Source organism: Cannabis sativa, chromosome 5 (genome assembly GCF_029168945.1).
Source record: "Cannabis sativa cultivar Pink pepper isolate KNU-18-1 chromosome 5, ASM2916894v1, whole genome shotgun sequence".
Classification (NCBI taxonomy): Eukaryota; Viridiplantae; Streptophyta; class Magnoliopsida; order Rosales; family Cannabaceae; genus Cannabis; species Cannabis sativa.
Genome location: NC_083605.1, coordinates 9,025,824 through 9,097,912, shown reverse-complemented (window position 1 = coordinate 9,097,912; position 72,089 = coordinate 9,025,824). Strand labels below are relative to the sequence as shown.

At 31.4% G+C, this 72,089-nt stretch overlaps 1 protein-coding gene and 1 pseudogene across 1 annotated transcript; both read right to left on the bottom strand.

Moving 5' to 3' along the window:
- Positions 1–33,665: 33,665 nt before the first annotated feature.
- Positions 33,666–40,880, bottom strand: LOC115716413 (uncharacterized). Its single transcript, XM_030645200.2, has 17 exons — positions 40,689–40,880; positions 40,162–40,249; positions 39,884–40,069; positions 39,554–39,788; positions 39,141–39,468; positions 38,805–39,048; positions 37,916–38,628; positions 37,691–37,826; positions 36,673–36,710; positions 36,325–36,516; positions 36,111–36,213; positions 35,807–35,998; positions 35,485–35,719; positions 35,092–35,419; positions 34,769–35,012; positions 34,018–34,697; positions 33,666–33,881 (listed from the first exon to the last, which is right to left on the bottom strand). Exons 1-17 carry the CDS (start codon positions 40,840–40,842, stop codon positions 33,742–33,744), a joined length of 4,236 nt encoding a protein of 1,411 aa, XP_030501060.2. The 5' UTR covers positions 40,843–40,880; the 3' UTR covers positions 33,666–33,741.
- Positions 40,881–56,059: 15,179 nt separating this feature from the next.
- Positions 56,060–66,956, bottom strand: LOC115716419 (ferric reduction oxidase 4-like; annotated as a pseudogene).
- Between the last annotated feature and the right edge of the window lie 5,133 nt (positions 66,957–72,089).

Below are 72,089 nucleotides of genomic sequence, written 5' to 3'. Positions count from 1 at the left end.
TTATGAATTTATTTAATTGTGGACTCCAATATTTAGAAATAAATATTAGAGTTATAATTTCTTAATTCCGGAGATTTAATTAAACTCTAGGGGTATAATTTAGCTTATATGTGAAATATGTCATTTTTGTAATTTTTGCTCGGCAGGTTCATTGGGCCATTTCAGATACTTGAGAAGGTCGGGCAGGTAGCATATCGGCTAGCCTTACCACCAGCATTGTCGGCTGTTCATACGTATTTCATATTTCCATGTTGAGGAAATACGTGTCAGACCCGACTCATATCTTGAGTTATGAAGCCCTTGAACTGCAATTAGACTTATCCTATGTAGCGCAACCTGTACAGATTCTGGATAGAAAAGAAAAAGTTCTTCGGAACAAGACTATTGCTCTGGTTAAGGTGCTCTGGAGGAACAGCAAGGTGGAGGAAGCCACCTGGGAGTTAGAGTCTGATATGAGGACTCAATATCTAGAGCTATTCAGGTTAGATTTCGAGGACAAAATCCTTATAACGGGGGGATAATTGTAATGACCGCTTTAGTAATTTGGATTAGTAAGGGCAATTAGCACTAATTTTTATTATTTTATTATTATTTATGAATTTATTTAATTGTGGACTCCAATATTTAGAAATAAATATTAGAGTTATAATTTCTTAATTCCGGAGATTTAATTAAACTCTAGGGGTATAATTTAGCTTATATGTGAAATATGTCATTTTTGTAATTTTTGCTCGGCGACAACGGAAAATGCGATGGATGGCTAGTTTGATCACTTGGGTAAGTTTAGAACCTTATTTCTTAGTGGAAAATATTTTTGACGAAATAAAGTATCGGGATTGAGCGGGGTTTTGGTTTTGGGTTTCCTGGGATTAGGGTTTTAATCATGTAACTTACCCGGTTTCAAAATGTGATTAGGGCATCCATCTAGCACGAGATTTCCGTTCAGGTCGACCAACACACTTGAATTCGGAAATCAGGTAAGAACTGAATATAATATATGATATAATTATCTGAATGTATGTATATGTGTGTGCATATGCATGCTTGGATTGTTATTTACACTACCAACACTTGTATAGATATGATACAGAGTGCATTGGTATAGTGAGTGTTGTTGTTGTGAGTACGATACAGTGATACCGACACGAGTACGGGAAAGTGCTAAGGTGTGTGGTATATCACCCAGTGGTACTCAGGGTACAAAATAAACCCTACCAACACTTGTACAGTGAGGTACGTTGTGTATGTGGTATATGTTGGGTTTTATGCCCTAAATAAAACTCTTTACAATCTGATTAGTTATCAATATAAGAAATCTGAAGTGATTGATGTTTGCATGAATTCTACATGCTAATGGTTTTAATATGTTTATTACATTCATACACACAAAATCAGTTAAATCCAGATCATATGTTTATTCACAATTACAGTATCGTCAACACAGTGGAATGTGATTGTGATCATATGAATCAAAAGTTTTGGTCCCTGTTTCATCAGTGTTATTGGATTTACACTAATGTGATAATCAGCGATGATGTGTACTTACACTTGGAGTAAGTGTTATGTTCTTTCCAAGACATTAGTAAAGTATACTAGTTTCGAATGTATGGAGTATACATTGGACTGGACCGATATTGCAACTAAGTTAAGATATTACAAACTTACCGTTATACATATCTTTCCAAGTCAATATCAGTAGTTGATCTTAAGATTAAAAGAATCTAAATCCTGATATGCTTGGGCTCAACTCAGGAGTGCTATTCATGTTCTTTGATTTATTAGTTAAGCCTACTTTTGGGTCAGGGTGATACGTATATTTTGGGAACATGATAGTATGATTGAGTGGGAGTGCTGAACATAAATATGGAATCTATAGCTTCTACTGGTGTACAGAAGTCAAGTGATGATTCCCTTCCAGCTTAGCAAATAGAAGTAAATGGATGAGCTCTTGTTTAACTGACTAATCATTAGATCACTAAACACCATTTACAGGTAGTTAAGTGTTTTAAGGGGCAAAATACATTGAGGGGTGAGAACGGTAAAGAAATCCCATCTCGATGTAGATCATCTATATAGAGGATCTTTAAATCACAATAAGATTATAGCAATGGTTAAATGAGATAGTATATTGATATCGTGGAACATACAATATGCTCTATATAAGTCTGAGAGTGCAATTCTAAGTTCTAAGAGTGGATTCAACGAAGAATTAATAAGTAGGAATTTACTTGGTAAATTTGGTTCACTTATTGGAAGCTCAGCATATAGATCCATGGTCCCCATTCTAGTTGAGAACATTCTGCTTGTAAGACTCATTAATTGATTCGTGATTGATCAATTATAATTCTAAAGTTAGACTATGTCTAATTTTATGAATTTTCACTAAGCAGGGGTGAAATTGTAAAGAAAAGAGTTTCTAGGTTTATTTATTTATTAATGGACTTTATATGTCTAATTAATAATTAAATTAAATGATAATATTATTTAATAATCTATTTTAGTTATTAAATAATTAGTTTTTGCATTTAAAAGGTTAGAATTGGAAAATTGGCATTTTTGAGAAAATAGAGATAAAATTTGATAAAACTGCAAAATTAAGTGAGGCCCAATAACACACCATGGCCGGCCACTTAAATAGGTTTTTCAAATTAATATTTTCATTATTTTAATGCCAAATAATTCCTAACCTAAACCTAGTAGTTGCCTATAAATAGAAAGTGATGGCTCAGTCTCACACAATGCTTTCATTAGTAATCTGACAGAAATTTCTCTCTTCAGAAAAACTGAGCCTTCCCCACTTTCTATACCTGGCCGAAACCCTCTCTCTTCTTTTCTCCTTGATCAATTTCGACCCTAGTGAAAGAGTGAGTGCCCACACACAGTAAGCAGTAACTCAATCATAGATTGGAAGACTGTGAAGGATCAAACTTGAAGAAGAAGGACATTCGGGCTCAGATCTTGATTATACTCTGCTACAGAAAGGATTCAAGGGTTAGAGATCTGAGTGGAATGAGACATTAATTCCGCTGCATCAATGTAAGGTTTTCTTAACTTTATATGTGTTTAATTTATCGTTTTAGAAAGTTCATATTTAGGATGTTTAAACAACATACTTGTGAGTAGATCTAAGATCCTGGTAAAATAATTTCCAACAACTGGCCTCAGAGCCATGGTAATTGATTTACTTACATGAAATTTGGACTTTAAAACGATTGTTTGTTTGTTTTTGGATGGTATCATGTTGTATTGAGTGTTATTTGATGATTGATTGATGTTTGTAAATTTTCGTGAAAAATAATTGCGATTGTGTTTCTGAAATTATTTTTATTGGATAGTATGGAAAAAATTAAGCAAGTTAGCCCTTTACAGAACTCAATTTCGATTTTATTTGAATTAGTTATGAATTTTTGAAGATTCGAAAAAATCGGAGCTGTGCTGAAATTTTCCTGCGATCGCGAAACTGTCCGTACAGTTCACAATTTTTTCGTTTTTCTTCGATTTTTCATGCTTTTTCATGGAATTAACTTCCGATTTTTTTGTATAGTTTTGTATATATACTATTACTATTCCTAATTCAATTCTAATTATCATTTTGAATTAATTTAATATTTTTTAATTTTAATTCAAGATATTAGTGTAATTTGAATTTGAATAGAATTAGTATCTATCTTCTTGCTTAAAAATCTATCTTATTTTTAAATTTGATTATATCTTATCTTATTTTTTAAATTTAAGGTCAGATTTTATATATATTTTTTTAAAATTAAATCTTTTTAAGATATTTTGACCTTATTTAAATTTAAAATAAGATATTTATAATCATGTAATTTTAAATAGATGTAAGATATTTTGCTAACTTTTAAATTTTGTTATTTTATTTATTTAAATTAAATTTAAAATCTGAAAAGATATTTCATTTATCTTTTCTAATTTTTATTTCATTTTTATTTTTAAAATAACATTTAATTTTTTAAAAGTAGTTAGCAAATTTTTGAAATGATATTTAGGTTGGTTGAAACCTAATTTTTCAAAATTGTAGGTTTAATTTTAAATATATTTTTTTTAAAAAAATAATTTCGAAATTAATATTTTTTTTATTTTCGAAAAATTAAATTTTTTTAATTAAATATTTTTTATTTAATTATTAATTTCGAAATCTATTTATTTAAAATTAAATAAATCCTACTTCCAACTATCCAGCTAACCTTGTTGCAGGAGTATGTGGTTTTAGCTTGTGTGTAAGTTTTCAAAACCTATTATTACTTGATTGCAAATAGCCATGGTTACCTTTTGCCAGATCTAATGATCTGATGGCTCCCTTGGTCAAGTTAATAATTTGTAACAGGTAAATTTTACAATCTTCTTTCATCTGTGTATGACCTAGCAACATGATAGGATCCATCCAAAGTGTGCCTGTGTGAGCCTATATGTTTATTTTATTTTATAATATAGATACATATAGGTTGTTGCTAAATAAAATGTCACACCATGATAGATTTTATTTAGGTCCATTTAGTTATTGGACCTATTCAATTAATGACAGTTATTTATTTTAAGGTTAAATTCCTCTCTTTTGGGCCTTGTGTGAGAGTTGGGAGCCATAGAGGTGGGTACGACATACTGAACCCAGCACCCCCTCACATGAACTACCCCAATTGTGAAGGCCCATTTTCCTGATTTGAATAACTGTACTAGGTTAATTATATTAGTTTGACCTAATAAAATTGAATTAGCAACATAATTAACTTTTAAAATATATGAAATTTATTTTCATTTTAATATTTTAAAGTTAATTTTAAGAAAAACACTTTTAGTTTAGATATTATTTCTAGACAAACTATTTGTATTTTTCTTGTATTTAATTAAATATAGAATTTTAACTAACTAAGATTCTTTTTGGAGCTTATTTAATTAAATATTCCTATTTAAGTTATAAATTAGTGTTATCAACTGATTTTTCTTATCTAACTTAAATTTGAATATTTGATTTAAATTTTAAATCAAGTTGAGGAATTCTAGGCATTAGTTATTAAAGATTCTTAAGATATTTTTTAAGTTAATATCTTTTCAAATATTAACTTAAAATTGAATATTTTAGATATTTTTTTTGGTTAATATCTTTTCAAATATTAACTTTAAAAGATATCTTCAAATTAAGTGGTTACAACTTAATTTTGATATTTAATTAAATCTAAATTTGAAATTATTTGAGTTTTAGATTTTTTCTATCTAACTTAAATTAGATATTTTTCAAATTTTTGAAAAGATACTTAGTCAAATAAGATATTTTCTAAATAGTAATTTCTAGACTACTTATTATTTCTAATATTTAAATAGAAAAAATAATATACTTTGTGAAATTAATTATTTAAATAATTAATTTTGGTACAATTTTATTAAGTATATTTTTCCTAGTATTAAACTAGAAATAAATAATTAAGCCTTCTCTACACTTAATTATTATTTCTTGAATTTAATACATTTAATTAACTTGAAGAATCTAAATATCTAAGTTGATTTTCATCATGATACTTAAATATTTATTGATTTTTCATGACACTTAATTAAATAGAAAATTATTTTTAGGTTGAAATTTAATTTTTCAACTTAAATTTAAATAATTTTCAAAATATATATTTTTCTTTATTTTATTAATCAATTTCGAAATTTGCATTTTAATTATGCAATATTTTTGAATTTTTTATCTTGAAAAATAGATTGAGTTGTAAATTAATTATTTATTTTAATTAATTCTTGGACCAACTCAAGTCAATGATTTTTTCATTTAATTGATTAATTTAAAATATATATTATTAGAAATTGAATTAACTAGTCAAAAGAAAATCTAGATAGGTGATATTTTTGCTTGAAGTATTTTTTTTCTATTTTTTATTATTTTCGAAAATTGTATATTTTTAATATATATACTTAATTTTTCGAAATTCAATAAATATATTCTCAAAGGAAATTTTTAAGTTGCTAATTATTTAATTTAATTCAACTTAAATTAATTTCCTTAATATTTATATTTAAGATTACTACTAAGATGGAAATAATTAATTTTATTTCAATCACCATCTAAGTATAATTTTATAAATATTATATTAAATTCTTATTTTTGAATTTTAATTCTTAAATTTCGAATTTAATGAGAATTTATTTATTAGAATAATAAAGAAAATACATTTTAAATAATGAGCTTTATTATTATTAAGATATTCGATCTCCATTGTGGGTTTTACACCGCGTTTGTTTTAGTGAGTAATCCTCCCTAATGGAGGAACGTTCATTAGCAATTTCGCACCGTTTAATCTCGCATGATAAGTGGTTTGTAAGTGTTTTATATGGTATAGATCACCCTAATGGTGGCGACCATATTTGACTTGCAAATTGCGAAACAATGGTAGAAGCTCATGAGATAGAATAGCCTTGACTCTCGCCTAAACGGGACAACGCTGGATTCCAATCTTGATTGAATAAAAGGTTGCTAGAATGTTTAACATTTTAGATGAGCTGACAACTCTATTCAATGGATGGTAGCTTTGACTCTCGCCTAAACGGGACACTGATATCAGTTTATTGAAGACCTTGGAAATTATTTAGGATTGAATTTTTTAAGTATTTTCTCATATCATTCCTACTTGCTATGTGCTTATAATTTCTGAATTGATTTTGTGTGTTAAACCATTATTAATTTCTATTTGTTGATTTCTATTATTTTGTAGTATCCTGTTTTGTCAAAATGAATCCCATGTTATCACTGTTGACTGAAAATAAGCTGAATGGATCTAACTTTAATAAATGGAATGAGAACATTAATATTGCTCTCATAGGAGAAAGTGCCTTGTTTGTTTTAACTGAGCCGTCACTTGAAGTGCCTGCGGATAATGCATCCAAAGCTGTGAAAGAAAAGTATGAGCGTTGGCAGAAAGCAAATGACAAAGCTCTATAATTTATGCTTTCTAGCATGGTTGACACCCTCAAAACTCGGTTTTCTAAAACCGAGAAGGCTGCTGAAGTAATGACGTAGTTAAATGAGCTATTCGGTAAGGCATCACTTCAGTCACGTTTTGACGCGACTAAGAAGTACATTAATGCACGGATGGAACCTCATCAAAACGTGCGTGACCATGTTCTCCTCATGTCCAGTTATTTCCAAGAAGCCCAGGATCATGGTGCTGAAATGGACAGTGCTACTCAAGTTAGTCTTATCTTGAATAGCCTGACTCCAGCATTTCTACCATATACATCAAATTATGTCATGAATAAGAAGGAAATTGACTTTCATGAATTAGTCAATGACCTTCAAACTTATGAAAATTTGATTGGAGGACCCAAGAAGAAAGGGAGTAAACCTCACAATCCTGGGAATGGTAATGGGACGATAAAACCTGAAGCAATTATTGCCTCTGCTTCAAAGCCCAGTAAAAAGCCTGCTCCTTCCGATGATGCTACACTTAAAGGAAAGTGTTTCTACTGCAATGAGAAAGGTCATTGGAAACCCCAGTGTCCTAAACTTCTTGCAAAGAAACAAGGTATTTCCATTTATAAACTTTAAGAGTTTTAGTGAATTATTATCCAATTGGATTTATGATTCTGGACTAAACTTTGTTTATTTGTTTTCTTCTTCTTATAGGCCAAGCTACTTGAACTCAGATGAGTTGGATCAGAAAGCTGGGCCAAAGGGTGAAATCGTCCAAATGAAGATGAAGCTCTTCAATTATTTTTGAATTAATTGTTTTAGTTTAAAGACAATTTGGATTTCAAATTTTAGTCAGGGATATTTATCCCTGTTTCTCTCATATTGTTGCAATACTTTTTTTATTAATAAAGTTTCTAATTTTCGAAATTCACTATTGCAATTTATGAGATTGAGCTTCATTTATTTTATCTTCATCAAAAATTACCACATTATATTTGTATGTTTGTATGTGTAAGTGTTTTTATTATTGATGCAAATTCTATAATATTTTCAACTCTTCATAGAGTTATATTATATAAACACTAGAAATTATTTCTATGTTTATCAATAATTGTTCATTCTCATACAATTATCAAGAATTTGTTTAATAAAAGGATATTATGATCTGATAGGGGTGGAGAAAAGTTAAGAAAACTATGCAGTTCAACGATCTTTTATATCTAATGAACTCTGGATAGTATTCAACTCCACATAAACTCTATCACACTAAGAGAATCATGATCTTTACAACCTTTAGGGGTGGATCATAATCTCTATATACTTAGGGGTGGAGGTTATCCATAGTACCCTATATGTATATTCTTAGGGGTGGAGGAGTCCATTCCACAATTCCTAATGAAATACATATCTTTTTTAAACATAGAAGTAATATAACGAGTCAGCTGTTGTTAATATAAATTCTTGATCTTGATTGTATGTTCCATTTCGATTTTACTGTTGTAAGTAAAAGTTTGATACCTTTGAAAGTTCTTTGTTAAAGTTTCACACTACCTTAATTGAGTGGGAGAATTTTAAAGTTCTATACCCATCTTCATTAGGTTGATAATTGTGATAGGTACTTAAGAACACTACTGAAAAGCAAATCTAACCATTCACATGGATAGGTATAGCTTATCAGAATTATGAGAATAAGATAAAGAACTCTAGTTCAGTCCATTCGAATGACTTGAACCAAGAATTCTTAATCCTCATAAAATTTGATGGTATCTTAATCTTGATTACTTTATCTCTGGCATATATTTTTCACTTCAAAATACTAGTCTGCTATGTTGATGACTTAGTCTTAACTTAATGTTTCAGACTAATACAAAAGTCACAACTAGATAACTCTCTAAACAATCAGAGGTTAAAAGTATTATTTAACCAGACATCTGCTATTGAGTGGGAGCTATTTGAGATGTAATCAAATAGGGAACATTAGAAGATATTCAAGAAGGATTTATGAAAGTGATCTATATGTTAGATATTAAGGAACTGTGTATCAGTTATCCTTGTATCTCACCATCTAATTTCGAAATTCTATGAGATGGTACTTACTTTGGGGGTGGAGGAATTATTGAATAATAATTCAAGCTCTACCAGAGAAGAATTGTAACTTGGTCTATTCGAAAATACCATAAAGTTATATAACTGAAGAAAAGTCTACACTGTATTATCTCAATTACATATTTTAAAATATGAGAGATATGTCTTCTATTAATTCAGATGTACTTTTAAAACAGTAAAGATTTCAGTATCCCTTGATGAGTAAAGCATATAGTAAAGGATGTTTCATAAGTGTATTTATGAACTAGTTTCCAGAAGTTTGGGTGGATTCAAATATACTACACTTGATCTGAAGATCAAGATATCAGATTGACCTATTTGCGCAGTTTGTTTTATATTAGTGCAAGTGGGAGTTTGTTGGGTTTTATGCCCTAAATAAAACTCTTTACAATCTGATTAGTTATCAATATAAGAAATCTGAAGTGATTGATGTTTGCATGAATTCTACATGCTAATGGTTTTAATATGTTTATTACATTCATACACACAAAATTAGTTAAATCCAGATCATATGTTTATTAACAATTACAGTATCGTCAACACAGTGGAATGTGATTGTGATCATATGAATCAAAAGTTTTGGTCCCTGTTTCATCAGTGTTATTGGATTTACACTAATGTGATAATCAGCGATGATGTAAACTTACACTTGGAGTAAGTGTTATGTTCTTTCCAGGACAATAGTAAAGTATACTAGTTTCGAATGTATGGAGTATACATTGGACTGGACCGATATTGCAACTTAGTTAAGATATTACAAACTTACCGTTATACATATCTTTCCAAGTCAATATCAGTAGTTGATCTTAAGATTAAAAGAATCTAAATCCTGATATGCTTGGGCTCAACTCAGGAGTGCTATTCATGTTCTTTGATTTATTAGTTAAGCCTACATTTGGGTCAGGGTGATACGTATATTTTGGGAACATGATAGTATGATTGAGTGGGAGTGCTGAACATAAATATGGAATCTATAGCTTCTACTGGTGTATAGAAGTCAAGTGATGATTCCCTTCGAGCTTAGCAAATAGAAGTAAATGGATGAGCTCTTGTTTAACTGACTAATCATTAGATCACTAAACACCATTTACAGGTAGCTAAGTGTTTTAAGGGGCAAAATACATTGAGGGGTGAGAACGGTAAAGAAATCCCATCTCGATGTAGATCATCTATATAGAGGATCTTTAAATCACAATAAGATTATAACAATGGTTAAATGAGATAGTATATTGATATCGTGGAACATACAATATGCTCTATATAAGTCTGAGAGTGCAATTCTAAGTTCTAAGAGTGGATTCAACGAAGAATTAATAAGTAGGAATTTACTTGGTAAATTTGGTTCACTTATTGGAAGCTCAGCATATAGATCCATGGTCCCCATTCTAGTTGAGAACATTATGCTTGTAAGACTCATTAATTGATTCGTGATTGATCAATTATAATTCTAAAGTTAGACTATGTCTAATTTTATGAATTTTCACTAAGCAGGGGTGAAATTGTAAAGAAAAGAGTTTCTAGGTTTATTTATTTATTAATGGACTTTATATGTCTAATTAATAATTAAATTAAATGACAATATTATTTAATAATCTATTTTAGTTATTAAATAATTAGTTTTGGCATTTAAAAGGTTAGAATTGGAAAATTGGCGTTTTTGAGAAAATAGAGATAAAATTTGATAAAACTGCAAAATTAAGTGAGGCCCAATAACACACCATGGCCGGCCACTTAAATAGGTTTTTCAAATTAATATTTTCATTATTTTAATGCCAAATAATTCCTAACCTAAACCTAGTAGTTGCCTATAAATAGAAAGTGATGGCTCAGTCTCACACAATGCTTTTATTAGTAATCTGACAGAAATTTCTCTCTTCAGAAAAACTGAGCCTTCCCCACTTTCTATACCTGGCCGAAACCCTCTCTCTTCTTTTCTCCTTGATCAATTTCGACCCTAGTGAAAGAGTGAGTGCCCACACACAGTAAGCAGTAACTCAATCATAGATTGGAAGACTTTGAAGGATCAAACTTGAAGAAGAAGGACATTCGGGCTCAGATCTTGATTATACTCTGCTACAGAAAGGATTCAAGGGTTAGAGATCTGAGTGGAAGGAGACATTAATTCCGCTGCATCAATGTAAGGTTTTCTTAACTTTATATGTGTTTAATTTATCGTTTTAGAAAGTTCATATTTAGGATGTTTAAACAACATACTTGTGAGTAGATCTAAGATCCTGGTAAAATAATTTCCAACAGTATAGCGGCTGTACCCTAGTATTGAACGTTCATGCTCATCTGTTAAGCACTGTAAATAGGTGTATGGGTGCCTAATTACAGGTCGGAAATTATATGATATGTTAGATGCATTTCTTGCTGAGTCTGTCGACTCACAATTCTGTTTCCTTGTGTAGGTAAAGGAAAGGCGAAGGCTGAACAGGAGTGAACCTGAGCTCGGGTGGGATTGTACATGTCAAAGCAGCGCGACCTGGAGTGTTCGGTCTCGGGACATCTGGGAGTTGTATTTTGATAGTCGCTGTGCGACCTGTAATAAATGTATATTTTGGAATGTTAAATTTACAAAGTTTGAGAACGGGATCCCGACACTTGTAAATATTTTATTATATTATAAAGTTTAATATTTAATAAAAAAGTTTTAATTTGACAAGTTTTTCGAGAAAATTCTTTGATTAGCAAAGATTGCACTGTAATTGAAAAAGTACTGTAGCGTGCCTTAGTATTAGGGCGCTACAGCCAACCACTCTCTTGAGGGAGTGGAAGGTGCTAAAGCGGAAGAATGGAGAGAAAGGGAGAGAAGTGGAGTGGTCCTTGGTGCCAAGGGGGTCGGTGGCACCAAGGATAGAGAAAGAAAGGAGGAGAAGTGGTCGTTGGCACCGTGGTGGTTGGTGGTGCCAATCAGAGAGAGAGAGAGAGAGAGGGGAAAAGAAGTGGTCCTTGGCGCCTAGAGGTTTTTGCACCAAGGAGAGAGAAAGAAACGAAGAGAAGTGAACCTTGGTGTCAAGGGGGGTTGGTGGCACCAAGGAGAGAGGGAGAGAGATAGAGATAGAGATAGAGAGAGAGAGAGAGAGAGAGAGAGAGAGAGAGAGAGAGAGAGAGAGAGAGGAAAAGAAGAGGTCCTTAGTGTGAGAACTTATTTTACTAGGATCTAGAGTTACTAATATGTACATGTTTGAAATATTTTACCAGGATCTAGATTTATTAACAAGTATGTTGAATTAACATCCTAAATATGAATATCTCTAAAACAATGAAAGTAAACACACAAGAGTTTAGAAAACCTTACATTGATTGCAGCAGAATATTATGACTCCTTCCGCTTAAATCTCTAACCCTTGTTCCTTTCTGTCGTTGACTATTATCAAGATCTGAGCCTGGATCTCTTTCTCTCCTTTGGGTTTGGTTACCACCGCCTTACCCACTATGATTGAGTACATGACTTGCTATGTGTGGGCATGGCACTCTATCACTATAGGCCGACTATGAAGAATAATGAAGGAGGCTTTAAAACTGCATAGAAGGTGTCTCTCATCTAATAGTTGTCTGACATAGAAAACTAGGTTTGGTAGGTTGAAAAGTCAATAGTTCAGCTGAATAGTAGGATGAAATGAGAGCATCATGTTCCTTATATAGTGTTATAACTATGTCTAGGTTTGAATTATATGGATTAAAAAAGAATAAAATATTGAGCAAAAATCACTAGAATGGCCGACCACTTAATGGACCACTTTCTAGTTACAATTTTGTCACTTTATTTTAACCACTTATTCTTATTTCAATAATACTATATTTTCCAATTTAATCTTATAAATGTCAAAACTATTTATTTAATAATTATAATTATTTATCAAATAAAATTGCCATTTATATTATTTATTAATTAGACCATACAAAGTCTCTTAATTGATAAATTTGGCCCCAAAACCTCTTTTCTTCACAATTAAGCCATTGCTTAGTGAAAATTCATAAATAAGACGTAGTCTAATTTTAGAATTATAATTGATTAATTAAAATCAATTGACTGAGTCTGCAAGCCATATTATCTTAACTAGTGAGGGGACTATGGGCCTATATACCCGAGCTTCCAACAAGTACATCTAGAATTTACCAAGTAGAGGTAAATTCTCTAACTTATTAATTTCACGTTGCGCCACTATAGATTTGGAATTGAATTGCACTCTCAATTATATAGAACGCTCTATATGTACCAAGATATAGATACGTTATGATTATCCATTGTTACAATCCTAATAGTCAAAGATCCTCTATAGATGATCTATACTGAATAGGGACAAATTTACTGTTCTACCCTTCAATGTATTTTATCATTAAAACAATTAGCTACCTATAAATGATACTTTACTAAACTAATATAATTACTAAAATGAGGCCTCAATCATTTATTTCTATTTAGCCAAGCTCGAAGAAAATCATCGTTTCACTTCTAAATACTTATAAAAGCTATAGATTCCATATTTACGATCAGCGCTCCCACTCAATTGAACTACCATGTTCCCAAGATGTAAATATCCCCTGAAATCATTTGTTAGCTTCCACGAACAACTTGAAGAACATAAATAATACAACTAAGCTGAACCTAACCATATCAGGATTAAGATCAATAGACCTAAGATCAACCAATGATATTGACTTAGAAAGATGTAACGATAAGTTTATGATATCTTATCCAAGATCAATATCGGTCCAATACAATGTATACTCCATACATCTGATACTGGTAAACATTGCCAATACTCTGGAAAGGACATAACACTTATCCAAGGTGTAAGTATATACCATATCGCCGATTATCATGTCAGTCTAAATCCAGTGAACTGATAAATTATGAGACTTAAACTTTTGAACATATAATCAAGATTATATTCCACTGTGCTGAAGACACAATGTGTATAATCAATGTTAGTATAATCAATGGACGAGATTGTTTTTAAATACTTATAATTATGATAGCAAAGTTTAAGCGCTTATAAGGTTACACACTATAAGAAAATATATGTAGCCCAAGTGGAAGATTGTTAGATTAAAATCTCTAATGTGGGCTCATATGTATTTATGTGTATTGCTATATAAAGTTTGACCCAAATAAAGTGATCATTTTAGTAATTGTGGGTTATTGAGTGTTAAAGTGTCATGGACTAAATGTGTAGATAATATTTCTAATTTATTGAGGGGCTAAATTAGAAATACTTAAAATTAATAACCTAGCTATGAGATGATAAATTGGTAGTGGTCCCCAAGAAACAAGAGCCAATTTTATTCTCATCTTCCCCCATCAAGAGAGAAAATTAGAAAACCCTAAGTCTTGTTTTCTTGGAAGATCATTACCCAAAATCACCACAAAGATCATCTCTACAAAATGAATTAAGATCATCACTATGTAAGGATTAAGGTACGCTTCCGCTATTTGAATTTTTTCTCTTTAAATCAACAAAGGTATTCTTTAGATCTTTGGTTACACACTTATAATTATATGTAATATGTTTATCTATAGAATTAAATCTTGTTGTTGTATATTTTTTGTGTGTTAAAGAATTTTAACAATTTACTCAAATTAAAATATTTTATATATATATATATATAATAGACTTAAATTGCTAAGAAAATAAAAGATCAAGGAACATTCGACAATAAAAATTACGATCCTACTCCTAAGGCATATAAAGCCTAAAATGAAGTTAAACTTCGAGAGCCTTACATACATAGTTTAATCATTTTTAAAATAACAACTCTAATACTTTTTGTGTAGTGGTGTAATACTTTTATAACTTCTTAAAAGTTTCTAGATTCAATTGTGCATATTTAATATTTTTTTAAAAAAATTAAAATATGGAGGTTGGAAATTGATACTTTAATATCCTACTTTAAAATAAGGAAGCAGGGAATAAGAGATGTGGCGAGGTGTTATAAATGTGCTTTACATTTAGAGAATGATGATTGGTTTAATGCCATTTGGGGTTGTGCTCAGATTAAAAATCTTTGAAAACTTGATGGCTTTAGGAAGATTGTTAGAAGGTGTGGGAATGAAGAAGCTATTGACTTTCTTGACTGTATTGAAAGGGTGCTGCCTAAGGACATGTTTGATTTCTTTGCCTTAATGTGGCAGGTTTGGTATATGCGTAAGTGCTTTATATCATTCGTTTGTTCCAACAGTGGAGCGGGCTTTGAATTGGATTGCTGATTATTTACACGATTTCGGGAGAGGAACTATGGAGGGCGACTGGTTGTAGAGAGGCCAAAGTGTAGATGGAAGCCTCCAGGGGTGGGGGAGGTGAAGATTAATGTTGACGTTGCTGTTAGTAAGACTGATGGTTTGTTGTAGTACTGGCGGGGTGGTTTGAAATCATTTGGGGGAGGTTATTGTAGCACAAGGTATTTTTTTGAGTAGATCCTTTTCTCCTATTGTTGTTGGATTATTAGCTATTAAACATGGGATTGAATTGGTTGGTCTTTTATCTCTAGAGCGCTGTATAATTTCTTCTGATTGTAGCTTGGTTGTAGCTACGTTAGGAAGGCCGCCTGAGTTGGCTAGCGAATGCGATTTGCTTGTTGCAGATATACGTCAGTTGATTATGGAATTTGGTATCATAGATGTGTCTTTCAAATCACGTTCTTCGAATGAAGTGGGGAATTTTATAGCTAAGGATGTTTTATGTTGTAAAACTTTTGATTTTTGGGATGGAGATGTTCCTCTAATGGCTATCTCTGCTGTGTTAGAAAATTTGCATCTCCTTATGTAATGGTTTGTGGTGATTTACTGTTTTGGTTCAAGAAAGAAAAATCTCCGTACTTTAAAATGACATTTTTTATTACTATGCTAAACATTATTTTGATATATATTTTTATTATTTAATATATTATTTATATACTAATAATTTTTTTTTTCATAATTTCAAAATTTAATTGTCTGGGAACCCAAAATACACGCTTAGCTCACCTCATCTTAGGCCATCTCCAATGGCATTTTAAAAATTTATATAATATAATTTTTCCCATAAAATGCTTCAACTGAGCAGTGAAATCCAATTTAATTTGAAGGAGTCTACAATGTCCTACTAATAATAATAAATACTATAAACAACTATATTTTTTTTTTGAGAAATTTTATTTACATTTCAAAAATTTCTAAACACATCTCATTTTAATAATTTTTATTTTATATAAAATTTATATCTTTAATTATATTTAGTTTTTTTAATTTTTTTCCTCCAATTTATATTCTTAAAAAATATACATATCATATAAAATTTATATCTTTAATTATACTAAGTTTTTTTTAATTTTTTTCTTCCAATTCATATTCTTAAAAAATATACATATCAAACAAAAATAAATTATGTTTTAAATATTATGACAAAAAAATTAAAATAAAAAATTATACAAAATTTTTTTAGAAAAAAATAAAAAAAAATATATATATACATGAGTTGGAAAAAATTATGAAAATGAAATCAAAATAAGTATTAAATTAACATAAAATAATATGAGAATTTTTTTTAAAATAAATATTATGAGTAATTTTTAAAATTTATTTAAGTTTATATTTTTTTAATAATAAAGTGTATTTATTATTTCATGAGGTGCAAATAAAATTTTTAATTTATTTCTTACTTTTAAAAATTAAATAAATTATTTATTAAGTAAATATTAGTGCTAAATAGTACTCTTTTAATATTTGATTTAAGAGTAAATTTAAATTTTGTCATTACAATTAGCCTTGAGCGACCTGAGTGGGAGACAAATAGATGAGCAAGTGAGCAATAAGCATCTCTTGAGAAGTAACATAAATGCACATTAATTCATGCACTGCCACACCTTTTATTTTATTTAATTTGGACAATTTAACAATATTTTATTATTTCTACATCTCAAAATGACTGCATTAGCTTAGCTTGCTGTCTTTGCTTTGCCTTATTAAATGACCCATTTAATGAACCAGCCAAATTATATAAATGTGAAAATAAAAATAAAAGAAGTAAAGAACCATTTAATGATTATTAGAGATTGTTGGATTTGATGGGTTGAATAGATTTATCACAATTATTCCTCTGGAAAAAGGCAAGGCATGAAACCATGTCACAGCCAAAAAAGCCAAAAGCCAAAAGTATTTCCATTGTAGTGAAGTCAAATGTCAAGACCTTCTATTTTACCTTTTTCAGTTTGCAAAACCTTTAATCATTATCTAAAGTAATTACTTTTACTGTTTTTTTAGTGTTATATATATATTTATGTCATCGATTGTGAATTGTGATGAAGCATTTCTAACTCATTATTATATAAAACAGTAAGGAAAGCCTGAATTTTTTGCCGATTTAGATGGTTCCATAAATATAAAACTAAAATTGACTTGAATGGTTTAAGTTTGTGATTTCATGTAATAAAAAGAGCTTGACCATTATTTATTTCCACAAGTCATAAGAAGTGTATGAGGAATTTGGTGTAAGCCACCAATAAATTTGGCTGTATATATTTGTAACTCTGTGCACGAAAACATGGGTAAATATTTGTTGAGCTACTTTTTATTAAGAAACCTAATTTATACTATACCTCTTTCCTACTATTAATTCACTCTCCACTCTACCAAACAATTTGTATGGCATTACAGATAGGGCACATCCTCTTTTTCTTTTCTTCTCTTTATTGATTTTGGATTTTTCTTTTGCTAAGTTTGAGATGTGTGAGTTTGCTTGCAACCCCAATCAAATCTTTTAGGAAAAGCAAAGTCTACACTACACTATATTCAAACATATATTTCCCATTTATTTAATTTATGAGGTTGAGTGAAAATGGATATATTATATATTTTTGAATTGCTATTTGTCACACTGTGCGGGAAAAAAAAAGAAGGATTTTCTTCATTTTTACACTTCAAAACAGTTTTTTTTTTTTTTTTTTTGTATTTTTACGGAATTTTACATAGAAACCCATATAGCAACTAGCGCTGCAACCTAAATTGCAACAAAAAAATCGTACATAAACCCCTATTGCAATTAGCGCTGCAACTACTTTAGAAACTCAAACCGTAAATTTGAAAAAAAAAAAAAATTAAAAAAATAGTATATGGGGTAATTCCCCAAAAAAGAATTGATATTTGCCTTAGTAATTTTTTTATTATTGTTTTTGAAAGGAGGATTGTCTTGATTTTAAAAAACAAATAATAAAATAAAAGAGGATGTTTGTCATAGTATTTAAGGAGATACAAAATGAAATCATCTGCACTTGTCCACAAAATGTTTCATCACTTTTAGATCTAACAATCACGCTTTAGATTAGAAGAGTCTTATGCAATTAGGTTTGAGAACTTTAGATACCACATTTTTTATAAGATGATTATAATAGCTAGCATGGTGGATTTGTTATAAAAAAAATTAAGTACCGATTCGGGTTAATTATAAATAAGAATAATTTCTAAATTATAATTAATTATACATTTTCAAAATCTCGTATTAACAAACTAGCTTCTATATAAAAATAATTACATCTTAATAAAATATATACATATATTTTGTAAATTTATTTACGTAAAATTAATAATTTTATTCCAAATTGTAATACATGTATAAATATTATATTTACTCAAAAATAATTCTATTATGATATAGTATTAATGATTATTTATTGTTATTATTATTACATTGATTTTTTTTTGGTATTTTTTTCTTCAGTGTAACTCTATTTAGTTATAACTCTATTTAGTTATACATTTTCAAAGTCTCGTATTAACAAACTAGCCTCTATATAAAAATAATTACATCTTAATAAAATATATACATATATTTTGTAAATTTATTTACGTAAAATTAATAATTTTATTCTAAATTGTAATACATGTATAAATATTATATTTACTCAAAAATAATTCTATTATGATATGGTATTAATGATTATTTATTGTTATTATTATTACATTGATATTTTTTTGGTATTTTTTTCTTCAGTGTAACTCTATTTAGTTATAACTTCTTAATTAGAACATAAGTTGCTTGATTTCAAGTGTATTCTTAGATAGAGCTTCTACTGTATTATATTTTTAAGAGATTAATCAAATAGATAGATGTACTGTCCAGCAGCAGTTACCACTAGGCAAATACCTAAAGTACACTTTTAAGTGAAAGTCTATAGCCTATTAATTAAATTACTAATAGCTAATAAGTTTGCCTTTTGGTATGGTCGTCCGCTAGGAAAATCCTATTTCATTTCTTGGTTAATATTTACCATTGGTATATTTGGTTCTAGTTTTCGTGTTTCTTTGGCCCTAGTTCACTTATTTTTTGTCGACGGTGCAGTGTGGCTTTGGAATGACGATTGATCTCTAGTTTAGTTGGTTCATTAGTCTTTGCTTAAAGGTTCTTACGATCACCACTCTTGGCCTTAGTTTCATTGGCCTTGGTCGACAATCGCCACTCTTGGCCCTAGTTTCACTAGTTTTGATCGACATGTTTTATGATCGTCCTTCTTGGTTTCATTTCACTATTTTTTTGTCGATGGTACTTTTCATTGGATCATACTGCTGATGGTCTAGAACTAAGCACATGGAGCTAGATTTATACTTTGTTCGAGAAAAGGTGTTACAAAAGGAGATACAAGTAAAACATGTGTTCACATTAGATCAAACTACTGATGGTCTAACCAAAACCATTTCTAGTTCTGAAATTCCCATTTTTAGACACAAACTTGCAAATGAAGGATGCTTGAATCGCCAGTTTAAGGGGGGACTGGTAGAGAAATTAGCTTGTTGGTTAATAGCTAGTTTTAGTTATGATTGTCAAATTCTACTCTATTGTTTTAACCGAATTCAAACTGAATTCAATTCTGCTCAATTGAGCTCATACTTGTATATAAGTCACATTTTAATGACAAAAAAAAAAACTAATAAGATCAATCTTTGTCTTCAATATCTATCTCTCTTCTTCTTTCTATTATTTTCTCTGTCTTTTCTCTTTCATTTGCTTAGTTTTTGATAAGTCCATATTTATCTTATAAATATGGTCAATTTTATGTGTTAATATTTTTAAATTGATTTTTTAAATCATTAATTAGTTTGATTTTAATTTTTTTGGCTATTGGAAGATTAACCATGCATTTGGAGTCATTTAGAAGGTTTTAACACATTTTGGTGGAAAATAGTGGAAGTTAGAGAGCTCGGTTTGACAAAACTAAATGTAATTGCATATTGTGACGGCTTTATAGGTAGAACTGGATTTGGAGCTCTACAAGAAAGTTGTAGATCTCATTTTTATTTTTCTAGATCATCTTGAATTGTCTAATTTTGAATTGTATTGACGGAGTACTGGCTAAAAAACTGATTTAAGCACTCAAGGAACCATCGAGCATCAAATTTTCAACTGCGGCCTCCCAGTGCATCGATCCTAAAGCTTCACTCCAGTGAGCGAGTCATGGTTGAAGAGAGCGATTTGTTTGTTGCAGTGAAGACATTATTGAAATTTTGGGTTTTTGCTCTAGGCACTCTCGCCGTAGCGAACCTAAAGCTTAGCCGTAGCGAGAGCACAATTTTTGGATTTTAAATTTAGTTTTTTAATTAAAATCAAAGGAATTTTTAGGGATTTAAATAGAACTTTTAGGGTTCATTTTTTGGGACTTTTAGACTGCATTTTGAAGGGAAAGAAGAAGATGAAGATTTCTTCATCAGTTGTTCATCATTATAGATTCTTTTCTTCTCTTTAATATTTTACTCTTTATTATAATTTTCATTATAATGACTAGTTTGGAGTAGTTTCTTCTTAATTAAGGGCTATTTCAAAATTTAAAACATAAATTCTTAATTGCTATGATGAATGTTAATTTCTTAGTTTTCATTATATTGAATTGCTTTTATTCTTCTATTTTCAATGCTATGATTATTATTTTAATCTTGATTAGATGATCTGCTTCATAGATTTATTGCGTAGTTAAAAGAGTTAATTATTGAACGTTTTGTCTTGATTACTTACAAAGAGAGATTGAGATAATTGTATGCTTTTTCGTTATTTGTGGGATTAATAATTTGTTTGAAAAATTAAAATTGCATTCGTTATTAGTATTAAAGATGATTGTTGAGGGTGGAGACAAACGTTTAGCTATTTCTTAAATCACGTAGCATCATATTTTATTTGCTTTCTTAATTTGAGTTGTTTAATTTGTTCTTTAAGAAAATCCCCTCCTTTATTTACTGTTTAACATTGAATAATGGAGTAAACATAGTCCTCATGAGATCGACTTGTACTTATTTATATACTGAAATAATTAAAATTATTACAATAAAAATAATTAGTAAATTTGATATGGCATAGGACACACATCAAATTTTTAGAGCTGTTGTTAGGGATTATTGTGCTAGTTTATTATTCATATTTATTTTTCTATTTCACTAACTAGTTTTCACATTAAAAATCTTGGGTGTACATGGCTGGTGAAGACGACAGTCAAGAGAGGTCATCAAAGCTAAAAAATTTATCTTGGCTCATTGTCAGCTTCTCGAACTTCAAGGACTATCATTTATAACGCTATTTCAACGTTTTGCTCAATATTAAGATCCTGTTAAAGAGCCAATACCATTTGATGACAATTCTAATTCAGACGATTTAGTTAAGTCTTACAAGACAATGGCTCAAAATAGGACATTGAAAGAGTTGGTTGGGTCGGATATTGACCAACAACTGTTATGCATCCAGTATCCACATTTGAATGTGAATTTTGAACTAAAATTGGGTCTTATACAATTATTGACTTCATTTCATGGGCTTTCCGATGAAGATTCAAATAACCATCTGAAGGAGTTTCATATTGTATGTTCTACTATAAAACCTACTTTAGTTATCGAAGAGCAAATCAAGTTGCGTCCTTTTTCTTTCTCTTTGAAGGATGTAGCTAAGGAGTGGTTGTATTATTTACCACCTGGAACTTTTGACACATGAAATGAAAATAGTGTTCTTGGAGCATAATTTTTCATTCTCAAAGTTGGAAGCATCATAAAAGAAATATATGGTATTGGGAAAGTTATAGTGGAGTCATTGTATGAGTATTGAGAGCGATTCAAGCAGTTATGTACTAGCTTCCCTCATCACCAAATAAGTGAACAACTCCTCATACAGTACTTTAATAAAAGGCTTACTATAACTAGATAGGGGAATGATTGATGCAACCAGTAAAGGAGCACTAATTGATAAGACTCCTACAGCAGCCAAGAGCTTAATTTCGAATATGGTTGCTAACTATCTTTCAAATTTCATGTTATTTTATAAATTAAATATTCAATAAAATAAAATAATAATTTAATATCCTTTTCTGATTTTATAATTTAATTTAAATAAAAAATAATAAAATTTAAAAGTTAGCATAATATTCTATTTCTATTCAAAATATCATGATTAAAATAATCTTATTTTAAATTTAAATAAGGTCAATTTATTTAAAAAAAAATAGAATAATTTAAAAAATATTAATATCTGACCTTAAATTTAAAAATAAGATAAAGTAATCAAATTTTAAAAATAAGATAATTAATTAAGCAAAAAGATAGATTTTTACCTATTTCAAATTCAAATTACACTAATATCTTAAATTAATTTTAAAAAATACTAATTAATTTAATTCTGATAATTAGATTTGAAATATGAAAAGTAAAAATCTAAATACAAAACTACACAAAAAAAAAAATCGAAGAAAATCAAAAAATTTGTGAGTTGTACGGATGGTATGCGTTGCATGCCCATCCGCGTGCACTCACTGGCTGCACAGCCAAGTTTCCTCGGCGCAGGAGGCTGCTGGCATGATCTCCGCGCGCGCAGGAAGGGATTTCAGACATCCCTGAGCGTGTTCCTTCGGACAGATGTTGTCCGAACACGCTGCTGACCGAGTGAAGCTCGGTTCTGCGCACGTGAGGGAGTGTCATCACCCTATCTTTTTTCAAAAACTTCAAAAAAACATAACTCATTCAAATAAAATCGAAATTAATTTCTGTAAAAAAATGAATTGCTTAATTTTTTCAAACTAACCAACAAAAATAATTCTAGAAACGAAAAATCAATTATTTTTCATAAAATTTCACAAGCATCAATCAATCATCATATAACACACAGATCAACATGAAACTATCTAAATCACAAACAAATCGTTTTAAGTCCAAATTTCTTGAAAGTAAATTAATTACCATGGCTCTGAGGCGAGTTGTTGGAATTTATTTTACCAGGATCTTAGATTTACTAACAAGTATGTTATTTAACATCATAAATATGAACTTCTAGAACGATATGAAATAAACACATATAAAGTATGAGAAACCTTACAGTGGTTGCAGTGAAATATAATGTCTCCTTCCACTCAGATATCTAACCCTTGTATCCTTTCTGTCGCAGAGTATCACCAAGATCTGAGCCCGATTGTCTTTCTCATGAATCTGGATTCTTCACAATCTTCCACACTATGATTGAGGTACCACTTGATGTGTGTGGGCACTCACTCACTCACTATAGGGTTCGGTTTTTCAGAAGAGAGGAAGAGAGAGAGAAGGTGGCGGCTAGGTTTAGGAAGAAGGCTTTCAGTTTTCTCTGAAGGAATGAGATGCATCCTCTTTTTCATGAAGCCATCACTACCGATTTATAGCAAACCACCTAGGGTTAGGTTAGATTTATTAGGCATTAAAATAATGAAAAAATAAATGATAAATAACCTACATAAGTGGCCGGCCATGAAGAGGATAATGGACCCCACTTTTGCAATTTTGCCATTTTATCATTTTTACATCTCATTTTCTCAAAAACGCTAATTTTCCAATTTAACCACTTAAATTCCAATTTCAATTATTTAATAACTAAAAATTAATTATTAAATAATATTGTCTTTTAATATATTTATTAATTAGACTAACTAATGTCTCTTAATTAACAAATGTACCCTATAAACTCTTTCTTCACAATTTAGCCCTTGCTTAGTGAAAATTCATAAACTAGACATAGTCTAATTTTAGAATTATAATTGATTAATCAAAATCAATTAACTGAGTCTTACAAGTAGTATTGTCTCAACTAGTATGGGGACCATGGGCTTATATATCCGAGCTTCCAATAAGCAGACCCAGAACTTACTAGGTAAATTTACTTACTTATTAATTCCTTGTTGCATCCACGCATATAACTTAGAATTGCACTCTCAGCTAATATAGAACGCTCTATATGTTCCACCATACAAATACGCTATCAATTATCCATTGTTATAATCCCAATAATCAATGATCATCTATAGATGATTTACATTGTATAGAGATTAAATGATATTTCAACGAACTGAAATGAGTACTCAACCATTTATCTCTGTTTAGCCAAGCTCGAAGGAAATCATCATTTCACTTCTATTTGCTAAATAGAAGCTATAGATTTCATATCTATGTTTAACGCTCCCACTCAATTGCACTACCATGTTCCCAAAATGTACGTATCACCCTGACCAAAAAGTAGGCTTAACTAACAAATCAGAGAACGTGTATAATACTCCTGAGATCGAATCTAACCATATCAGGATTAAGATCATTTTATCTAGGATCAACTAGGTGATATTGAATTGAATAGATATTACGATAAGTTTAATAAATCTGAATTAAAGTTCAATATCGGTCCCTTCTGATGCATACTCCATGCATCCAACCCAAGCTTTACTTTAACCAATGCCCTGGAAAGAACATAGCACTTATCCAAGGTGCAAGTAAACTATGTTGTAGATTATCATATCAGTCAAACCCCGTGTACTGATAAATCTAGGAATATATATTTAATCACATAATCTTGATTACTTTCCACTATGCTGACGACACAATAAACAAGAATATAAATGTGATATGGGTTTGGGTGAATTTATAAATCAAATAAACAAGTAAATGATAACATGAACCAAATGACACACAAATAAGTGAAGAAAATACTTCTGTTTCTTTATTGATATTTAAAAGATAAAGATTACATTGAAATTGTCGTTTTATTTAGGGCATAAAACCCAACAGAGAGAGAAAGAGGTTTTGCCACTTTGCATTGAAGATCAAGTGGTTGATTCTCATCCATTTTAGCTCAAATTTCAGGTGGTGAATCCTTGCAAGGTGCTCATTAAATCTACCGGTTTCGATTTGGCAATTTTCCTCTCTAAGGTGCTCTTCTATAATACCCACTTGGTGAGATCTAAACTTTTTCTTATTTGTGTATCCATCTTTTAAGATGATGATGATGATTGTATTAATTGGTGATGCAAGATTGTTTAATCTTGATGTTGTTGTGAGCCTCTAGTTTTACTAGGGAAGAACTTTGTAATCCCATAATTGAAATTTGGTGATAGTGGATGATTTGAGCGGACTACGGTCCTGTGGTTTTTCCCACATTGAGTTTCCACGTAAAAATCTTGGTGTCACTTCTATTCTTGATTTGTGTATTTTATATTGTTTGTGGTGCTTTGGTTGATATTTGATATTGCTTATTGTGGTATTTGATAAGTATCCCATTTTTGACATACAAAGAGGGAAAATATTGTGGTTGATTGCAATAATTTTTTCCAACAAATTGAATTATATGATTCATTAATTTATTGTCTAGATTACTTTATCTCCATAGAATTCAAAGCTTTATTAAGTTAAATAAATTGTATGCTTCATAGACTTATTGCTTAGTTAAAAAAGTTAATTATTGAGTGTTTCGTCTTAATTGCTTATAATATAGAAATTTGAATAATTGTCTGCTTTAGCGTTTTTTATGAAATTAATAATTTGATTGGAAAATTAAAATAACATACGTCATTCGTAATTAAGAATGATGGTTGAGAGTGGAAATTAATCTTTTGTTATTTCATAAATATCATAGCACCCACTTTAATTGCTTTCTTAATTTGACTTGTTTAATTTTATTCTTTAAAAAAATACCCTTTTTAATTACTATTTAATATTGAATAATAAAGTAAATATAGTCTTTATAGGATCGATCCATACTTATTTTTATATTGAAATAACTAAAATTCATACTTATTTTTATATTGAAATAACTAAAATTATTAAAATAAAAATAATTAATAAATTTGATACGACATACGACACGCATCAACTTTCAAACATATTAAGAAAGATCTAATACTCCTTATCTTAATTAGATCAACTATTGGGTTGAAAGTTGAAACTTATTTAGTATTCTTACCCAGATTCAATATTGTTTAATGTTATGTATGATTGCTATGAAAGTTTAACTTATTGTTGATGATTTATTTTGGCATTACGGAATGTAGTTGTAGATTTGCTTAAAAAATAGGGTAATTCTCCAAATCGTATAGAAACCCCTATTGCAACTAGCGCTGCAATCACGTTAGAAACACAAACCGTAAATTTGAAAAAAAAAAGTTAAAAAAAATAATATATAGGGTAATTCTATAAAAAAAAAATATAAGAATATATGTTCATATATATATATATAGTTGGGATAGGTTTAGAATTTTTATTTTGAGAGGACTTATTTGTCATTAAAAAAATATTTTTATCAACATTATAATTACTTTTTTTTAGATCTATTTAATTTTGTGGGGTTTTTTCTACAATTTTAGTTTATAATTCTTAAATTAAAACAATTATATTTAATTTTTTAAAAGACAATATTTTTGATAGTGGAAACTATAGTCCCAATTTAATACTAGTGGGTCCGTTCCTAATTGGGATTCACTATGAATGTTACCAATTTTTTTTTTTTTTTTGAAATGTAACTAATTTTGTTATACAAGCATATTAAGTATATATTAAACAAATCTAAAACTAAAATCCAATAAAATCCCATCAAAATGATCAATTATTTTTCAAAAACATAATTTATTAAAAAATATTTTTGAGATTAAAAAATAAAAATATAAAAGTATTACTAAAGGTTAATAACAAAACTACAATTATTATAATATTTAATTTTGATATTACCATCTGAACTGTATATTGAACTCATGAGTTTTCTACATTTTTTTTCGTGTATTATTTATTTTTTCTTAGTATTACTAAGAAAAAATACATATATTATTTATTTATTAGTATTACTATTGTTTTGATTTTTCTTTAAGGATTTTTTTTTTTCTATCTTTACATTTCAAAACATGTTTTTTTTTTTATATTTTTTATTTTTTTTTTATTTTTAAAACAACTAACTGAGCAAACTAAATCGCAACCAAAATACATATAACAACCACGTAGAAAGTACTTGAAAAACTACTGTAGCAACCCAAACTGTAAATTTAAAAAACAAAAGTTAAAAAATAATATATAGAGTAATTTTTTTTTTTTTTATCCTCACTCATTGTAATTTTTTATTTCTATTTGGAGTGAATGTTTTTATTTGTAGACGAGTCAATCATCAACGATCAACTATTGTATGAAAAATAATTTTTGTTCTGGCCATGAAATTGATATTTATATCTAAAGTGTAACTATATAATAGAATTTTTAGTAGTGTAACTATATAACAAAATTTTTAATTTAACGATATTTTTTTGAGTTTCTACGTTAATTTTAGGAGAATATCCTATTAATTAACAACATATTCTATATTAATTTTATATTATTATTATATATATTTAAAAATAAAAATTACGTAGATATTTTATATAAATTTAAATTTAAAATACTTAAAATATTTTACATAATTTTAATCATATTTTTAAATTTATTAGTTTAACTTGAATTAAAATAAATAAATTATGTAAATATTTTTAACCATATTTTTAACTTTATTATTATTTAGGGGAATTACCCCATATACTGTTTTTTTAACTTTTTTTTTTCTTTTCAAATTTACGGTTTGAGTTTCTAAAGTAGTTGCAGTGCTAGTTGCAATAGGGGTTTCTATACGATATTTTGTTGCGATTTAGGTTGCAGTGCTAGTTGCAATAGGGGTTTATATATAGATATTCGTAAAAAAATGTTTAAAAGTGTAAAAATGAAAAAAAAAAAAATCCTTATTTAGGGGAATTACCCCATATACCGTTTTATTTATTTCATATCTTAAATTAAAATAGTTGTAATAAGGAATTGATTGCTTTCTATTTTAGTTATGGTAAACCGATTAACACATTATATTTTTCGTAAAGTTTGGGAGTAAAAAACTTTTATATCAAATTTACGAATCCAGCCTATATATAGACACACTCAAATTTGATTATGTGAGTTTTGTTTAAGAATATAGTAAATTACAATATATGCATTATCAAATACGTTACCTAATTAAGAAAATTTAAAAAATTTAAAAATTACATTTATATATAATCATATCCAAATGACACACCAATGTAGCAATAGCTAATTTTTTTTCTTCTTAAAGATCAAAATCTCAAACTTTATTTAAAAATTAAAATAAATACATTACCTAATAAAAAAAAATTAAACATACATGTATTACATTTAAATCACCTAATTGAACTTAATTAAAAAAAACTAATTATACGTGCATTGCACGTAACATCAACTTAATATATAAATATATATATATATTTATATATAAAATGGAATAGATTTTTTAAGATTTCGGAAAAAAAATAGATTTTTTTTAAGAAATTGATGAACAGTAATTTGGAAGAAAAAATATGATTACATTAAAGGAAGTTTATCTTTAAGAAAATGGAGAGAATTTTACACAAACTATCATTTTTGGCTCAATTTTAATATTTATACCGTCAAAATAATTTTTTTTATGTTATTACAAAACCTTTTTTTCTGTTTATTTTTAAGATTTCATATTTTCTTAATTATAATTCTATAAATCTTAAACCAATATAAAAATAAGATAAAATTACAATAACGTAAAAAGAAAAACAGTTCGTATATTTAAAAAAAAAAAGTTTATATTCTGTAAAAATATTAAATTTCGTACAATCTTTTATCTTTTCTAATTAATTATGAAAAAACGTTAATATAATAAAAGGAATTAAAATAAGGTCATATTTAAGAAAAATGAAAAAAGCTTGCTTAATCTTGAGATGGCCCATGTATTATATCACCTGGTTTAGTCTCTTCACCAATTAATGGGCTCGACCAGGAGACAAACCAGCCTAGACTGGAGACTATGTTTTGCCTTGGGCCCGATTCTGATCTCTTTTTCAATTTAATCAACTTTAAATTGAGAAAATTACCCCGTAATACATACTTTATAAAATATTTACAAAAGTATGCTCTAACATTTTAATGCTGTGAATGTGGATATTTTTTAATAGTTTGTCATATGCGTATACCGAAAAATTGCTATCTATTTGTTTTACTAGCCAGCCATAGAGTCAACCTTTCAACTCTTTTCTTTTCTTCTTCGTTTTTTCAACTGTAGTCTGCTTTTTTTTTTTCTTCCTAACAATAACTTGACTTTCTTATTTAATTTTTTATTTTTTAATTTTTTGTCTTTTCCTCTTAATTAAATGACATTTACTGTTTCACTTTCTTTTATTTTTTTTATCAAGAAAATTAAATAAATGTTTTCAAACTTAATTATTTAACTTAAAAATATTATATAATTAGAATATACTTATTAAGATAACTATTTTGATAAGCGTATATATTCTCCGTATGACCAAAATAAAAAAATAATAATAAGTATTAGTTTCTTCTTTTTTAATTAACTAAATTTTAAAATTAACAAAATTAAATATGTTATGTCATTCACTTTCAAGAGTTACTAAAAAGTATTTTATTGTTCATATCTTTATATATTAAAAGTGCATATCTAATGACATTTCTTGGTTAAAAATAAAAGAATATTCTGTTAAATTTAACGATTAGGTTTGATCTCCCTTTAACAAATAAACCCAAAAAAAAAATTAAACAATCTTTTAAATATTAATAATCTCTTTTTAAATTAAAAAAATTATCTTAGCCACATATCTCTCTAACAAACCTATCTTGGGAGAATATTAATAATTTTTTTTTTTTTTAAAAAAAAGAAAAATATAGATATTTACCTTATATGTTTGTGATTATTTTTAATTTTACCACCAAGAGGAGAAGGTTGAAAAATATTAGAATATGAAAATATTATTGGTGCTTATTAGTAATTTGCAAAGAATGTGAAAGTCTATAAATATATAGTTGTGTAGCTCTTATTAGATATGAAATGAGATAATATAACTTTTTTCAATTAGAAGATTAATGTATATTTTACTATTAATAACATACATTATTATAACACAATTATGTTTTACTTACTAAATATACTGACACATATTTTATTTTTTTAAAACAAATCGTTCAAATAATTATACTATTTTAATATTAATTAAAATAAAAAACTAAAATATTAAATAAAACTAATAGTACGTGGCTTGGCAAGTAACGATCACCTAGTTTAAAATAAAAAAACATATAATATTTTAAACAAGTTAATTTTGTTGAACCATTTAGGTAGGTTTCTATACAAAAAAATAGTAGATATAACTTTTTAGTTTTTTTTATAATGAAATAAATTAAATTTTTAACTCAAACAAAATATAATATACATTACCAATCAATTTTATGAGTCACTAAAAAATATTTTATAAATACTAGTAATACTACTATCATTGAGTTTAAAGAAAAAAAGTACTACTAGCTATCATCAAAAGTCATCAAGGTTTTTTTTTTTTTTTTTTTTTTTTTTTTTATTTTGTTAACAAAAAATAACCCAAATTTATAATTTAAAAAAACTAATGGACAAGCTAACTTCATATATTAGTCTATTGTTTTATTATATATATTGAAGTTACTAAATGATTGTACTTAAAATAAATTTATTTAATATGTATCTATAAAACTTATAAGCAACCAAATAATATCTTCAACATTATATTAAAGCTACTAATTTTACTAATAAATAATAACTATAGTAACTTTATTGTACCTTATTATTAAATTCTCAAATAAATTTTGAAAGTAATAAAAACATTATTACTACAAGTAAAAAAAGTAATATAAAAGTATCTTAAACAATAAAATAATATAATTTTAATTAAAATAATTTGATACATAACTAATTATATTAAGATACGATTTAGTTTCCTTATAAATTAAAAAAATTATAAAAATTGCATGATAAAATAAACTTTTTTATTTAGTTTTTATATATAAAATAATAAAATATTTATATTAACTAATAAAATTATTAGTAAACTTAATTTTATTTAAATTTTAAAATTTGATTATTTATTTATAATAAACTATAAAAGAAAATGAAATGTTGCTCTTAATTATGATTATTTTTTCATGTTTGACAAAAAAAATATATTTGTTACATTTTAAAATGATTAATTTTAATTTTAAGTTGTAATGATATCAACTTTATGTCAAAAGGATTAATGGTGGAGATGAAATTTATTTTTAATGTTGAGGAAATAAAATAAATAATTTTTTGAGAAAAAAAATATAGAAAATCGATGGGGAGAGAAATGTATGTGTCTTTTTAGGGGAGACTTATTATTTTCTTTATTAAAAACATAAATGTCTATGAATAAGACAAGATAAATAAGTAAAAACCTGAACACATAGAATGGTAATACTTTTTCCGTTTTGGTATGTTTTGCGCCGTGTATATATAATTAATTTGATTTTGGTTATTAGTGCCATTATTATTAGATTTACGTATATAAGTGAAAAGTCCCCCTTTAAATTCCTCCAAAAATTTTCTTCTAAGGTGGCGTTTGGTTAGAGGTAATGAAATGGAATGGAATGGAAAGAAAACAATTTTCATTCCATTCCTTTGTTTAGTTGCATTTTAAAGTATTGAAATAGCGTTCCAATGGAATGCTCTTTCTACCATTTTGGTGGAATGACTATTCCATTTTAAAAAGAAAGGAATGTCCATTCCAATGTAATAAGAAAAAAAAATTAATTATTTTTTTATCAATTTTTTTTTATGCATTTTAAATTTTATTCTATTCCATTCCTATTACTATTCCCATTCCCATTCCTATTCCTATATTTTCATTCCTCCAACCAAACGCCAGAGTGTTTCTAAACATCTATAGAGGAAGAGTCTGATTCTGATTTTGAACTTGACTATGAGTTTATTGAATTATCTAAAGTTGCTAAGATCAGTCACTTGTTTTTGTGTGTGTGTTTTTTTATTTATTTATTTTTTTTTATATTATTTTGTTTTGTTTATTACAATTCTAATTTAATAGTATTTTATTTGAATTTTTTTTTTGGTGTTTGTTGTTTTGAGTTGATTCGTACCTTTTATATTTATTTTTTGTCTTTTTTTTTATTATTTTTTTTTTTTTTGTAGGGGAAGGGTAAATTTGCTATTGTGATTATTCCTATTGGGTTGAAAGAAGTTTTTGGTGATATTGTTGTTGAGGTTTGTGAACTTTTTTTTTTAATTATTTCTTTTATTATTTTTTGGTCGTTCGTTCTGGTATTATTTTTGAGTTGTTTTCATGTGTATTTGCATGATTATTTTCTCAAGACTGGACATATAAATATAGACTAGACATGTAAATTTGCATGTTGTTTTGCTATTAACGATATCAAACTATTCTTACCCAATCCAATTGAAAATATTTTCTCAAACTGTTTTTGATCACTTCCTTCGAATTCTAGAGTATATTATTTATTTCCAAGTCTTGCATGACCTATCCTTGAGGGAAGTTCAACAACCTAATGAGATAGAATTGTGGGTATTTGTTGCTGGCAAGTTTTTTTAGATTTAGTGTAGAGGAATTTACCTTAGTCACAGGTCTAGATTGCCACATTGATCTATATTTTTTTTAGTTCAAACAGGATAAGAATATGCTAGTTGAATATTTTTTAAAGGGTAATAAAAAAATTACTAAGAATTCGATTCAAGTTGCCTTTATTGCTAACAACTTAGGGATAATGATAATCTTGCAGTCAAGTTGGCTGTTTTATATTTTGTTCAGTATTACTTGATTGGAGGTCCTCCTAGAAAAGTTGTTTCTATTGATGAAATTGATACTGTGGATAGTGGTACCCTAAATTGAAACACAATATTTTGGTAGTATTCCCACCTACCACATTTTCACGCAAAAATTGTCACTCTTTTTGGACCTTTCGTCAGTGTACATTTGTGCCGATAAAAGTAAAATTTCCCCCTAAAAGCTATTTTTTTTTGATAGACTTTTGTCGGTACAAATATGCGTCGACAAAAGTTTTCCCCCCATATATTTATTTATGTAACAGAACTCCTCCCAAAACATTTTGGACCTTTTGTCGGCGCAATAATAGATCTACAAAAGTAATATTTCTCGTAGTGATTTAGAATTTTCTATATTAAAGTACTTTTAGAAACATGATTAGAAGTGTAATTATTTGTATTTGTTGATAGTTTCATAAATCTTTAACAGACACTGCTTTTGGAAGCACTCTTATTCTCACCTCTCTAATCTGGCATTTTTTAAACGGGGTAGGCCTATTGTGGCCCTTCTTTATAGTTCTTAATTTCCTAAGAAATCCTAATTTACTTAGGCCATATGTAACCTCGTTGAGGCTATAAAGTTATAATGATTAAGCAAAATGTTGTACTTTTATTGTGTCAATACCATATTCGCATGTAAATATCTATTTAGTTTTGTTGATTTGCTCATGGTCACTTCATCTATAATGTTAACTAGAACTAGAGAGTAAAATGAAATCCTCTTCTTTAAAATTATTTGCATCTATATAATTAATACATTGATCAACCAAGTATTATAATAATAATAATAACTAGTCTTCACCAGCTGAAACTTGAAGACTGGAAATGTAGATTATTGGCCGAACCCGAAGAACATATTGCAGCCACTTCCTGCCTCATCGTCCTTGGCCCACTCACCAGAACCCCAACATTTGAGCTTTTCAGCTCTCTCAAAATTCCTGAATAATAATAAGAAAAATAGATACACGTTAAAGATCTCTATTAATCAACTGTGGTTAGTAAATAATCAGTATTAAAAATGGTTGTCTATTTATATATATATATATATATATATATATATATATGTATATATACTTTTGAGATTAGGTCTGGTTCCATGGTGCACTGTTGTGGCTTCGACCAAAGACTGGTAAGGGAGGCTTTCCAACTCCCTCTCATCACCAGCATTATTGCTCAAAGTGCTTGGCCTTGCGTTATTCCCTTGTTTCTTGTTCCAAAGAAAGCCCAAGGATGCAATTATGACTATGGAGATGGACAAGAATAACATGTTGAGAAAAGATTTTGAAGTGAAAGAGTACATCATATCAGAGTTATGGTCAATCGGGTATATATAATATCGTGTAAGGATTCCCATGAGCATAAGGTAAGTGAGGAAAGAAGCTGAAACAATCAATGCAAGCCACAACCAACTGTTCTGTCCCAAAATTTCATAAACAGGCAAATCAAACGACTCTGGTTTAAACCAAACTATAGTTTGGGGGCGGAGCTTGTGAGAAGTCTCAGTTGGGGGATGTTTCTGTCTTGTGACATAGGCTTCAATTTGAAGTTTTAAGCGAGAAATGTTGTAACTAAGGCCTGATGATGGGATGATAAGGTCTAACATGGTGAGATCCACGTAGTTCTTAACGGCGCAAATGAGTAATATGCTTGGAGTGTTGCTGCTGTCTTTGTTGGCTATGAAGAGGAGCTCGCGGATAATGGAGATGAATGGAGTGATTCCACTTCCTCCACTTATCATCACAACTGTTTCATGCCTGCACTATTTTTTGCCTGAAATAGTTAGAAACCTTACTTAGCTAAAAGTCCCTTGATAAGAAATTTTTACCTTGTACATTGTAATGAAGATGGTCCATAAGGTCCTTCAATGGAGACTTGTATACGATCCATTTGTGAAGGCGATGAGAAACTTTGGTACAAGTTATGAGACCATTTTCCTTCACTTTTGATAACAACACTCAGTTTATGAGGTTCCAAGTTGCTGCTAGAAGTAACAGTAAATGGATGCCATTGGAGCTTAGAAATTGTGGGTACATTTAGGAAAATCATGCTTCTTGGAGAATAGCTCAAACCTATAATCAAGTTATGAAAATGTGTTTTAAATTTTATAGCAGTCATTGATGAGATTAGATTTATTTCTGAATTGTTCACCTGGGCACTTGGAGAAATTCAATTCAACAGCTTGGCAAGGTAAGATTCGGGCTGAAAGAACTCGAATCTTTTGCTGGGATTGTAGGAACCTCAAGTACCTATCAATCAAGAAGAGGTAAAAGCCAGGGAGCATTATGCAAGCATAGGAGAACCCCACATGTAGAACAAAGAATACAACAAAGACAACATAGAGATGATGAGTGTAGAAGAAGAGCTCGAAAATCTTTCGCCTTATGGTAGGAAAACTTGTTCCCCACATCACTAGTCCAGCCACCAAAGCTACTTCTCCAGCCACATTTGATATGCCAACAGTAGCCCACTTCATCATCTGTAATTTCAGCACAATTATTATAAAGATGTTATAATCTTTTTACATAAAATGTAGTTTCTTACTTCTGAAACATGGTTTGTCTTGGCCCAAAAGAGAATATAACATAAACCATGAGCTGTGAAAAGGGTCATGGCCATGTGCCCCAGCCATATGTGATATTTAATGCTTGACTCTGATGTAATTCCAATGAGCTGCAAAATTGAAGATCCTCTTGTCACAGGGAAAAAGAGAAAAGCTAGACAAATGTTCCCAACTAGACCTAACATTAGAGCTGTGCTTTCTAACTTTGCTTCCCACCTGAAAATTTGTAATGATTTGATTTTGAAACACATAAGATATGTCTTATTATATCAAATGGAATTCCAAGAAGAAATATTTACTTACAGAGACTCATTCATCTGTGCTGCCTGTTGGTTGACATTGATAAACATTCCATGTAAGTAAGAGTACATGGACCAGACAAGTAGACCAATGAACATGGCTAAGAAGTACAACTCCATCCAAGAAACTATTCCCAGTGGCCCTTTCACTAGCACAGGTCTCATCCATGACATCCAATATACATTTTCCATGATACTATAACAAGAAAACAAAAACAAAAACAACTACTCAACTCATTTTGAAAAATTACTCTGTTTCTTTGTGTGAAATAGGGATATTTCCAAGAGGCAAAGCATAAAATAAATACCTTTCTGTGTTATTATGAGCCATTTTCTTTCTTATATGAAGATATAAACAGCTCAAAGTGGCTATGAGAAGTACGGGAGATGAGTATATAAGAATGTTTGCCCCTAAGAAAATAAAGGAACAGAAAGAGATATATTAAGGCACATATGATTCCACAGATTCTATGTAGTCACATAAGTATAAATTTGATACCAAAGAAAGACAAAAAAAAAAACCTTGTAAACCAAAAAAAGTTGAATCAGTTTTAGCATGAATGTCTGGCATCCAATGGAGATAGAAGGTATTGGTGGGCAATATGAGCAAAATCAAAATATACCCAACAAAAACCATCACCATAGTTAACAGAATAGCTGATTGGAGCTTCTTCATTCCTTGGGATGAATCAGTTTCTTTCTCCATTCTTGATCAGGATCAAATCTGTTTTCTAGATGATTCTGATAATTTCCTTTCAATCCATGTTATTTTATACTACTTAATCTTTAACATGCCATTTTTTTGTTCTTATTATTATAAAGAAAAACACTTGGACAATGAATATAAGTAAAACAAAAAACTAGTAAAACCGTCACTAAATATAATATCTGGCAAAGTTTCTATGTAACTGACATTTAAATGAACATTTTCCAAGGCAAAAATATTAATGGTATACTAATAAATTTGGAATAGCATATGCATATGCGTTCTTGTGCGATACATCCAATATATAAAGACTTGCTACTGGGCAATGATTGATATACAATACTACTTTATATTTATGTTTTCATTTAAAATAAAGTTTCTCATGAGGTTTGAGATTAAATTGCACCAACCTTAGTATTGGAAATCATGGTTTACTAAAACAATGTAAATTTATTTGTTTTCGGTCATATATATTCTTTTTGACAAAAATATGATTAATAAAAGTTCTTTGTTAAAAGGACGGTTATAGATAATAACGTTAAATAAAACACACAAAACTTTTTAGTATTTTGACTAATAATTAAAAGGCACAAGTTCATTATCGAGGAGAGCGATTCAAGAGTGGTAATACATTCTCTTATGTTTTTTGGTTAGGAGATTGAGAATTAATTTTTTTTTTACTTGAGACTTTCTAAATATTTTGATGGTTGTATTGTCATTGTCACTTGTATTTCCAAATTATATAATTATATCGCTCATAATGTGGCTAAGTAAACTTGTACCACAGATAATATGGTAGCTTGTATGTTTCTTCTATTCTAATAAATTGATTTTGAAATGACGATAAGATCTAAATTTTGGTATCAGTGAACGCTTATTTTTTTTTTCTTTTTCTTAAGTAATGCTAAGATTACTTTAGTTTTGGTAACGGTAGAATGACTCATTTCAATAAAATAAAATAAGCTATAGCTTTTATATATATCGAGTAATAGTTAAAAAGATACACTATTACAGAAACAGAGTACAATCTCCTCTTTTCATGAGATATTAATATTAATATATATATATATATATATATATGATATATATCATAAGCATTAACTAGAAGTAATCAGCACACTTCATCAAAATATATTTCACAATAACATTAATTAATTTATTTATTTATTTATTTTTCTTCACCAATTGAAACTAATAGACTCAAAGTGTAGATTATCTGCCAAACCAGAGGCACAAATTTTAGCAACCTCATGTCTCATTTTTCTTGGCCCACAAACAAGAACTCCAACATCAGAAGCTTTTGACTCGAACAAAATTTCTGCATGCATTAAAATATTAATAATTAATAACCAATTCATTAACTTTTATATAATTAATATACATTAATGTATTAATTAATTAGCTTACTCTTGAGATCAGGCCTGACACCAAAATGGACATTTATAGCTTGTACCAAGGATTGAACGGGAAGACTTTCTACCTCTCTATAATCATCTCCAACATAACACCATGCTGGAGGAGACAAAGTTGATGTTTCCATATCTACATGCTGAATTTTCTTACTAATATTCCCATTGAAACTCTTAGACAAAACAAAAGCCACACTTGAAGCCAAATAGACACAGGCACACACCAAAAACATGACCCAAAGACATTTGTAAGAGTAGTGATAATACCCTCCAGAGTTATCCATAGGGTAAATATAGTAACGAGTTACCAAACCCAACAATAGCAGGAACAAAACAAAAGAAGAGGAGATTATTGCACCCAACCAAAGCCAGCTGTTTGGGCCTAGAGTTGCAGAAATGGGCTTGTCCGTTGGGTTGGGCTTAAAGAATGAAGTTCGTATAATGTTTTGGTTTTCTGTGGTTTGCCTGCTCTCTTGGGTCACATAGGCTTCTATTTTGAGTTGTATTTCGGTAATTTGTTGGGCGTGTGAGCCTGCGATGGAAAGCAAGAGGTCTAACATGGCCAAATCAGCTGAAGTTTTGAAGGCACAAACAAGAACAACTCGAGGAACATGAGAGTTGGGTATTGTGCTTTGATACATAATCTCTCGGATTATAGATATGAAAGGAGTGATCCCACTTCCACCACTCACCATAATCAGAGCCTCGTGACTGCATCAACAATCCAACCAAGTTAGCATTATATAAACATATCTATGTATAGACAGGGCGATAAAGTGATCATATGGTACCCCCATACTCTCTAATTTGTACAATTTTCTATTCTACAAAATCTCACATAAAAAGAATAAATAATGTAACATAATAATAATGTGAAAATCAATAACCTCAGAAAGGAAAAGGAGGATGGCCCATATGGTCCTTCAACGGAAACATCTAAGTGCTTATTATGCACAGGAGAACAAACTTTTTTGTGGAGCTTCTTAGTCCAACTTCCTTCTACTCTGACCATAACACTAAGCTTATCTGAATCCATGTTACTGTTGGAAGATATTGTAAAAGGATGCCATTGCAGTTTCGAGATCGATGGCACGTTTACAAACAAAATACTCGTCGGATTATATTGCAATCCTAAAATAATTAATAAGATGATATTAAATTGCTTAAGTACTTAAGAAAAACAAAAACTTAATTAGTCATTATGTATTAAAGATTGTATTAACCTGGGGTTTTGGCAAAAGTCATTTCAAAGTTACCACCTGGCAAAATACGAGAGGAGAGTAATCTAACTTTGTCTCTGGACTGTAAGAATCTCAAGTATCGATCAATTAGGAAAAGGAATATCCCAGGAAGAATCATGCAAAAGTAAGCTGCTCCAACGTGAAGTACGTAGAAAATGATATAAACTGTGTAGAGTTGGTGAGTGTAGAAAAACACTTCAAACATCTTTCTTCTTACTCTACTCACACTGGCCATCCACATCACTAAAGCCACTACTATTGCGATCTCTCCTGCTACATTTGATACATGAACTTTGCTCCATTCTAGTGCCTACAACGTACATCAACATGTATATATTTAGTATCTATAATTTACTATATGTAGTACTCTATAATGTGGTATATTATTTTATTACCTTGAACATTTGATTGGTTGTGATCCAGGAAGTTAAGACTCCTAATGTATGGCCAGCAAATAAAACCGTGGATAGATGACCAAGCCAGATGTGATACTTAATACTAGACTCTGATGTAAGTCCAACAAGAGGCAGAAGTGAAGAGCTTCTTGTTACTGGAAAGAAAAGAAATGCCCAGCATATATTTCCCATATATGCAAGTCTCAAGGATACACTCCTCAGTTTTGCATGCCATCTGTAGTAATAATTAATTAGACAACAATTAGCTATAAAGTTTTAAGTATAGCATACATGCATGTATTTAAATATTTAATATAATATATAAAATACATTTCTTCTCCTGGACGTATGTTGAGGTGGCCATTGAAGCTGACATATAAATAAGTGGTAAAAGTCCATACTAGGAGAACAACAAACATGAATGCGAAAGATAGCTCTACTGAGCTAACAATACCCAGAGGTGCTTTAACACTCACTGGACTTCTCCACGAGGCCAAACGACGACCAATCTGATCCCTGATCATTCAAACATAATAAGTACAAAAATAATATACAGAAAAATTATTTTTATTATTGTTCTAGTTTAAGTTTAGTAATCTCTACTGTACATTGGTGATTTCTTGTGGAGATGGAGATAAACACAGCTCAATGCTGCTACGAACATTATTGGGAATGAAAAAAGCAGAATATTTGTCCCTGCAAATTAATTAATTATGTTCATTAATTAGCATTAAAAAATAAATTTAGACTAAAATAATGTGTGATATATGTGTGAAATGAAATGATATAAAAAAAAATAAAAATAAAATTATGATTCTATATAATTAATTATATTAATTTGACACATATTTATATATATATTTGATGATAACTATATAGGACTCGTTTGGTAAATTATATTATATTGAGTTGTATTCTATTATATTAAATTAGATTATATATTATATTTTGATATAATATTATGTTAAATTTTAATTTAAACTAAAATACTATAGAGTTAGGAGTCCATAAAATTCAATACTACATATAATTTTACATAAAAATATTATATAAAATATAATTTAATATAATATTATATAATACAATATGATATAATACGGCGTACCTAACAAAATCATAATTCATATATGTATACCTTGTTCTCTGAAGTATGTTGTTGAGTTAAGTTGGCTTTTCAGTTTAGGTGCCCACTTGAGTTGGTAGGATTTTGTAGGTAACAAAATCCAAACCATTAACCACCCACTAAACATCATAAGAAAAATCATATTTAAGACCGTGAATTTTCCCATCTTCGATCAAATCTACTTTTCAGATTAAATTGGTAGATGTCTTTGAAATCTCTCTGGTTATACTTATGTATATATATACTACTTTATCTACTCTGAATAAATAAAACAAAAATCCTACCATATATAATATATCATAGTATAACAGCTACAATTTTTTGGCTAACTTTTTATGTAACCGTACATATAAATATGAACATTTTCCAAGCAAAATTAAAAATAAGTAAATTAGCGCCGTATGTCTTTGGTTTATGAAATTAATATTTTGACTTGTATTTTGACAAGTGAATAGTGATCACACAAAATAATGTTACTAAATTTAAGGAAATACCACATGCATGCGTTAAATAAATATGTTTATATATGCTTCTAAAAATATTTAATGTATATTGCATATGTATACATGTAAATATTTTGTTTTTATTGACCCAATTTTTTTCCAAGAGACAAAATTATAACTAATAATCTTCTGTACAGATTCTCTGTCTTTTCCCACTCATTTTGTTATACATCAAAATTATTTTCAAGCATAAAGTTACGTTTAATGCACGGATTGTGCAAGATCCATTTTGGGGAATAATAAAAAAAATAGCTGCATGATGAGCAAGTCTTTCTATACGTCTGCATCTTTTGAAACACACCAAATCATCATTGAATATACAAACAATAATAATTCCTTATCATAATATATTTTTAAATTAGATTAATAATTATTTATGTACTTTGATAAAGTCAAATATTTGCTTGAAGAATATTTTATTGCCCGGAGGAAAGAAGTTGATTAATAGTGATATACACTGGCGGACCTAATGAAGGACCAGTGTGAGCTTAAGCCCATGCTGAAAATATTTCTTTTACTTTTTAACTAAAAAAAATCTTTTAATTATTTTAATTGCCCATAAAAAATACGCAACAAAATAGGAGATCAATAGTTGAATGATAGTTTGACAGTATATCTCAAAAAAAGATGTATTCAATGCTATTGACAATGTAACACCCTAACTACCTTAGGCGTATTACGTGATTTTTAAACGTACTGTGCAGCTCGTTGCTAATCAACGAGGTTTATGGAAAAACGTGATTAATTAAAATTTTGCTTTTTGATTAAACTTGTAAAACATATTATAAAAGACTCGGGATCCCGATTATAAAAATATTTACAAAAAGTTTCACTGTTTAACTATTACATCAAAATAAAAGTCGTCTAACGACAGTTACAAAAAATTCAGCCTTGCTGTCCCGAGGATCGTACGCTCCAGGCCTAACCGCCCCGACATGTACAATCTCATAAGCTCGCTCACGCTCCAGGCATAACCGCCCCGACATGTCCAACACGATACTGAGTCCCGCTACTGCCATGTCCAACATGGTACTGAGCCACTACTGCCATGTCCAACATGGTACTGAGTTCTGAACGTTCATAGGGACGGTACTATTGACACGTAACAACCTGATCGGTCGAACCGGTCATACTCCGCCGCCGTCATACTCCACTTCGTACCGACGTGTTATATCCTCCCGACGGCCGAGCCGGGTCATACTCCGCCGTCTTGGTCATACTCCAAATTGTCTGACGGGATACGTCAATAGCACGGAAACCACCAACCAAGTGTCGCCCCTGATCGGCCGAACCTGGTTATACTCCGGCCGCTTGGTCATATACTCTTGTCACCGACGTGACAGTTGGATGGTTCGAAGCCAACATACAACTAATGTAATCTAACAGGCTTACACATGCTCGCTAAACATGTAATCTACATATGCATACCGTTATACTAATCTTACTCGGATTCCGATTTCGGTGTGCCAATCAACTTGACGGAATCAAGCCGAGGCGGACATTGCGGCTCCTAAACCATAAAAATCACAACGTTATAAGTGACACGCTAAATCACTTCCCGGGGACTAAAACTTGGAACTAAAAGTTTCCCTATCGATAAAAAGCATGGCAATACCCCTAAAAACATAAAAACGAGGAAAACTAAGGTTCGGAAAAATTCCCCAACCGGTAGACCGGTTGCCCAACCGAATTCCTGCCTGAATTACTGGACACTATCCGGGAATTAGGTTGCACAACCAATTCCTTCCTCGCAGAATTTTTCAAAATTCATAACTCGATCAAATCTAACCCAAATCATGCAAGACCTTCGTACCCGATCTATATGCCCCAAATAACCATTCAAAGGCAACGAATTCACCCGTAACTCACTTAATCACAAAATGCCATTAAAGACCAAGCTTTGAGTTCCAAAACTCAAACTTGATTAAAATCCACTAACATGCAATCAAGCTAGATCAAACCTACATAAATATGCATAACTAAGCCTCTGAAAATGAAAAAGATCAACCACAGCCAGTAATTTACAGATTCAACATACATTTCCAAAATTCATGCTCTTGCACTAAAAACTCCCAAAACATAAATCCAAGTAATCAACATGCATACACTAGCTCTAAATTACTTAAAAAATAGCAAGATAAACTTTAGAAAACAACAACAAATCACAAAGAAAGAAGAACTTCAAATTAACAAGCATTTACTCAACTTTTTCATCATTTTTTTTCATAAATTTAAGGAAGAAATCAAGAGAGCTAACCTAGCTTGGAAAAATGCTTAGATTAGGATGAGAATTCACTTGAAAGATTTGAACAAAACCCAGCTCCAAGCACCCACATGCACAGCCGAAATAGAGAGAAAAGAGAGTGTTCTTTGAAAATTTTTCTTCTTTCTTTACTTAGTGATTTTTTTGAGAAAAAGGAATAAAATGAAACAAGTCACAAATACTCATTCTTTTCAGCCATAAAAATCCATTAAATTAAACATTTAATCCATTTAATAAATCATATAAGACAAAATACTAATGGGGCAAAAAGACCATTTGCCCCTCCACCATAAAATCACATAAATCATACTAAAAGGGTATTTTGGAAATTCTAAATTCCCTGCCATTCAGGCATTCCCAATGTCTAAAACCCATCCCCAAACTACTAACACACTAAGTTGTGATTTCTACTGAGCCAAACGCCGAGTTCCAAAATACCGGGCACCGGAAATGCAAAATATGAAAAACTACTGATAACATAATCATGCATTTCTGAATTCCATAAATACGTAATAAATTATTTAAATAGCTATAAATAATTTCATAATTAAACATAAACAACCGCTAATTTCCAAATTAACTAAGCGGCTTTATAACTATTCCCCTTTAAAAGGATTTCGTCCCCGAAATCTAACTCGAATAACTCCGGATATCGAGCTCTCATATCCGACTCTAGGCCCTGTGTGGCTTCTTCCACCTTACCGTTTCTCCAGAGAACCTTGACCAATGCTATGGTCTTATTCCGAAGGACTTTATCCTTTCTATCCAAGGATCCGCACCGGTTGTTCCTCATATGACATGTCTGAAGTGAAGACTCTCATATCGAGTATATGAGAGGGGTCCGAAACGTATTTTCTCAACATTGAGACATGGAATACGTTGTGCAACGTCGATAAGGCTGGAGGCAATGCTAACCGATATGCCACTTGACCTATCTTCTCGAGAATCTCGAAAGGTCCCGTAAATCTAGTGGCATAACTTGCCTCTTTTCCCGAAACATTTAATCCCCTTCATCGGAGATACCCGTAAAAACACATGGTCCCCTACTGGAACTCAACATCTCTGCGTTTCGGATCCGTAACTCTTACGTCCGCTTTCCGTGAGGTAAGCATTCTAGCTTTTATCTTCTCTATCGCCTCATTGGTCCGCCGAACTCGACTCGACCTAGGTATTTCCTCTCCCCCGTCTCATCCCAGATGGATAGGGATCTACATTTCCTACCGTACAACGGTTCATAGGGTGCCATCCCTATCGTACGATAACCGTTGTTGTATGAAAATTCTATTAACGTAGATATTTACTCCATGAACCCTCAAAGTCCATAACAGGAGCTCTCAACATATCCTCCAATATCCGAATTGTCCTTTCTGACCGACTCATCCGTCCGAGGATGGAATGCTGTACTAAATTTTAGCTTCGTACCCATTGCCCGTTGCAAACTTTGCCAAAATTTGGAGGTGAACTTCGGATCCCTGTCCGAAACTATAGACTTTGGTACCCCGTGAAGTCTCACTATCTCTCTGACGTACAGGATCGCCAATCGATCCACCGAAAATGTTGTTCTAACCGGCAAAATGAGCGATTTCGTAAATCGTCCACCACTACCCGTATGGAATCGTGCAAACCCGTGGTCCTGTGTAACCCGACCACAAAATCCATCGTAATATCCTCCCATTTCCATTCGTGGTTGTGGTTAGAGGCAACAACCCCCGCGGGTCTCCGATGTTCACCTTGATCCGCCGACAAGTGAGGCATCTCGATACGAATTCTACCAAATTCTTCTTCATACCGCTCCAATGTATACGGTTTCAAATCCCGGTACATCTTGGTGGTGCCGGATGCAAGAGAATATGGAGTAGAATGAGCCTCCTCAAAGATCTCATCTCTAAGTTCCGCAACACTCCGAACACAAACCCCCGGCTTTATACAAAAGCATCCCACCGTCCGACACTCGAAAAGTCTTTGGCTTCGACCACCAATACCTCATCTCGATCTTCACTAACTCGGATCCGTCATCCGAGCGACCTTTATTCTTTCCAAAAGATCGATTGCGGCGTTAAGTCGTGAAGCCGACCTACCACAAACTCAATGCCGGATCTAACCATATCCTCCGCTTAGCCGAGGTGAGATCCGAACGATGCTAGCTACTTGCCCGGGACCCCTTTCGCTCGGGGCATCGCGCCACTACATTGGCTTTTCCGGGATGATAGAGGATCTCACAATCATAATCCTTCACTAATTCCAACCAACGCCTTTGTCTCATGTTCAAATCTTCTCGAGTAAAGAAATACTTGAGACTTTTATGGCCTGTATAGATCTCACACTTCTCCCCGTAAAGGTAATGCCGCCAAATCTTCATGCAAAAACCATCGCGCTAATTCTAAATCATGAGTTCGGTATCGCTGTTCATAATCCTTTAACCGACGGGAGGCATAAGCGATAACCCGATCGGCTTGCATCAATACGCACCCCAAACCCCGTTTGGATGCGTCAGATGACTACGAACTTCTCCTTGTCCGAAGGCAAAGCTAGTACCGGAGCAGTAATCAACCTCTGTTTCAGCTCCTGAAAACTAGCTTCGCATTTATCTGACCAGATAAACCGCTGATTCTTCTTTGTAAGCTCGGTTAGGGGCATAGAAATTTTGGAGAACCCCTCCACGAACCTACGGTAGTACCCGGCTAATCCCAAGAAGCTTCGATCTCCGTCACCGTCTTCGTCTTGGCCAATCCCTGACGGATTCAATCTTCCCGGGATCCACCTTGATCCCATCTTTACTCACAATATGCCCTAGGAAGGACACTTGAGACAACCAGAACTCACATTTCTTGAACTTGGCATAAAGTCTATGTTCTCGAAGCCGTTGTAGTACCATCTGAAGATGTAACTCGTGCTCCTCTTCTGATTGAGAGTACACAAGGATGTCGTCGATAAACACAATTACGCAGATATCGAGGAAATCCTTGAATACTCTATTCATCAGGTCCATGAATGCCGCAGGAGCATTGGTTAGTCCGAATGACATAACCAGAAACTCGTAATGTCCATACCTAGTGCGGAAAGCCGTCTTTGGAATGTCCTCCTCTCGGATTCTCAACTGATGATAACCCGAACGGAGATCAATCTTGGAAAAGACCGTCTTCCCCTGAAGCTGATCGAACAAGTCATCGATCCTAGGTAATGGATATTTATTCTTCACCGTCAGCTTGTTCAACTCCCTGTAGTCGATGCACATCCTCATAGATCCATCCTTCTTCTTGACGAACAAAACCGGGGCCCCCCAGGGTGACACACTGGGCCGAATGAACCCTATGTCCAGCAACCCTTGGAGCTGAATCTTTAATTCCTTAAGTTCGGAGCCATCCTATACGGGGCTTTGGAAACCGGATCCACCCCTGGTGCCAAGTCAATCACGAAATCGATCTCCCGCTGAGGTGGTAACCCTGGAAGTTCTTCGGGAAAGACGTCCAGAAATTCCCGAACCACTCTGATGTCCTCTGGCCGAATGGTATCTGGCCGAGTGGTGTCCACCACCACGGCCAGAAACCCTAAGCACCCGCCGTGCAATAATTCTCTCGCTGACATAGCCGAGATCACCGGGATCCGAGATCCCTGAACCGAACCCACAAATACAAACGGTTCTTCACTTTCCGCTGGAAGACCACCATCTTCCTCTTACCAATGCTCGCCGAATATTTAGATAGGAAATCCATTCCTAAAATAATATCAAATTCGACTAAGCTCATCTCTATCGAATCGCCGCTTAACTCTCTACCATCTATCCCGATCGCATAGACCTAATCCACCTATTAGAGATAACCAATTCCTCCGCGGTGCAACGGTGGTTCCAAACCCCCGATTCATATCTATCAAAGGGTCTACCCAACTTACTAAAGACCTCGGCCGCTACATAAGAATGTGTAGCCCCGTAATCAAACAAAGACGCTGAATAAAGCGAGTTGTTAATAAAAAGCCGACTGTGACTACCGATGGGCCGGCATCCGCATCACCGCGTGATAGCGAATACCCCGTCAGAGTGGAGTATCGTCATTTGGAGCTCTCTGCCTCCGGGCTGAGCTGGGGACATTCCTCTTGAAGTGTCCGGGCATGCCACAATGAAAGCATCCCCGAGCCTATGCACTCACCCCGATGGTGCCTTGCCTAGTGGCACTCCTGGATGGAGAATCGGGTCTCGGTACCTCCAGACGACCCCTCCGTTCGGTTCCCCCGAACCTCTTGTTCCGACTCGAGCCGCCGGAAGCGGTGGGTGCCCTCTTCCTCTCGATCAATGGCCGAACCACTACTCCCCCGCTATAGCCCGATGCAGAGGGGTAGGAGCCCCGCCACTAACCGAGTACTCGGCCGATTCGACATGCACCCCACCGCGCCCCTCGCCTCGCAAAGGCCTTCTCCACCATCCGAGCATAGGTGGTGCCGCGTCGTCCGTGGTGATCATCGGGTCATGCCCCGATCTCGGGATTCAACCCGTCCGGCATACTTCTCCTTCTTGCCGAAGTCGGCTGGGCAAGACAATTCCCGAGGCTAACCTCGCGCGGTCCCACAAACCGAGTAGTATATACTCGCTGACGCTCATGTTCTCCCGCCGGGTCGGTGAACGAACTCTTTCCTCTCGCGCCCCGACCGCCTCATTATAGTATTTCGCGTTGAAGAGTTCCCTTGGAACCTTTCCCAAGTCATGGTGGTGACGTCATGGATCCGAGACACCATGTCCCACCATACCAGGCGTCCTCCCCGGAACCGAAACGTGGCGCACACCACTCCGTCGTTACGGTGACACCCATGAAATTCGGGATTCGGTAATCACCGTCACCACTGCTTCGGCTTTCATTACATCCGGACCTCCCAGAATACCGGAGGTGCTTGGCTCTAACCGCTCATACAATGGTTCCAATCTGTCGGGCCGCCACCACTATCTCGCCGGGGCAACAGGTGCCACCGAAACTACGGCACGGGAGCAGGGAGCACCCCGCTGTCGTCTCAACCTCCGGATCTCGAGGTCTTGTTCTTCGATCCGGCTTGCATCTCCGCAAACCGCAACTCCCACCCGGCTCCCCGACGACTGGGAGCCCGGGGCAGCCGTGGCGGGTTCTCATCACCCCGGCCACGAGCCCCGCCTCGGGGACCTCTACCTCGAGCCCCTGGCAGTGGGGGAAACCGAGCTCCCCGTCCCCGATTCGACCCTACGGAAGCCGCTTCGACTCGGTAGTCCGCCCGGCGTCCATCTAGCTAACCGCCGCGAAACCAAGAGTTGGCATATCAGTCGTATTCAAGGCAAGCTTACTAATGCCACTTAATTTGGAAATTAGAAATGAAACATGCGCCTATTCTACTATCAGGCTACTAACATGCTTCCTAACAAGCTTTTCTTTTTCATAACTGAATAAAATAAACTACTAAAGCAATAAAGGCTTACTGAACCGTGAACCGAGCTAATCCGATGATGATTGTACATGTCGAGACGATCTTCGGAAGACAACCTGGCGGCTTCCGATACCAAATTGTAACACCCTAACTACCTTAGGCGTATTACGTGATTTTTAAACGTATCGTGTAAATTTCGTTGCTAATCAACGAGGTTTATGGAAAAACGTGATTAATTAAAATTTTGCTTTTGATTAAACTTGTAAAACATATTATAAAAGACTCGGATCCCGATTATAAAAATATTTACAAAAAGTTTCACCGTTTAACTATTACATCAAAATAAAAGTCGTCTAACGACAAGCTTACAAAAAATTCGGCCTTGTCCCGAGGATTGTACGCTCCAGCCTAACCGCCCCGACATGTACAATCTCATAAGCTCGCTCACGGTCCATCGGCCTATAGCCTTGCCTTTACCTACACATAAACGTAAACCGTGAGTCGACACTCGCAAGAAAAGCATAATAATACTCATACATAATACTAACTCGCCGTGTCCAACACGATACCGAGTCCCGCATCGCCATGTCCAACATGGCATCGAGCCACTACCGCCATGTCCAACATGGTACCGAGTTCGAACGTTCATGTGACGGTACTATTGACACGTAACAACTGATCGGCCGAATCCGGTCATACTCCTACCGGCCGGGTCATACTCCAAATTTCGTACCGACGTGTTACTATATCCTCCCCGACGGTCGAACCGGCCATACTCCGCCTGTCAGTCCGCCTCGAGCTCGTACCGACGGATACGTCAAGACGGAACCACCAACCAAGTGTCACTGACGGCCGAACCGGCCATACTCCGGTCTGTCATACTCCGGCCGTACCGACGTGACAGGGTTGGATGGTTCGAAGCCAACATACAACTAATGTAATCTACTGTGCTTCCTACATGCTCGCTAAACATGTAATCTACATATGCATACCGTTATACTAATCTTACTCGGATTCCGATTTCTGTGTGTGCTCGCCAACCCGACCCAATCGAAGCCGAGCGCGGACATCGGCTCCTAAACCATAAAAATCACAACGCTATAAGTGACACGCTAAATCACTTCCCGGGGACTAAAACTTGGAACTAAAAGTTTCCCTATCGATAAAAAGCATGGCAATACCCCTAAAAACATAAAAACGAGGAAAACTAAGGTTCGGAAAAATTCCCCAACCTAGATCGGCTGCCAACCGAATTCCGGCTCGGGAATTATCGGACACCCATCCGACCCGACAACCGGAATTCCGGTTCCTCGCAGGAATTTTTCAAAAATTCATAACTCGATCAAATCTAACCCAAATCATGCAAGACCTTCCAGACCTGATCTATATGCCCCAAATAACCATTCAAAGGCAACGAATTCACCCAGAACTCACAGAATCACAAAATGCCATTAAAGACCAAGCTTTGAGTTCCAAAACTCAAACTTGATTAAAATCCACTAACATGCAATCAAGCTAGATCAAACCTACATAAATATGCATAACTAAGCCTCTGAAAATGAAAAAGATCAACCACAGCCAGTAATTTACAGATTCAACATACATTTCCAAAATTCATGCTCTTGCACTAAAAACTCCCAAAACATAAATCCAAGTAATCAACATGCATACACTAGCTCTAAATTACTTAAAAAATAGCAAGATAAACTTTAGAAAACAACAACAAATCACAGCAACAAGAACTTCAAATTAACAAGCATTTACTCAACTTTTTCATCATTTTTTTTCATAAATTTAAGGAAGAAATCAAGAGAGCTAACCTAGCTTGGAAAAATGCTTAGATTAGGATGAGAATTCACTTGAAAGATTTGAACAAAATCCAGCTCCAAGCACCCACATGCACAACAACAGAGAAAAGAGAGTGTTCTTTGAAAATTTTTCTTCTTTCTTTACTTAGTGATTTTTTTGAGAAAAAGGAATAAAATGAAACAAGTCACAAATACTCATTCTTTTCAGCCATAAAAATCCATTAAATTAAACATTTAATCCATTTAATAAATCATATAAGACAAAATACTAATGGGGCAAAAAGACCATTTGCCCCTCCACCATAAAATCACATAAATCATACTAAAAGGGTATTTTTGGGAAATTCTAAATTCCCGGCCATTCCCGACATTCCCAATGTCTAAAACCCGTCCCCAAACTACTAACACACTAAGTTGTGATTTCTACTGAGCCAAACGCCGAGTTCCAAAATACCGGGCACCGGAAATGCAAAATATAAAAAACTACTGATAACATAATCATGCATTTCTGAATTCCATAAATAACAGTAATAAATTATTTAAATAGCTATAAATAATTTCATAATTAAACATAAACAACTGCTAATTTCCAAATTAACTAAGCGGGCTTTACAGACAACGAGCTTATTATTTATCGTTTTCAAAACATGAAAACTCGTCGAGGACAACTCTAAAGATATGAGTTCAAAAATTGATATATTTGCTAAAATTTTAGGATATTGAGTATGTTATATATTTTGAACATCGTTTTAGATTGCTTTTTTTTTTTTTTTTTTTTTTTTTTTCTATTAGAAGATTTTTAGTGCTTGATATTTAATATCTTTTTAGTTGGGAATTGAAATATTGAATTGTGTTTTTCTTTATATTTACTTATTTTTTTGAAATATTTTTATACATGAAAAAAATTTGCGCCCACCCTCCAATTAAATTTTAGGTCTGCTACTGGTGATATATACTATATAGCTTAAATAAATTAAAAAATACATAAATAAAAGATTTTTATTGAAGAAAGATGACACAGAGAAAGACAAGGAGAGAACTAAATCCATTTGAACTAATCTTAGAAATTGGGGATGGAATATATAGGGGTAAGTTAAAAAATACCTCTTTTATTAATCAATTAATTAAATTTACCTCTAATTTTATATTTATTGAAAATATACCTCTTTTTATATGTATTGTACCCAAAATACCCTAACATAAGAGAGTCACATGGAGAGTATCTTGAAGTGACAGGGATAAAATTGGTACAATGTTTAAAAAAAGAGGTAAAAATGATAGACTTTAAAAAAGATGGTAAGAATAAAAGAGGACAATATAAAAAAGGTATAGAGTGTAATTTTCTCGAATATATATATATATATGGGCTATATTTGGCGTGCCCAACATATTTTCTTGTATTACATTGTGTAATTGGTTAGTGGTTGTATTATTTATTAAAATTAAATTGTGTAGGATTAGATATTAAAATGCATTAATAATAGTATCCACCTCTAGTAGCGCTTGACATTTTAAAGTGTCTCTTAATTTTTTTTTTATATGTACATATATGCTAGAATCGCTCCTAACACTTATAAGTACACAATTAATACTTAAAAACAAATTATGATATTTTTGCAACTTTTTCATTTATGCATCCACAACTTGAAAATGTTAAAAAAACACCACAAGTACAAAAGGCTTGGCCCAGCCCAACAAGCAGAACAACAAAACCCTAATTTGTTAAATAACTCATATCAACTCGATACACAATCTCGAACCTTCTTCGTCTCCTCCAAGAGAAAACCCTAGGGTTTCGAGCACAAACACGATCTCACAAATCGTACACACACGAAAATAGAAATCACAACACACAATATCACACACTTGGTAACACAAAAAGATTAGATTAGGGTTAAAGAAAACAAATAGAAAGAGATTTAAACACAGAAATTGATATCAGAGTTCACCCCAGAACGATGGGCTACGTCTCTGTCAAGCTCGCCTCAGAGTAGATTGATTCTTCACTATGAACAACAGGTATTACAAGTATTTTGTTCAGATTTTGAACCAAAAATTCCTTGGTTGATAATTTGTGTTTTTCTCTCTGTATTTTTCTTTTTCAGTCTCTTTCTAACTCTCTTTCTTATTCTTTCTCTGAATGTGATTACAAATGAGCTTGAGGAGCTGCTCTCTCTACTCTTTCACTCTACAGCTCACGAAGGGAATGAAGGCCACATGTATCGATCTTCTTATAAATCTAGGAATATATAGTTTGTAGGAGTAGAAAAAGCAGTTAGAATTTGCTGAGCTATAATCTATTAGGATTTTTTACTTGTTACTATAGAGATGTTGTAACCGAAATTATTTTGAGTCTTGTATTGAGTGTCGGGACTGTTATAGGCCTTCGAAAAAACTTGTAATTTTAACTATTGTAATTAAATTTGAGCTTATAAGGAGATTTACATAACAAATTCTACTTAAATCTCTTTATGAGCGATGAAAGTTTAATGTACTCTGAGGGTCTTAGCTTCATTAACCACTAGGGTCAGTTTTCTTTGTCAATCCCTAACAAGCTCATTCAATGCTTGAACATAGCTAGGGTTACCACTTTAGTTCCAATATCAACAGGGTTATGTTTAGTGGGAACCTTTTCCACTGCGACCTCTCCTTGAGTCACTTTGTCTCTGATAAATGTATTTGATCTTAACATGTTCGGTTCTATCATGAAAGACAGGATTCTTGTAAAGATGGATACAACTCTAGCTGTCTGAATAGATTATAGGAACACTCTTAAGTGGGCTTAATTCTTTGGGACACCCTTAATCCAAACAACCTCTTTGATGGCTTTTGTTGTAGAATTATTCTTCCTCAGTAGTTAAAAGGGAAATCATTGGTTGCAACTGAACTTTCCAACTTATACAATTTCCTCCAATTAGGAAATAATAGGTAGAGGTGGACATTCTTGTGTCCCTATCACCAACATAGTTTGAGTAATAAAATTCTTCTACCAAAGTTCGGTATTTAAATTTTTGAACACCAAGCTAATATTTGTAGTTCCTATTAGGTACCTGAAATCCATTTCATAGTAAGCTGATGTAATTTTTTAAAGGTTTTCCATATACTTGTTTAGCACACTTATAGCATAGGCAATCTCAAGTCTACTAATTACCATTAAGTACATTATGGACCAACCGCATTAGAATAGGGTACTTTACTCATCTCTTCCATGTCTTTCTTTGTCTTAGGGCACTTAGCTTTAGAGATCTTGTATTGACTTGTAAAATGCTGACTATTCTTCTTAGGACTAGTCATCTGAAACTTCTTAATTATTTTCTGTATATAATCTTCATATGGCACAACTTTAGGATCCCTTTGCCTTTGTCTCTTACAATAGTGAACCCTAGCATTTTAGTGGCATTACCTAAATCCTTCATTTCAAACTCAGACTTAGGCATTTCTTTGACCAGGTTCACCTTAGATCTTTCTCTACTAAGTAGATGACATCCTTCATATTACTTCCATGGAAGTGCATAAAAGTGTGATAGTAGCTCTTAGCAAAACCCTTCTTAGGCATAAAAGCATCAAATGTCTTATTCCATTGTTTAGGAGATTGTTTAACTCCATGCATGGGGAGGTAGAAAGAGAAAAAATAAGGGGAAATTATGGGAGAGTGCATCCGTTAGCACAATCTCCCATGTGCTTTAAAACTGCCATAGTAAGAGAACTGACATTTAATAGTCAGTTGAAAAGACTGAAGTGTGACTGTTCACTTCTGCATGGTACAATCATCACAGTACTAATTACGTGGAGCTCACATGCATGCCAACACATGTACAACTATCAAAACTCCCCATCCAGATAGATATTTGTACGGAGACTTGGGAACAAATACTATCCCAAAGTTTGCACATCTAACTTGGCACTTACACATGGCATAATCCAAACTAGCTCTCAAACATGATAAGGATCATCTTGGCAGAAGTGTTCCTGGAAGATCTCATATAGAGCTAACATCCATAAGCTTTAGATGTTCCATGAAGCATCTAGCTTGGTCATCTACTTGTCAACCTGAGAAGATAGGATTGCAAGGGCGATTCCATAAGTAAACCTACAAAGAAGACAAGTCTCGAGAGAAATCTGGCCGGGTGACCAATATATCGGCTAGATTCAACATTGTCGATAGTATCAGACAAGGCTACACGAGTCTTGATTTCTTCTTTAACAAGCTTTCGCAAATATCTCAAACTAAATCCTACAAACTCAGATCCAGCATATCTATTTGAGAATAAAGGAGCTTCAACAGATCATAACTGCAATAAGAATATAGGAATATTTATTTCTTTATTCACTCTTTTTAAGGAGCAAAATGTAACAACCTTTTCTTTAAAAATAGTGAATGAATTCACAAGGGGAAGGGACCTAGACCTGAAATCGTACTCACACATCTAAGCGCACTTTATTGAAAGATATTCTCTGTAAATACTTTGAGAGTTGTAGATAGACTTTACTTTGTCTTTCTTATAATGATTTTCCTGGTATTATCTCACAATCAATACAACTAAAAGAGGAGTGTGTCATTACTCATACAAAAGGGGGTTGAATCTCTATAAATCTTTGTGTTCTTTATATTTATTTATTATATTCCTAACTCCTTATTGGTGATTAACTAGTGATTATTTGACTCCGAGTCAGTTGATTATTTTTTCAGTCAACATATATGAATTTTAAAAAATATATATATAAATGTATTATAATTGGTACACATATTATAAAATAATTTATAATTAGCTAATACAAATTTATATACAAAAATTTAAATATTATAATGTAAATCTATATGCAATACTTTTACTTAAGATGATATTTGTATATACATATAGTGATATTTAATTAAGCATATCAATATACATATAGTGATATTTATTTTTTTTAAAAAAATCTTTGTATAAGCATATCAATATACATATATATAGAATGTGTATCTATATTTTAATTATAAATCAGTTATTTTTGAGATATATAGAGGGGGAAAATGTTTGTGTATGTATACAAAAATATATATAGTATTATAATATTTCCAAATTAACAAAATAATGGAAAAGATTAATAGTTCTATACTTAAAAGTATCAGTATTTAAGTATTGTTATTAGTATTAAGTATCCAATCTCACATGATTTAATAAAATAGTTTTTGTAGAATATCCTTAACCATTTGCGTCACATGCACCACTAAAATTAAATACAACTTATTAAAAATATATATAAAAAAAGTAAATTATTGATGACTATTTCAAAAGAGAGAGAGAGAGACAGAGAAAATAAAGACAAAAAGATAAAATTATAAGTAAACTTATTCACAATATATATAGAGTAGATATATTACATTAGTATATAGTGATACGATCACATTTTATATATTTAACATAACATCAAATTATAGTTACACATTATCATTACTTTAATTTCTTCACCAGTTGAAACTAATGGACTCAAAGTGTAGATTATCTGCCAAACCAGAGGCACAAATTTTGGCAACCTCATGTCTCATCTTTCTTGGCCCACAAACAAGAACTCCAACATCAGATGCTTTCGACTCGAACAAGATTTCTGCATGCATTAAAATATTAATAAGTAATATATTTAGATTTATATGTTTATATAACATATTGGCTAAAAACTAAAACTAAAAAAAATTAATCTACTATAATATATATTAAATAGTAAGTATAATTAACTTATTCTTTAAGTCATTTCAGACTAAATAGTGCTAAAAATCTAAGTATTAGTGGTACGCTGATACCACGTGACATATATAACATATTGTTACTGTTATGACACATAATTGTACTAATTAATGTCAATGTTGTGTGTGTGGACACCATATCCTTGTAGCAATTAAAAAAAATAATATATTTAAGATATATAAAAAAATAAGACATACTCTTGAGATCAGGTCTGGCACCAAAATGGACCTTGATAGCTTGTGCCAATGATTGATTGGGAAGGCTTTCTACTTCTCTGTAATCCCCACCAACGTAAGACCATGCTGCAGGAGACGATGTTGGTGTTCCCATTTCCACATTTTGAATTTGCTTAGTGTCTATTAACCCAACATTACAACTCTTAGACCAAACAAAAGCCACACTAGAGGCCAAGCAAATGCAGGCACACACTAAAAACATGTCCCAAAGACATCTGTAAGAGTAGTGGTAAAACCCTCCAGAGTTATCCACAGGGTAAATATAGTAACGAGTTACCAAACCCAACACTAGGAGGAACAGGACAAAAGAGGAGGAGATTATTGCACCCAACCAAAGCCAACTGTTTGGGCCAAAAGTTGAAGATATGGGCCTGTCCATTGGGTTGGACTTAAAGTATGTAGTTTGTATAGTCTTTTGGGCTTCTATGGTGGGATGCTCGTTCTCTTGGGTCACATAGGCTTCTATTTGGAGTTCTATTTGGGAAATCTGTTCAGCGTGTGAGCCTGAGATGGGAAGTAAGAGGTCTAACATGGCCAGATCAGCTGAGGTTTTGAAGGCACAAACAAGAACAACTCGAGGAACATGAGAATTGGGTATTGTGCTTTGAAACATAATTTCTCGGATTATGGAGATAAAAGGAGTGATCCCACTTCCACCACTCACCATAATTAGAGCCTCATGCCTGAATCAACATCACAACATCAATTCATTAATTAATTTAATTATAGGACAATATAAATACATGATGTATATGCAACATATTAGTGTGAAAAAGAACCTCAAAAAGGAAAATGAGGATGGTCCGTATGGTCCTTCAACAGAAACATCCAAATGATTCACAGAAGAAGAAAGTTGTTTGTAAAGCTTTTGAGACCAACTTCCTTCGGTTCGGACCATAATACTAAGCTTATCTATCTCTATATTACTATTGGAAGATATTGTAAAGGGGTGCCATTGCAACTTTGAAATGGATGGCACATTTATAAACAAAATACTCGTTGGATTATATTGCAATCCTGAAATAATCAATAAAATAATATTAACTACTTAATAAAAACAAAGGGTTAATTAATAAGTTATTATGTATATAATGTTAATAAAAGATTGTATTAACCTGGGATTTTGGCAAAAGTCATTTCGAAGTTACCACCTGGCAAAATGCGAGAGGAGAGTAATCTAACTCTGTCCCTAGATTGTAAGAATCTCAAGTATCGATCAATGAGAAAAAGGAATATCCCAGGGAGTATCATGCAAAAGTAAGCTGCTCCAACGTGAAGTACGTAGAAAATGATATAAATTGTGTAGAGTTGGTGAGTGTAGAAAAACACTTCAAACATCTTTCTCCTTACTCTGTTGAAGCTTGCCACCCACATAATTAAGGCCACTACCATTGCGATTTCTCCTGCTACATTTGATACATATGTTTGGCTCCATTCTAATGCCTACAATATGAATATATATTTTACAGGTTTAATTTTGCGTGAAAACTATTGTGTATATAAATTAATAATCTCGCACTAAATGATGTACATGGATGTCATAATTAAGTATACCTTTCCAATGTAATATTGTCTAAGAAATGTGAAATTTATAGTATATTTAGCTATAATAAGTAATATATAGATTAGGTGTATTAGGATGGGACGAAGCCAACATGTGCCTCTCTAGCACGTTTACTAAACTGTAATTGGAATCAGAATGATCAATGGAAAAAATGAATCAGGTTAAAATATAAAATAATCGGAAATAATATTTTATTTTGTTGTTTGCTAAACTGACCGGAAAGAAAATCAAAATCATTTTATTTTGTTTACATAATCAGGAATCAGAATGACTTAATTTAACTAAATTACCATTATTAGAACATATCATTATTTTTTATTTATATATTTTTGAAGAGCATATTTGTCTTTTTTATTTTTAATTAATAAAAATATAATTAATATAAGGTAAGTTAAGGTAAGGTAAGTAAAAGAAAGGAAAATGTATTCCTTATGAAAATGGAGGGAGAACCTTATTTCCTTTGTTTTTTCCTTAATTTGTATGGGCCCAACTAGTTTTTAAAACTTTAATAAACAAATGAATGAGAAATATCAATTCCATACAATTGATTCCCATTCTCATTTAGTAAACATATTATAACATTGGTCAAATAGTAAAACTATTCCCTCAATTTGAATGCCCACACTAAATTTATAGAAAATTATTGATGTAGTTTAAAAAAATTTATTATGTCCGCTCTAAAACAAAATTCTGGCTATGCTTTTCTGTAGTATATATGGATTTTTAAAACTAGGCTATTTAAGATTTTTCATCTCTAAACTATGACTTATAAATTATTGAGCCCTTGAATTTTTCAATCGTTAAAAATATTTCCCGAACTAATATTTACAGTGTTGTAAATTGGTCCTTTTGTCAAATTTTTTTACACGTAGCAAATAGAATAATGATATGGTTGTAATTGGACAATTGTCACGTATGTAATTAATTAATTTGAAAAATATAATTTAAATTATTTTATTTAATTTTACTTGATTTTTTAATTTAATTGCACTACAAAAAATTTTACTTTTAATCACAACAAAACTTGTGACTAAAAGTAAAAATGTTGTAACTAATTATAAATTATTATTCTTATATTGTGACTAAAAGGTCCGTGACTAAAGGTATTAGTCACAAAAAATACAATTTGTTGTGACTAAATGTAATTTTAGTCACAATACTTGTGACTACAATTAAATTAGTGACAACTTGTGTCTAAATGCTATGTTTTAGTCACAAATAAGTTTTTGTTGTGACTAAAAGTTACATTTAGTTACAAAAAATTTATATTGTGACTAAAAAGTTATCACTAAAAATAGTAGTTTTTTGTAATGTTAACTTTTAGTTTAATGATCCTTTAAAAATACATATTCTTAATTTTAAATGGTGCTCATATGAAAATTATCTAAATAATTACATCATTATTTTATTTGTGACATGTAACAAAATTTGACAAAATAATCATTTTAAAACACTAGTATAAATAGTTCAGAGACCTTTTTTAACACACTAAAAAATTTGAGAGTACAATAATATATATATAGATCATAGTTTGGAAACAAAAATCCTAAATAACCTATTTTATATAATGGTCTATATTGTAGTTAAATGTACAGCAAGACTTTTGAAAGGAACAGAAATATAATTGTAAGGTATTGTTATATATATATATGCAAGTATGTTATGTATGGCACATCATATTATAATTACCTCAACCATTTGATTGGCCATGATCCAGTAAATAAAGAATCCTACTGTATGGGCAGCAAAGAGAACTGTGGATAGATGACCAAGCCAGATGTGATACTTAATACTAGACTCTGATGTGAGTCCAACAAGAGGCAAAAGTGAAGAGCCTCTTGTCACTGGAAAGAAAAGAAATGCCCAACATATGTTCCCAATATATCCAAGTCTCAATGATACACTCCTAAATTTTGCTTGCCATCTGTATATATATAGACAACACCTTCAAACAAATTAATATATATATTTGGAAGCTTATGATTAATTAAGAGATTAAACATATATTACGTACATTTTGTCTCCTGCATGCATGTGGAGGTGGCCACTAAAACTGACATATAACTAGTGACCATATTAGGAGAACAACAAACATGACTGCAAAACATAACTCCACTGAGCTAACAATCCCTAGAGGTGCTTTTACACTCACTGGACTTCTCCATAACGCTAAACGACGACCAAGTCCCCTCATTTCATTGCTGAAACATATAGCATAATTATAATAATTAAGTATACAATGATACTAATTAGAAGTCTTCAGATAATTAGGAGCTAGCACTGGTATAAAAGTATATATAAGATAGAGTTGGACATGTTGGATTAAAATCCTCAATATGGGCTCATATGTATATTAGTGTATTGCTATTTGAAGTTTGGCCCAAAATAAAGTGATCATTTTAGTAATTATGGGTTATTGGGTATTAAAGTGTCATGGGCTAAATGTGTAGATACCCTAAGCGATATTTCTAATTTATTGAGGGGCTAAATTAGAAATACTTAAAATTAATAACCTAGCTATGAGGTTATAAATTGGTAGTGGTCCCCAAGAAACAAGAGCTAATTTCTATTCTCATCTTCCCCCATCAAGAGAGAAAATTAGAAAACCTAAGTCTTGTTTTCTTGGAAGATCATTACCCAAAATCACCACAAAGATTATCTCTACAAGATGGATTAAGATCATCACTATCTATGAATTAAGGTACGCTTCCGCCATTTGAATTCTTCTCTCTTTGAATCAACAAAGGTATTCTTTAGATCTATAGTTATACACTTATAATTATATGTAATATGTTTATCTATAGAATTGAATTTTGTTGTTGCATATTTTATGAGTGATATAGAAACTAACAAGTGGTATCAAGAGCCACTTTTGATTGATTCTTTGAGAATTTAAGGTTTATGTTAAAGAAATTTGGGAAATTTAAAAATTAGGGTTATGGTCTTTCCATTTTTTGGCTTGAGATATAAATTTATATATGTTTATATCATGATGATTAAGTAATGCTATTTTTTGGGTTTAAATTTTATTTATTTGTTTTGGTTTCATAATATATCGTTCTCCTCTGATGTATTGATGTATTGATTTTTTATGACTACCGTATAAATATAACTTGATGTTTGATTGCCATTGAATCAATGGTTTAAGATAAGTTATGAATTACAGTAGCACACCCTCGAGATTACAACAATACTCATTCCAAATTATTACTACAGTTACCAATAAATTCAAAATACATGTTATATCTTTTATCCTAATATCAATTTCGTAGTATTTTTTTTCATTAAGGGGATTAAGCTTTTGGATATACATATATGGGAATTAAGGATTTGGTAAGATATTATTTGGTATATATTTATTGTATTCATTATGTAAATATATATATGGGAATTAAGGATTTGATAAGATATTATGTGGTATATATTTATTGTATTCATTATGTAAATATATATATGGGAATTAAGGATTTGGTAAGATATTATTTGGTATGTATTTATTGTATTCATTATTTAAATATATATATATGGAAATTAAGGATTTGGTAAAATGTTATTTAGTATATATTTATTGTATTTATTATTTTTTATTTGGGATTGATGTGTTATTATATATTGAGATAAAGTCAAAACTCATTTGAATCAATTTTGTTCAAATTTGGCATACTAAAATTTTAAAGTTTGTCTCTCATTCTAAATGAGTTGATTGAAACATGATGTCGCCAAAGCAACCTCTCTTGTGTAGATTGCTCATGAGGAATGTTAGATGTTTGTGTGTGTGTTTCTCATGTAAGTATTGATCGGCCCAAAGGAAGGTTATACTTATTTTGAGGGCACACATACTTGTGGTGATAAATATGTGACAATTATAAGGTTTCCATGTGAACAATATGTACAAATTGCCCAAAGATTGACAAATTGTTTGACAGATTTATTGTCAATATTTGATTACTACAACAAGAGTACCGCTTACAGTTAATATTATTGTCCAAAGACTTGATATTAATGGTGTGTTTGGTATCTTGAGATGGGATTTGCCATTATTTGAACTTATTTTGTTATGTTGATTCTTTTGTGAACCCTTGGTTATTTTGTTCTATTTTTTTTTTGCTCATGTTTTAGTTATATCTACCAACATAAAGTTAATTCTCATGCCATTGAGATAAATTTTTAAGTAAAGGAAAGATGCAAATATGCTTCTTTAGCTACCTTGTTTAAAGAAAGGATAAGGACAAAGATAAAAATTCAGTATGTTGCATATGGAACACTGTTAAAGAAAGTGCAAAAGATTTTAGATATGGAATTATCTATGACTTTTACAAAAGGAATTAAAATAAGGTTAAAGTGTTCCAAGTATGTCATTAGACATATCTAATGAAAATAAGTTTCTCACTATGGTTTGTTTTGTAAATGATTTAATTTATTGTACCTAACTATACTTAATAAGTAATTTTTTGTGAAATTTCTTATGTAAGTATACTATGGAAGGTTATCTATGAAACTAAAAGCCAAGTGATGATGAAAGATTCATCTTTAGGGGCAAAAGTGAAACATCTACATATGAGGCTATAAGGATATTCAAACTATGGTTAAAGACTAGTTATGTTTTGGATTTGGAAAAGACTTATACAGTATCATCACCTAGATGAGTTTTGGTTTTGAATTCTATTTTGAATAAGTTAGGACATTCTTGTTCATTTAGAATTTAAAAGTCTTTTCCAATATTGGTTCTACTAGCTCTTTAATTTATGAATTTATTGAAATTTGCCTTATATAAAGAAACCTTATAATTTCTCTTATGGTACAAAATATAAATTGAATCATGAGAATTCTATTATACTTTGGTATAAGTATTAAGATTATATCTCCCAAAAGGAGAATAAAAGGACTTATTTTTAATAGAATTCTTGATCCCTTGATTTAATAAATTTTATAAAGGGGTAACAAACAAACATAAAGAAATCAAGCGACAAAATAAAAGTTTCATCATCTAAGAATTTATGCTATATTTTGGTAGATCTTTCCTCATGGTTTCATGGAATGATCAATAATAGTATCTTGTCTTCAGACTAATGAAACTTGTTTTGTTCATAAGGCATTAATCTTTAGACGTTTCTTTTAAATTTTTAAACCATAGTTGACAAATCAACTAGGTAAGAAAATTAAAATCGTTGAAACTAACTATGATGGTTAACACTACCATGGGAGGTATGACGAATCAAGTGAATAACGTCTAAGATTATTTTGCACAAATACTAAAGAAATGTAATTTCATCTTCCAATACAAAATGTTAGGCAAACCTAACATGAAGGGTATTTGAGAGATGTAATTAACATTTATCTAAGGACATGACTAGAAGTGTGATAATTCATTCTTCGTCATGAAACTCGCTTTTGGGGAGAAACACTTAAGAATGCAACATAAATTCTGAACTGTGTATCAAGTAAAGTATAAGTTAAAACTCTTTATAAACTAAGGTTGTGGTTAGACTAATAGTCTAACATATAGATATATTCTATTTGTGGTTGTTCGATTAAGATGAGGTCTTATAAGCCTCATAAAAGGAATATGGACTCCAAAATAGTAAGGAACTATACTTTACTGTATACTCTAGTAATTAAAAAAGATACAATTTTTGTGATCCCACATTATGGTTCAATTTTGAGACGAGAAACTTTAATAATTTTGAGGATGTTGAGTTTGGGGAGAAATAAGATTATTATAGATATTGTTCTTAAGAAGGAATTGACGTTAAACTCAATTCCAACTATCACTTTTGACAATGTTTAGGTTTCCATTATTTTCATTGATCAATAAGTGAATCCAGAACCTTGATAAGACAATATCAAACAACTTCTCATTCAAGATATGGTAAATGTTTCAGATAATCAAACTCAACAACCTCAAAGATCAGTGTCATTAAAGAAATCCATGAGAGAAAGGACATAAGGAAATAATGGAATGATAGACGATGATCCAATCAACTTTTATCATGCCATGAAGGTTCCAACTCTCGAAACTGGATTGATATCATAAATAAAGAGTACAAATTGATGTGAGACAATAAAGTTCTGGTATTTTTCCTATTGCTATAAGGTGTAAAACCAATTGGTTATAAATAAATATTTATAATCAAGAGGGATGCAAATTGCAATGTGGAGAGATGTACATTATGTCTTGCATGTAAGGAATTACTTATAAAGCATATATTTATTTTGAATAGACTTTCTTTGGTTTAATTGAAAGACTATTTCAAGACAAGCATGACACTGACTGCTCATTATGGTCTTGAGTTATATCAAATGGCTTACTAATGTGTCATTTATCAATAATGATATTGATGACAAAAGTTATGTGTGCAACGAGAAAACTTTGTGTCCAAAGATCCAAAGAATATGGTTTCAAAATTAGGAAAATTCATGTATATACTCAAGTAAGCTTCTCGTGAATAATTACACAATTTTCATTAAGTATTCTCATTTGGTTTTTGAGATAAAAGCTTTTGATGATTGTGTATATATCACATGTGTTCAAAGGAGTAAGAATATGATCCTGGTATTATATTGGTGAACAATTGCTTGCCATTAATGATATACTCATTTTTTATTAGGAATTCAATATATGTTGAGAATGTTCTTGAAATATTCTTGAATTATAACAAAAGAGATATATCAATAAAATATTCAAAAAAATTGGCATGAAAGATACTATACCAGGTGATAAGCTTGTAGCTAAAGAAAATAAGTTGTCTAAATTATTGCCCTAAAAGCAACCTTAGAATTCAAGAAATATAGAAGATTCTTAATTTACATTAGAATCTAATATATGCTCAAGCATGTATGTATTTGTACTTATACATATTAAGAATGTTGGATAGATATTTAAGTAACCATATAAGGAACTTTCGGTATGCAGCCAAATAAGCTATAAGGAATTTAAGGAGAACAAAATACTATATGTTCACTTATCAGAAATTAGAAAACAGAAAATGTTGGAGATCATTAAGATTTCTGATTCTGATCATATAAAGCTTTTAGTTGTGAGATTTTTTGTCACATATGGTTGCAAAAAATTAAGAATGGTATTGAAAGCTATTAAAGATATATTTTGTGACAATAAATCAACCAGGTTGCATATTAATAACAACATGAACTCTATAAGGTCAAAGGCACATTGACTTTGAGCTAATTGTTATTAAAATAAAGTTCAGAGTAATAAGGTGTCTATAGAACATAATAAGGACAAACTCCATATTTTGTGTGATCTGGATCATTAAGAATATACCACTTAAGGCTTTTCAGAGCGTATTGCTCATATATGGATGTGGTATTATTTAAGATTGTGTCAAGGTTTAAAGGGGAGTTTGTATTTGAGATGTTCTATCAAGCTGATACATATTTATGGTTTGATTCTGCAGATAAAGTATGGATTTAAGTTTTGAGTACTCTGAATGTATTCTTTCTATTGAGGTTTAAGTATAAGGTTAGAAAGAATTAATAAAGAATTGATCTCAATTAAGGAGGACCAGTTGGAAATAGACATGCTAAGATCACATTTGCATGTAATTTCCATGCTACGCATCCATGATTGATCTATGTCATTTGGTTATATTGATATACGTGACCATTGATGGGTTTAGCTACGATAAATGTTGCGAAGGCCGCTTTGATCCTATGTTAGTATAATTAATGGACGAGATTGTTTTGAAATACCTATAATTATGATAGCAAAAGTTAAGCGCTTATAAGGTTACACACTATCAGAAAACATATGTAGCCCAAGTGGGAGATTGTTGGATTAAAATCCTCAATATGGGCTCATATGTATATTAGTGTATTGCTATTTGAAGTTTGGCCCAAAATAAAGTGATCATTTTAGTAATTATGGGTTATTGGGTATTAAAGTGTCATGGGCTAAATGTGTAGATACCCTAAGCGATATTTCTAATTTATTGAGGGGCTAAATTAGAAATACTTAAAATTAATAACCTAGCTATGAGGTTATAAATTGGTAGTGGTCCCCAAGAAACAAGAGCTAATTTCTATTCTCATCTTCCCCCATCAAGAGAGAAAATTAGAAAACCTAAGTCTTGTTTTCTTGGAAGATCATTACCCAAAATCACCACAAAGATTATCTCTACAAGATGGATTAAGATCATCACTATCTATGAATTAAGGTACGCTTCCGCCATTTGAATTATTCTCTTTGAATCAACAAAGGTATTCTTTAGATCTATAGTTATACACTTATAATTATATGTAATATGTTTATCTATAGAATTGAATTGTGTTGTTGCATATTTTATGAGTGATATAGAAACTAACAGGACACTCTTTGTTTAGCATTTCAGTATTAGAATAAGTATCGATTCTGTAATAGATAAATCATAATATTGTAGTTTAATTAAGTTAAGCAATCTCTATATACCTGTTGGAGTTAGGTGATTTCTTGTGGAGATGGAGATAAACACAGCTCAAAGCTGCTATGAACATTATTGGGAATGAGAAAAGCAGAATATTTGTCCCTGCAAATCAATTAATAATGTTGATATAATGATTAGAAAGAATGAATACTTCTAAGAATATATTTACAAGTTATATGTATGTCAACCTTGTTCTCTAAAGTATATTGAGTTAAGGTGGCTTTGCAATTTGGGTGTCCACTTGAGTTTGTAAGATTTTGTAGGTAACAAAATCCAAACCATTAACCAACCAGTAAACATCATAAGGAAAATCATATTTAAGACCCTGAATTTATCCATCTTCATTCGATTCTCTTTTCTAGATAAGCCTAGAAACAGTTTAGAGAATGTTTGCTACAATAGAGTGTTATTAATGAGATGTATGTGTATATATAGATGTATATATTGTATCTACACCTTATTAGGAGGCAATATTATATGACATGTCATATACATATATATACTTGCATGTGTCATGAGGAAAGAGCATGATTCATGCTTAAAATACAAAAATGGATTTTATTTATTGACACTTCTTTTATAATTATGGCTACTTACAGATTAAAATTAGTAAATAAATAATTCAGAACTTAGAAGACCAAAAAATTGAGCATATATATTATTACTTTACAAATTATATTGCCCTCTTCTTGATTATATATATATTGAGAATTAGAGTTGGCTTCCTATGATTAATATGTAATATTATTGTCCCATTAGTAACCTTTATACTGATTTTCTACCAAAAAGAATATAATTGACATTCTCGTGATGAAGACAATTTATTATTCTGATAATGAAATGTGTAAGCATTAATTATCATCGTCATTTAAAAATATATATATTATTTTAATGAATGGATATTCTTTTAAAATCATTGGGAACTGATGCAGTGTAAGAACATGAAATAACTATACCCTTCAAAAACTAAATACAGCAATACATATTGCTATATATATAAATGATTTTGTGATAATTTTACCTTATATAGATTAAAATAAATAAGAAACTGTAAATCTCTTTTCATTAACATACATTTCAAACGTACCTAGTCCAGTTGTCCCTTACTTAAAAATTGAAGTAAAATGTGGAGACTCATGTATTATCTAGTAATTCTATAGTAAAACTTTTAAAATAGTAATAATTTTGATATATTATCCGTTTTTGTATATTTATAAGAGTTTTTTAGCTAAATTTTTTTAAATAATTTATAATATGCTGATACATATAAGAAAAATAAGGATCTAAACAAAATATTTGAACTTATTTTTAGTAAATTATTTAAAATTTTCTAAAAAATAAAATTGAAAGATGATTCTATATAACTACTGCAACATATAGGATTATATGAGTAATTAAAAAAACTAAATGATAGTAATAAAAAAAAATACTAATAAAATAATTTTCTAATATAATATAGCCAGTGTGTGTTTATTTTTTGTTTTTTATTTTTTTTTGGGTATAGATATGGAGGAAGGATTTGCATTAGAAGTAAAAGTTACTCATAATTGCATGTATATATAGTTGACTTTTTTAGAGGGATCAAAGTACACAGTTGACTAGTGTAGTACATATGTGATTAGCTTTGTACTTTCTCATTTTTATCGATATTGCTATATGGTTGTTAGTACAATTACATATTATAGTTGTAGATATTATTTAAGGATATCAAAGAAACTTGTATGTTGAAATTATATATATTAATTAATTATACATTTTACAACATTATTTGGTTAATAGGCTTATCGGACAATAATGTCCCACATGGATTACAAATGTAAAAATATTGAGCCATACATAAAAACATGAGTTACTCCACTTATTACCAATTGGTTTTGAGATGGAACCCCATGATTCTCTCAGAGTCATATCCCTAGCGGGCTTCCGATCCACACCTATCAAAGAGTTAGCCAGCCGCAAGCGAGCAAAATAGTACTCCCAGCTGCAAAACAAACAATCAAAATAAGTGAACAAATGACACTACTTATAGTAAGATAATTCAAGATTGGTGAGCAAAATAAATATTGTCCCACATGGATCAAATGTAAAAATATTGAGCCATATATATATACTCTACTTATCACCAATTGGTTTTGAGATGAAACCTCATGATTCTCAACAAGGCTTTAATTTACATGTAATCTAATCCAATTTATATTTACACTTTATAAAATAGATTAAAAAATTTAAAATTCATACTTATGTGGATCAAATATTAATTTATATACAAAAATAATCAATTCAATTCACATTTATTTATTGAAAGTTATAAATTTATAATTAATATTTTAAAAATAATTATTGTGGAAAGAAGAAGACACTACTAGAATTTTGATTTTTGCTGATGATGATAAAGCACAACTCGTCGAGAGCTTTTTTTCGGTGAAGAAACTCGTCGGCAAAACCTTCCAGCAATAACTGGTCAGGAAAAGAGTTTTTGCCAGTGAAATAAGTACTTTCACCGGCAATAGAAGTTTTACCTGCGAGTTTGGTCGCAGGCGTAGATCCCACCGCTGCCATTTCTTGGTCAGCTAAGGAGTTTTTCGACGAGTTTTTCCGACAAAGTAAGTCGCTGGTAAAACATTAGCACCCTTTTTAATTTCTGGCAAAAGTTTTGCCACACATTACTTTGCCGACAAAAGTATTTTGAGTTTTTTTAAAAAAATGTTTTTTTTTGTTTTGGCGGCGCAATAAACTTTGCCGGCAAAAGCTTTTTTATTTTTGAAATTTTTAAATGAAATAATATATATATATAATAAAATTAAAATTAAATTAAAACTAAACCAATTTTTGTAAAAATAATATTCTTATCCAAATTTCTGCACTATGACGTGGCATCTATTTAGGTGACATGTGTAACATATTTCATAATCTCGGCATATGATTCTACTCCTACTAGGCCGTACAAATTGTTATGATGCTCATTGTCACACATACATAGTAGGATGTTCGAGCAGATCATAGATAGACATCCGACCAGCTTCACTAAGCAAGTAGGTCGCATGCACGGGCCAGAGAATGCGAGTTAGTAATTTTTAAGATGTATCTTGTATATCTCTAAGCTTGCAAATCACGGTACAATCCCTACATTAACTATGGGATAGATTCATGTCTTTAGAGAATAAAGGCAATCACCCTAAATTTTTTATTTTCTTCACTGCAACTGTAAAATAAAGTAGTTTCCTATTTTATTTCTTATTGATTTAGAGAAACCAATTTCATGTAATTAATCCCTATAAATAGTGGATTCATCTTACTATGCAAGGACATGAAAAATATTCAGAGAGAGAACACTCAAGAGAAAATTCACGATCTAAGAGTAAATTGCTCAGAGATCATTGTAAGAGCTTTTGAGAGAGAATAAGTTATTCTTGGTCACAAGTTAATACAACAAAAAGGGGAGTAGGCTATTACCAACTATAAGGGATCGAACCTCTATAAATCTGGTATTTTCTTTACTTTAAACAATTTATTTTTTGTTATTTAAATATTCTCATTCGCTTTATTTTGACTCACTATCGTTGGCTAAAAGCGAGAGATCAACATTTTGGTACTTTCATTAAGAGCAAAAACGCAAGTTTTTGTTTTAAGTCTTTTTCAAGACATAAGATGGTTGTGCAAACACGAAGGGGAAATCAAACTAATACAACAAATGCAATGGTGATGGATCCGAGCATGTGCAGACACCTTCAAACCTAAGAGATCCACCCAGGATGGCCCCCACTCAAATTAATTCTTAGCCACCAACAAGTCCACAAATTGTAGGTCAAGGGGTGACTACCCCTCTGGCTGGGCTCACTTCAGGCATGTAAGAAACTGGAAATACTAGTACTGCAACTGAGTAGACTACTGCTGGAACTTGGATCCCATCCACCACAAATTCCCAAAGGCCAGTCGAAGATACACTGAACTACAGAATTTGCGAGATGCATTGGGGCTAGTGCAAGGCCATAATAACACTCTTCACTATAACTAGCAAGATATCCAAGCAGCTATAAATCTTGCTTTTGATGAGCAAAGTTGCCAGTTTGAAGAGTGGAGGGATCAAGAGATGGAAATAATGAGAGCCCAACAAGCAGCAATAGATAACCGTGTTAGGTTTTATGCCCTAAATAAAACTCTTTACAATCTGATTAGTAATCAACATAAGAAATTTGAAGTGATTGATGTTTGCATGAATTCTACATGCTAATGGTTTAATATGTTTAATATGTTTATTACATTCATACACACAAAATCAGTTAAATCCAGATCATATGTTTATTCACAATTACAGTATCGTCAACACAGTGGAATGTGATTGTGATCATATGAATCAAAAGTTTTGGTCCCTGTTTCATCAGTGTTATTGGATTTACACTAATGTGATAATCAGCGATGATGTGTACTTACACTTGGAGTAAGTGTTATGTTCTTTCCAGGACATTAGTAAAGTATACTAGTTTCGAATGTATGGAGTATACATTGGACTGGACCGATATTGCAACTAAGTTAAGATATTACAAACTTACCGTTATACATATCTTTCCAAGTCAATATCAGTAGTTGATCTTAAGATTGAAAAGAATCTAAATCCTGATATGCTTAGGCTCAACTCAGGAGTGCTATTCATGTTCTTAGATTTATTAGTTAAGCCTACTTTCGGGTCAGGGTGATACGTATATTTCGAGAACATGATAGTATGATTGAGTGGGAGTGCTGAACATAAATATGGAATCTATAGCTTCTACTGGTGTATAGAAGTTAACTGATGATTCCCTTCGAGCTTAGCAAATAGAAGTAAATGGATGAGCTCTTGTTTAACTGACTAATTATTAGATCACTAAACACCATTTACAGGTAGCTAAGTGTTTTAAGGGGCAAAATACATTGAGGGGTGAGAACGGTAAAGAAATCCCATCTCGATGTAAATCATCTATATAGAGGATCTTTAAATCACAATAAGATTATAACAATGGTTAAATGAGATAGTATATTGGTATCGTGAAACATACAATATGCTCTATATAAGTCTGAGAGTGCAATTCTAAGTTCTAAGAGTGGATTCAACGAAGAATTAATAAGTAGGAATTTACTTGGTAAATTTGGTTCACTTATTGGAAGCTCAGCATATAGATCCATGGTCCCCATTCTAGTTGAGAACATTCTGCTTGTAAGACTCATTAATTGATTCGTGATTGGTCAATTATAATTCTAAAGTTAGACTATGTCTAATTTCATGAATTTTCACTAAGCAGGGGTGAAATTGTAAGGAAAAGAGTTTTCTAGGTTTATTTATTTATTAATGGACTTTATATGTCTAATTAATAATTAAATTAAATGACAATATTATTTAATAATCTATTTTAGTTATTAAATAATTAGTTTTTGCATTTAAAAGGTTAGAATTGGAAAATTGGCATTTTTGAGAAAATAGAGATAAAATTTGATAAAATTGCAAAATTAAGTGAGGCCCATTACAACACCTAGGCC

Coding starts and splice junctions, on each gene's coding strand:
- LOC115716413 (XM_030645200.2), bottom strand. CDS start 40,842: ATGGGAAAATTCACGGTCTTAAATATGATTTTTCTTATGATGTTTAGT. Junction 40,250..40,688: donor AACATACTTCAGAGAACAAG/GTATACATATAT, acceptor ATTAATTTGCAG/GGACAAATATTCTGCTTTTT. Junction 36,711..37,690: donor GAGTCTATTAGTTTCAATTG/GTGAAGAAAAAT, acceptor TTTAAATGTCAG/TTACATAGAAACTTTGCCAG.